We start from the raw sequence: 72089 nt of genomic DNA on the forward strand, positions 1-72089 counted from the left end.
TTAAGAGCCATGCATTGATAATCTGCTGGAGGATTGGTAAGAGTTGAGATTGGTAGATGATCATGTGTGTGTTGTTGTTGTTGTTGTTTTAAAAAAAGTATGTCTTCTTTAGTCCTCAGGACAGAGATGGCTAGCTGATCACCAGCATCTTGGCATTCCCTTTCTATGAGGTTGAGTGCTATTTAGCTGGGTTTTACATTTCCCAAGGCTCTTGAATTTAGGTAAGGCCTTTGACTATTTCGGACTTATTTAATGTGAACCTAAATTATTATGTGTTATTTGGAAGAGATGGTTAAATTTCTGGTAAGCTATGCCTACACTCATTTTATTCCATGAAAATAGTGGTGTATCTTGCTGCAGTTGCAAGCAGTAAAAGTTGGAAGGAACTCAGATCCCTTAGTTTGTGCTTAGAGGATAGCCACACAGGAGAGCAGCCAGACCAGGAATATTCATGTTGCATTTGGTATAAATGAGAAATAATTGTTGGTTATATTAAGTCATTAAGGTTTTGGGGTTCTTTGCTCACTTAGCCTACCCTGATTAATATACTTCTCTTTAAGGACACTTAAAGGGAAGATTAGGCCCCCGGATTGTTTCCTAGTAACAATTATATTTCACCTGGATAACTAATACGTAGATGCTGATGTTTTCTGGAAAGTGTTTATAGAATTTTTAGTGTGTAGAGCTAGAAATGCAAGCACAGTAGACTGTTGTACTAAGAGTTGACATTGAATGCAATTGATTGTAGCCACACCGGGAACAGGACAGACAAGGTAAATAAATTATGAATTCTGGGGGAAAGGAGTTTGCAATAGCTGGTATTTCATTTCCCTCTTAACCCCCTGCGACTGTAAATGTGCTTATAGATATATTTTATTAATCATTGTTTTGATGTATTTGGAGTTTGCAAGTGGCTATTATAGCTAGGGGATTTCTGGACACCCCTCTAGCTAATCAGATTAGGGACACAAATGCTGCAGTGACAAGCCAGTCTTTGTATGAAAAGACAAATGGAAAAGCTCTCCCTCACCAGCACTTGTAACTAGCTATTTGTTTAAAATAACAGCTTTAGGCCTCTTTCCCACTGTGCTGTCCTCACTTCTGTCTACAGATGATGGACTTTAGACTGAAAATTACATGAGAGATACTTAACAAATGGATATCTTTCAAGGGACATCATCAGAATAAAACACTTCAAAATTCACTTTATGCTGCTTGAAGAAAGATAGCATTGATACGATGTATTCAAAGAGCCGTAACTACCAGAACTTAAAAAGACTTGTTCATTTTATAAAGGAGGCAAAGTATGTATGTCATTAGTGGTACAGTACTCTAAATCTTGAGAGGAGAGTATAGACTTTGCATAACTTCAGACTTACCCACAATAAAGTGTGTGTGTACTGGTTTATTTCTATCCACACTTCACTGGGTAGCAGTAACTACTAGTCTCAAAACTTGATTCTTTCCAAGGACAGCTCACAATGAGGTCTGACCCAGTCTGACATCACCCCATGTCTCGAGAAACTTGGTGAGATCTCTTCTTATCCTGGTAGTCTGTCTTGGTAAGCTTGCCATATTACCTTTTACTGTAGATATATCTTCTTAATTTTTGTCTGGTTGTTGCTCTGCCTGGTTTACCATTCATCTGTTTTGTTCACTGCTGCATCTCCAGTGCCCAGCATACTGCCTAGCACCTAGAATACATTAATTCACTATTGCTCGAATATGCACAGAGGTGAGCAGCATGACTGGAGATGGCAAGAATTGGAGAAGTCTTAACATCAGAATGTAAGATGGGGCTTGGGACAAAATGTGTGGGTTAGGTAAGTTTGAATATGCAAAGATAAAAGTATTCCATTTAGGGAACGAAACACTCAGGAGCTAAATCTAGAAGACAGGAATGAGTTCAGTATGCTTAAGGGATAGCAAGTAGACAGTTGGGGAGGCTGGAGGAATGGAAAGTGTGTTTCATGGTTTTAGAATGTCAAGCATTAATAGAAGTATGCAAAATTCTTCATTGAAAATTACAGGATAGCCTTGCTTTAACTCAAAAGTTGTAAAATGCCTTTTATGAAATAACTTTTCAGGTTAAAACCACACACTTAACTTTACTTAACTTCTGTTATCCTGTGTGGTTCATCTGCATGAAGCTCTCTTTAATACTCTACATGTAAAACCAGAATATAAGAGCATTTTTGGTTTCATGGCTTACTATGAACTGAATTTTCATATCTTTCAAAATTTGTGTGTTGAAGCCTAAGTTCTCAATGTGTTTAGCAGTGTGACCTTTGGGAGGTAATTAGGTTATGAGGTCAGAGGTCTCATGAATGGGATTAATGCCTCTCTAAACGGATAAAGAAGTCAGAGCTCATGTGCTTTCTATCTCTCTATCTCTCTCTCTCTCTCTCTCTTTCTCTCTCTCTATCTCTCACTCTCTCCGTGTGTGTGTATCTATGTGATAGATACACACATAGAGGGTAGAGCAATAAAGAGGGGCCATCTTTAAACCAGGAAAAGGACCCTCACCAAGCACCTAGTACCCTGATCTAGGACTTCCAGACTCCAGAATTATTAGAAATGCATGTTTGTTGTTTAAGCCACCCAGTCTATGGAATTCTGTTATAGCAGCCAAACTGACTAAGACATGGCCACAAACCAAAAGAGAAACTCCTCACTTAGCCATTGTACTTTCCCATTCCTGGCCCCAAGATGGAGGACTTGTATTGGTCAGGAAATATTTTCTGGGGTGGATGTGGTTATGAAAGACATAATGTTAGTGTCTCTTTGTGGAACAGAGTTCATTTAGTTGGGTTTGTGTGCTCAGTCCTGGAGAGAGCTAGAGGAGCAGGGCTAGATCTAAGATACAATTCTGATGAGCTGGATGTAAAGCCAGCTGCAGTAGCCCCAATCTGTTTAGGGGATCATATTTTTAATGGTCTTATCTGCCTATGTCCCTCCAACTCCTGAGAGAGAATAATAAATTATCATTGGTCACGGTCCCACAAAACTCTTACATGTGAAGCAGGAGTCTTACCTCTGATTCATTTCCTTCTTAGATAGAAGCAGAAGAGCAGGTAGTCTTAACAACCTTCAGCTCAGCTATCTTAGCTCACTTAGGAAGAACAATAAATCAGAAAGAACATTCTTCCTCCTCAAACCTGTTTTCCAGCAACAATGATTATTACTAACATGTATTTTATCATTGTATTAGTCAGCGTTCTCCAGAGAGACACAATCAGTAGGCTCTTTCTGTATGTCTGTCTGCCTGCCTGCTTGGCTATCCATCTATATATCTATGAGGAAATTTAGTATAGGAATTGTCTCACACAATTCTGGAGGCTGAAAAGTCCTACAATTTGCAGTTGGCAGGCAGAGGACAAGGGAAGCCAGTAGATAATTCAGTTTTGCTTCCAAGAACTGGGAATGCCAATATGCAAGGGCAGAAGACTAATGTCACAAGCCAACTAAAGAGAACAGATTCACCCTTCCTCTGCTTTTTAGTTTTATTTGGGCCCTCAGGGGATTGGACAATGCCCACTCACATTGGTAAGGGTGATTGCTACTCAGTCTGCCCATTCAAATGCTAATATCTCCCCAAAACACCCTCACAGACACATCCAACAATAATGTTTCACCAGCTATCTGGGCATCCCTTAGCCCAGTCAAGTAGACACCTAAAACCAACCATCATACCTATGTTCTTTAATTTATTTTCTAAGAACCAAGTATTTTTATGATCCCCATTATGCATATCAAGAGACTGTGTACTAAGAGTTTAAGGAACTTTCCCAGAGGAATATAGGCAGTGAGTGACAGACTTATTTGTGGATTCATGATATGTTTTTGTCCAACATATAGTCACTATATAATGCTAGCCTTTGCCTTCATTTTAAAAGGGAATGATTTTTAACATTTAGGCTAAAATCTTTACACTTTTCTTTGGGATCTTTGAGTTTAGACAGTGTCACTTTAAGAGAGGTCCTTTACAGTGATTATTCAAGTAGAACTAAGAACACTACAAGAATGCAGTGGATTCAGTACCCACATATTGGATGGCCTGGGCTCAAATCCCAGTGTGCTATTTACTAGCTATGTAACTTAAGCCTGTTTTCTCATCTGTAAAAGTTGAGATAATACTTCTTAAGGGATTTGAGGCTTAATTAAGATACTATATGTAAACCACTTCACACTGTACCTGGCATGTGGAAGAGCTCTGTAAATGCTGTTAGTAGTGCCTTCCAAAGTGTACAGAGTTGACTTAACAATGGTAGAACTATTTTCCTAGTTCAAAGATATACATTGCCTTACCTTTCTTTTTTTCTTATAGAGAACATATGTTGGAGTACCTGGCATTCTATGTCGTGAGAGAATGAACCAGAATGGGGCATATGCTTCTAACCTGAAGACAAGACTGCAGAACTGACTACATACACAGTCCTGCATCGCTTAAGGACAGGGATACATTCTGAGAAATGCATCATTATACAGTTTCATCATTGTGCAAATATCATAGAGTATCCTTACACGAAGCTAGATTTATATGCCTGCTACATACCTAGGCTCTATGGTATAGCCTGTCGCTCCTAGCTTACAAACCTGCACAGTATGCTACTTTACTAAATACTGTATAACACAATGGTAAGTATTTATTTGTGTATCTAAACATATCTCAACATAGAAAAGGTTCAGTAAAAATATGGTTATTACAATCTTATAGGACCACCATTTTACATGCAGTCCGTCATTGACCAAAACATCATTATGCAGTATATGACTGTATTTATGTAAAAAATTTTAAAAATAATAAGTCATGTTTATTAAGCATGCCTTATTTTTAATAATAAGGCATTAAAAAAAACCTGAGATTAAAAGAGGATTCAGAAAGTGCTGAAAGGACTCCTGTTTGAACCCTGAAATTTCTCTAGCACTGTTCCTTAACTTTTGGGGTCACTGGCCAGTTAATAATTGTAGGAAAACCAGGAAGCATCTACCTTCCAAATGTACCTACACATAAAATTATGCATACAATTTTGGGGATTCACAGAAAAGTCCTTAAAAGTCTATCCATGTCATTACTCTTAGTATGAGAACACCTGGCCTGGGTGAAAATATCTATCAGGAGGCTTTTCTCTGTGGCAAACATGGAGTTAGAGGTTAAAGGCCAAGAAGGAGTTTTGTAGGTAGAAAAGAGAAAAAGAGGCCAGGTGCGGTGGCTCACGCCTGTAATCTCAGTACTTTGGGAGGCCAAGGCGGGTGGATCACATAAAGTCAGGAGTTCGAGACCAGCCCAACCAACATGGTGAAACCCCATCTTTATTAAAAATACAACAACTAGCTGGGCGTAGTGGCATATATCTGTAATCCCAGCTACTCAGGAGGCTGAGGCACAAGAATCGCTTGAACAGGTTGCAGTGAGCCTAGATCGCATCACTGCACTCCAGCCTGGGCGACAGAATGAGACTAGGTCTCAGAAAATAGAGAGAGAGAGAAAGACATTGCAGTAGAGGGGATTTCATGGATGAAGTTACAGAAGGGTGAAGGGAGTAGTGGAGTGGTCTCTGGGGAAGAGCACAGAGGCTGGGACTAGATGAAGAACAGTTTTTTATGCCATGATAAGGAGTTTCACTTTGTCTTTTAGACAGGTAGTATCCAAGTGCTCAGAGGTTTACAATGGAATGGAGTTAATGGAGGTCTCAAAGCCCCTACTAGAGTTATAACTAGAGCAGCTACATTTTATGATTTATATATAAGATTTGGTTTGAGTTATATAGCTTTAAAATGTTGGAAAAATGTTACAAGCAATAGAAACCAGAGAAAAATTTTAAACAGGAGATTGACCTGAGCCCATTTGTATCTGAAAAGATAATAGGCCACTGAAGCACTAGAACACCAATGAGGAAGTCAGTATGAGTCACAGCTCTAGCTCAGCACTATCCATACTTACTGCAGTGATGAGAATGTTTTACATCTGTGCTGTTCCATGCAGAAGGCACTGGCCACACATGGCTACCGAATGCGAAATGTGACCAGAGTGATGGAAGAGCTGAAGTAGTAATATTATTCTACTGTAATTAGTTTAAATAGCTGTGTATGGCTACAGCTACCATTTTAGGCAATACAGCTCTGATCAGTGGTCTCCCATTCCAGAAAGGAATGTAGCCCTGCTCATATCTTGATTTTAGCACACTGAGACCTGTGTTAGACTTCAGACCCGTGGAACTGTAAGATAATGCATTTGTATCATTTTAAGCCACTACATTTGTGGTTAGTAGTTATTGCAGCAGTAGAAAAGTGATGCAGTTATAAATCTAAAATGGCATCATTAAAGGGGCTTTTGGGCAAATGTTATTTCAGATTAAAAGTTACCAACTGAAATAATAATTTTTTTCAAAAGTTTATTCTTTTTTTGATTATTTGAGTAGTATATGGGCATTACACAAAATTTAGAAAAAGCACAGGATACTATAAAGAGGAAGAAAGGCCCTTGCAGAGGCAGATAATAATATCTTGATATATTCTCTTTAGTTTTTTAATTGTATTTTTGTTGTGGAGATGACAGTGAGCTAACAGTTTTTGAGTGATTATTATGTGCCAGTTCCTGTTCTAAATACTTTACTGATATTAACTCATTTCATCCTCATTACAATCTGTGACCTAGGCATGGTCTTCCCATTTCCCAGATGAAGAAATTGAAGCAAAAGCCTTTTCTGATTTGACACGGCAGAGTGAGGCATCTGCCCCAGGCAGTAAGTGTCAGAGCAAAGCTTAATCCTATGCTATACTGCCTATATTCTGAATGTATTACTTTTAATCTTGATTTGTTTCAGTTAACCCTTTAAATTAAAAATTTTCTCATGTTATTAACAACTCTTAACTGTGATTTGCAGATTGTGTAGGTGGTACAACTGTCACCTTTTTGTTTTTGCCACATTTATGCCAAAAATTCGAATGACGTCTTTATCATTGAGAAGAGATATGTTAGACATAGGAACTCTTTGGCTTAAAAATGAAATTAGCACAATGCTATTTTATTAATAGAGATGGAGGGTATGGGAGCAAGTGTCAAATACATTTGTAAAGTTATTTACTTGGAACTTGAAGTTAATTTTCCTGTAAAGTTATATGATACATAATTGGACCCTCAGTAGCCCCCATCTTCCCACATGGCTATTTTTCCTGTGAAGTAATGGAAATACTAAATGTTGTTAGTATGTTCAAGTTCAACCCAAGAGCTTCTGTATAAGGGAAAGAAAATTCTCCCTAGGGAGTGCAAATATAAAATTAGTATAAAATTGATCAGAACAGAGATATGTAAAGTTACCACTAAGAAGCAAAATAGCTTTTGGGCCTATAAGAATGTTACTCAAAGAAGGAAAACTCAGCAAATTCTTAGCCCTGGAAGAAGTGAGAAATTAGCCCATCGAACAACCATTGGCAGCATCCAAGGTGGTAATCCATATTCTAGAGGGAGCTTTGGCCAATGATGACTGAAGGGTCTGTCTCTCTGGAAGATAGATCCATCAGCCTGTTTTAGGTCGTGTAACTAAAATCAGCTAACTCTCTTGTTTTATTTGCATACTCGCCTAATAACTTCTGGTTAAAATTGGGCTTCTTATATAGGTCTACAGGGAGACATTTCTCTGGTTTGTTGCCACAAGTATTACAGCTCTGTCATAATTATGTTTATTATTGTAAATTAAAAGATAGGTGTTGCATTGCTATAAATGTTTCCTGAGTTTGATTAATTCAAATGTACCCCCTGAGAGATGGGTCCATTCTTAGCAAGCTGACAAAATCAGACCTCAAGCAGAGCCTGTAATCTGAAGGTCAGGCCCTGAGCCAGGTACCCACCAGGTAGCCTGGGTCTTCCCCTTGCTTTACATTATCATTGTCCAAAGGTAGACTCCTATTACTATTTAAGTAATTTCAGTGTATGTTTGTAATAAAAGAATAGAAAAAATATAGTTGCAGTCAGTAATTACTACAAAAGGATGGTAAGCGCAAAAAATAATAGTTTAATTGGAGAAAGATGTAGCGGCTGCTGCTACTGATAATGATGAATAACATTAATTGTGGACTTAAAAATTTGTGAGGCATTGAGTTATACACTTTAAATAAGTTATTTCATTTAATCCTAACAACCCCAAGAGGAAGGTACATTATTGTACACAATTTACCAAGGAGGAAATTGAGGGATTTAAAGGTCAAGTAACTCACCCATGGGCAGATATCCAGCAAGTGCAGAGCCAAGATTACAGTCCAAGCAGCACAAGTCTTTGCCCAAACTCTTGATTGCAAAGCTCGATTAAGGAGCTGGAAGGAAGCTCTGGGGGAGAAACTATGGGAGCCCTTTATTTCAGTTTCAGGACTTGATTTCTCTGGTTTATGGTTAAACTTTCTTCTTTTTGACCAGGTATATCATTAACTTCTCATCCTGACTAGTCAGGATATGGTTTCAGTCTTGGCTTACTACTCAATCAAATGGTGGGGTGGGCGTGGAGATCTAAGAAAAGTGGTAAGAATTGGAAGAGGCTGAGGCAGAGTGAGATGGAAGGGGTCAAAGATAATATATGTGTAGGGAAAAGGTGGCCAGATAAAAAAAAATTAAGCAGTGTACATCAACAGAAGGAAAGAGGGACAGCGGGCTTGATGCCCAGTCGTAATCCTTTTGAGGGAGGAAAAAAAGTGGATCAGACAGCAGTAACTAGAAGAATCTTTGTTTCTGACTGGAGAGGCAATGCAGGGGGTGATGGAAGCATACTCAGTTGGATGTCAGCCTGCATGTTCCCTGATTTGTAACTGGAAGTCCTTGCTATTCCCTTTGAGCTCTGGAACCGTTTTATTGCTTTTATAAACTACTAGTTATCTTCTTTTAGGGGGAAATAACAGATGGTTATGCTGGAACTGAGCTTTTTATCTGAATCTTCAAAATCTTTTTGTGCACAATTTATGAGGTTCACTTCTTTGCAAATTCAGTGCTTTCTTGTAGCTTTTCCTTTTGAGATGAGCCACAAGAGCCTCATTTTCATTGGACATTGCCCATTAGTGGCAAAACTCCTTTCTTATTTAATCAGCTTCTCCAAAGGAATAAGGCTGAATCCAGATAGGTTCTGTTTATAAGGGCAAAGATTTTGGTGGTCTAGCTAAAAATAACACATGGAATCTGCCACCTGGGTCTCCCTTTCATATTCATCTTGTATTTCTATGCATTTTGCTCAAGAAGTTCCTCCTAGTAAGTCAGCCCCTATGAGCATGGAATAAATTTGACTGGGTTAAGTGTTTGTGGCTATAGAACAGACAACCCCAACCAGTCATGTGGTAGGAAGGCAAGGCTGACATAATCCCAGATCCTTGCCTTGTTGGGTTCAGATTATACAGAGGATCATTGCATACACTCTCAGTTGAATGAAAAAAATGAGTAAAATGTATTTTCTATGAAAAAAACTCAGAAAATGGTATGTTTTTCATAATTAGTAGAAACCTGCAAGATAGTTGGATACATACTGCGCTCACAAAACAACCGAACCAAAATCGACTTTGCAAACCTAAGCATCTTCATAGTTTATTTTGTTCTACAGGCTTGTTTCCCAAATCATTTGGAATTAATACTGTTCTGGTTTGTTATTCAAATTCTTGAATCCACCAGAGATACTTTCAGCCAGCTTTTGTGCAGTCTCTGAACATTACTAAGACTCCAGAGTGGCAGTAGAATGTCTAAGAAAACACAAATTTTGGAGTCAAAGCCTTTGGGTCTGCTACATATAAGCTGCATAACTTCAGGCTAATTGTTAGGGTCTTTAAATCCTTCAGTTTTTCTCAACTGCAAAATGGAGATAATAACTATCTTCCAAGGTTATTACAAAGATTAAATCACACACACACACACACACACATATTTATATATTACATAGTTTGTACTTTGCATGTATGTATTTATGTGTAAAGTGCTGGCCTGTAATACATACACAATAAACAATAGTTGCGTTATTGTTGTTTGGTTGCACTTTGTTCCTCTGTCATCCTTGTGAAGGGAGAAGTGCTTCTCTCAGTGTTGATATTGTTTGCTTATGAAGTCTCCAAAAAGTTCTTCCATAAAGAATCTTGTTAAAATTCTTATATGCTGAATGTTCTCGAACTCATTTCATCACCAAACCAGTTTTTCCAGTAATAGCTATTAATATCCTGTGGATCCACTGCTCTGCATACACAGCAAACACCCTTTACAAAATGCTGATCGGGTAGATAGAGCCATGATCTTTAATATAGAAATGTGCCTTTGAAGCCTTGTTCTACACGTTCTAGCTCAGTGACTCTGACAAGGCACTGAATTTGGCTGCTGCTATCAGTTAAGTTTGAGCTCAGATGTAATCAGTTCCAGGACCACTGGTCCCCAGAAAGAGGGTAAGAAACCTTTCCCGTATGTACTTATAATCAGTGCCATGCAGAGCCATACTGGAACCTGAGGCACAAGACAAAAATCAGTCGTCCTGGTGTTGTCTGCTTTTAAAATGAAGTTGTTTCCTTGCCTTGTCCTAGTCCTAACCCTGCTCAATGCCCTGAACATGTATTGATCTTACTATAATAATGTATTTATATATGTCTTCACAAATAGACCAAAAGCTCCTGGTGGGTCAAGACAATGCCTCATTAATCTTTTTATCTATGGTACCAAGCTCAATATGGCACAAAGCTGATTTTGATAAATGTGTCTGTGGTGAGAGTGCTCTTTTCCCATATATCTACTGCTTCATTTCATCTTTCTGCTTAACTATCATCCTCAGAGAGGCTTTCCATGTAAAAGGACCTCCCTGTCCCCACCACCTCAGTATTTATCCCTTATGTTGTTTAGTTTTTCTTCATGGCACTTATGTCCTGATACCGTTTTGATTTGTGTGGGTTTTTCTCCCTTGACTTAAACCTTGTCGAGCAGGGTCTATTTTTTCATTCCTGAATCTCCAGTGCCTAGAATGGTGCCTGGTATGTAGTAGATATTCAGATACTGGTTGAATATTTGAATGGATGCATGACTATCTTCTTCTTTCATTGCCTCATCTAGCAAGTGGGAATAAGGCAACCTCCCTTATCTGCTGTAAGGATTACATCAAAATGTATACGTGGAGGCACTTAGTATAGTGCTTTGCCCATTGTTAGTAGTCAATAATGTGTGTTACACAAATCTGTATCTAGCTGAATGTGAATAAAAGATGGTAACTCCTATTGACTTCTTTTTTTAAAATAATGATAACTTCTGTGCCAGGGTTTTCTAATACCATGGAGAGAATGTGAAACACCATGGTATCATTTGTTGAGTGTATTTTTATAAGCAGAATATTAAAGCAACAAACTACTTTCATATAGTGTACAATTAGAGACTGAGATAATGGCTTTTTACCTTTTGATCCTACATATTATCGCACAGCATCAAGAATATTAGAGTCAAGTGTCTGGGCTTGATTTCTGGCTCTGCCTTTACTAATTGTGAGTGAAGTCACTCTCCGATAAGTCACTCTCCTTTTGAGGTTTAGCTTCTTCTTTTGTAGAAGAACATTGTAAATAGCTATATTTCAGATTTGATATAATAATTTTATGTGCTCATTTTATAATACATAATTACTGTTAGTTGCTACTGTTCTTTCTGCAACTATAACTACTGGTACTACCACTGCTGCTACCAATACTACCACTACTACCAATTGACATCTGGGAGTTTAGAAGACAAGATATAAAGAAAAAAAAATGCCACCCACTATTTGTTGTTTTGTTTTGTTTTTCCTTTTGCTCATAAACTTTTAGCAGATCTCGAAGTCCAAAGGGAAGTTGAAATCAGGAAAAATTGAATTAACAGATTATACCCACTGACAGAATCCAGAAGCTGCTATTGCTACCAGTAAGCTGTCCTTTGGGTCCTGTAACTCTGATCTCCACATCCCCTTAGGGTCCACCTGGTATCTCAGGGAGGTTCCAACACAGTCTGACAAATCTTTAGAAAAGCATCCCTTCACTAACAAGCAAGTTGTCTTGTACATGAGGAATTGCAGATGACCCACATCGCTAGTCTCTTGATGCACTATTTCTCTGTTTTCTATGTGTTTTTCACAAAGTGATCAAGCAGTTTTGCATAAATTGTTCCTATAAAGTGCAGGCTATTTCCAGAAAAAGTCTAGAGGTGTGACCTCAGACTCCTTGGAAGGGGGACATCAGCAAGACCATGGAAACTTTGATGGAAGTTCAAGGAGCTGTTCTTGAAAGTGAATCATGACTCTAAGGTTATTTAAAGATTACGCTGCTAAAAAGGTATATTTGTTTATGCTGTTTTCCTGAGGACTTGAAAAGAGCTAGCAGCTTTCCCTGGGTGCTTTTTCTTGCCTACCTCCACTCCTTTTCTTTTACTACTTCTTAATTTATTTTTGAAGAGATCACAGCAAACTGTGTGTGTGTTCTCCATAAGCATTAGAAAGAAAAGATAGCCCCCTTAAAATAGAATGGCTTGGAATATATCTACTTAAAAGAAGCTGAGATAACAGATTTCATTAAAACTGTGCTTTAATGGAATTGAAGGAAACTCTATCATTAAGTTGTGTTTGCAGAAGGTAAGTAGAAAGTGATTTTAATTATTGAATGTTTCTAAGTATATCCATCCACTCCTCCCTAACCAAGTAATGCAGATCTGTAGTTCCAGGAAAAACCATGTAATACCACTGAAGGATGATAAGAGATACCCAACTGACCGTTATTTGGCAAGGTCACTTTTTAATTAACCCAAAGCAGAGAGAAACTGGGAATTTTCTCCTCATATAATGGAACCATATTTTGAAATACTACAACTATGCTTCTTTCCCCCATATTTTCTGCTAAATTTACCATGTTCCCCTTTCAGGCAGTAGTAAAGTTTTCATTTTTTTCTCTGCTATGGTTTGTTAGCCTACATGTTGAAAGAATAGATAATGCTCAGATTTGGGGTTTCAGAATTAACTTTTCAAACTTGAAGCACAGATAAACCTCCAAACCGTTGTGGGAATTCTGCTTTCCAAGTATCCTCCTTTCCAGAAAGGCCTAGAAGGTATGGAGTCATAGAGAAGCAACTGTGGCCAGCATGGTTTAGGCTGATAGGTGAAAATGGCTACAGAAGTTGCCCAGGCGGGAGTGGGCAGCTTCAGAGAGTCCCCATCCCTTCATGGTATGGAGTGTAGAGTAGCAGAATGTTTGCCCAAGTGGTTTGCAGTGGGGCAGATGTGGCCTAAGAACTTAGAGCTGGAGAAGCTTTATAGTTGCAAGAAGATGATGGCAGGTACCACAGAGCAAACATGCATGTCTTAGCAGATGGATAGCCAAGGCGTAGCCTTGGTTTAAATCTCCCCTTACAAAGGATATTCTTGTCATATGAATTTGTGACAATTGTAAGCATACTTGGCAAATAATGGAAGATCTGCTAGTGAAGTTAATATGGTAGAACCTTCCATGCTTGGCATTAAATTTTTTATTTGATATGTTTGGCAACTAGCAGTAATTGTTTAAATAGTTTCCCTGGAAGGAGGGTGACAAGGCAAAACATGCTTTAATTGGAAGAATGCAAAGGATATTAGGGGGAACAAAGACATTCAGATTTTCAGGATAAGGACTGGGTTTTATTCATCTTTATGCCCCTAGTGCCTACTAGCACAAAGTCTGGCATACAGTTTGTTGAATGCACACAAGTTATTAATAAATGTCTGTTGAATGAGAAATAGAGAACATTACTATCCTTTGGAATCCTCACTAAAATCTAAAAGGATTCCAGCAATTTAGGGCAGATATGAAGAATGTTTTCCTCATGGGAAATTGTTGCCCTGTGAAATAGAAACTGAGGGAAAATGTGCAACATCTTGGGAGGTCTCTATGGTTTAGGCTTGTTCTAGCCTAAATGTCGGAGGTAATTTTTCTGACTTTTCAACACTAAAGTATATATGACTTAGTCAACTGTATTATGCCAAATTGTTTAAAAAATTTTCATGAAATTAAACATTAAATGTGTATTTCTAAGTGAAAGAAGCCAATCTGAAATGGCTACATACTGTATGATTTCAAATATATGATATTCTGGAAAAGGCAAACTACAGTGATGGTCGAAGAGAATTGGATTGAGGGGGAAAAGGGATTAGGTGGAGCACAGGGAAGTTTTAGGGCAGTAAAATTATTCTGTATGAATCGCTAATGGTGGAGACATGACAATATATATTTGTCAAAACCCATAGAACTATGAAATTCAGAGAGTGAACTTTAATGTAAATTATGGACTTTAGTTAATAATCTGTCAGTTCAACTGGAACAAGTGTGTTACACTACTGCAATATGTGAACAGTAGGAAAACTGTGGCAGGGAGAAGAGGGGAATATATGGAGTGTATGGTACCTCTATACTTTGCTCAATTTTTCCATAAACCTAAAACTGCCCTAAAAATTGGGTATTAATTTTTTAAAAAACTCTGTAAATCATCAAGACATTGAAGAATGGGGGTTATTTTAATTTGGGGAACTACTTTTTCTGACATGTTATTGAGGAATGGTACACCACTCTTTCTCTACTAGCTAGGAAAAATTAAGAGGCATTGAGAAAAGAAGCATTATTCTTCTCTGTCAGACAAAAAAGTGAATTGTAGCAGTCAGTTCCTTTATGCCAACTTTAACTGAAAGATACAGGAGAAAAAAGGCTCTTCTGTGACTTTTCTCCCTGGCAATTGATGGCTTATGTTCTTGGCAGTTAAAGCAACTGACATGTGAGTAGGCATATGGAAATCAAAGGGCAGGATGTAGTAGAGTCCAGTCCTCATTCAACATTTTACAAAAGTAGGGTCCCCAGTATTAAAAAGAAAACAGCAAATCCCATTCCCATAGCCTAGATTGTTCCCCCGATCCAGCATTTCCTTGGGATTTGTCTCAAGTTACCCTCATTCTTTGGGGACATGTTGATTTCTTTGGTGACACTCCAGCCTGCTATATAATGCCAAATGGTATTTCCAGTTTGTATTTCCTTCTTATCCAGCTATTGGAATGGACCAAGCCTTCTGTTGAATTAAAAATAAAATTATTGGAAATTGAGCAGATGGATTTGAATTCCTAATTTTCTTTAAAAATGTGCCAAGTATTTGTTCCTTTGTTCCTTATTTTCCTCTTGACCAATTCCTCGTGTTTTTGCATCTTTTTCTTTAAAGGCATCTAACTGATTAGTCTTATCTCTCTGTGTTCTAGGCATCTCATTGGAAGCTAAGTTGTCTAGAACTGATTCCCTTTTTGTTTTGATACATTATCGTCCTAGTTTCACACTTGTAGTGTATGTAAGTATATGCACAAATAATATTGGTGAAATAATTTGAAATTATAGTAATTACAATTCATACTTATGATTGCTTTAAAAAAGGGAAATTGGAGAGATATATTTGTCTAGTCTTTTATTGAGTACTATGAACCAGCTACTTTGCAAAATGTTCAAAATAAATTATCTTATTTAATTTAATCTTATTGAATGCCCCCAAGAAGTAGACTAATGGTCCCATTTTACATAATAGAAGAATAGTGAGACTACTAGAAATTGACTTGCCCAAGGTTGGATAGCTAGTAAATGGTAGAGCCAGGCGGCAAATTCAGATTTATCTTACTGTATAATCAACTTTGCTTTTAATTGAAAGAGCATTGGTTTTATAATCTGAAAGGTTTACGTTTGAGTTCTTCCTTTTAGGGAGTGGAGACATGTAGGACTCTTACTTGACTTACTTAACCCTTCATTTGTCTTTGAAATGGGAATGATACTCATTTACTTTCAGTATTGATCTGAGAAGAGGTAATGAAAGTAAGGTCTTTGCAGGGAGTCTACCATACAACAATATGAGAAGTGTCAATTATATTTACGTTGAAGCTATTGTTTTTATTGATGATGACATAATTCATCCTGGGACAGAAAAGTAAACTATACTAATTTCAGAGATAGAAATTACCATATGTTACTAGATCTGTGTTCCTTACTGTTCTAGTCCACTGTGTGATGCTGTAATAAATACCTGAGACTGGATACTTTATAAGGAACAGAAATTTATTTTCTCACAGTTCTGGAGGCTGGAAGTACAAAATCAAGGTGTCACAGTTGTTTGGTGAGGGCAGCTCTCTGCTTCCAAGATGGCGCCTTGATGCAGTATCCTCTAGAGCAGGAAACACTGTGTCCTCACAGGGCAGAAGACAGAAAGGCACAAAGAGACAAACTCCCTCTGTCAAGTGCTTGTATAACAGAACTTAATCCTATTTACAAAGGAGGAGCTCTCCTGGACTAATCATCTCTTAAAGGCCTTACCTCTTATTACTATCAAATTGGCAATACCTGAATTTTGGAAGGATCACATTCACTTGGGCCCTGCGACTGAAGCCAAATCTTAAATTGTTGAGAAGTAGTCCCATATTGACATCTGCAATCTCATTTCCCAGCCCGGTGGCTAAAAAGTTATTAGGAGGCCTAATGGTTTTGCACTTTTCTTAGAAGCTGTGTTTTTCTGGTCAGCAGCTACCTATACAATTTAATGCCAGATTTTCTTGTTCCGTCAGCACATCTGTCTAAAACCTTCCTACTAGACTGAAATGATCTATTTTCAATCTGTAGTGAGATTCTTGTTGGATTAAAGGTCAGACATTCACATCTGTAGCTCTCACTTTGCTTCTGCAGCTGCTTGTGCAAATAGCAGCGTTACATTGACTTATTTTGCCATCTTCCTCCTGCCTCTCTTTCTACCAGTCAGATATTAAAGCCTTATCTTGGTTAGGTGCTTACTTGCTTTTGCCACTGGTTTTAGGATTTGAAATGCAGGATCTCCAGACTCAAAATTATTAAAAATAAAATCAAGCAAAGTAATAAAACACAAGCAACCAGTGACCTTTCAGTCTGTAGCAAATGGCATACAGGATGTTTTAAATTAAACACATTTTGAAATTCCTCTTTCATGCTGTAACGTAGACTTGTTTTTCCTTCTATTTTCTTTAAAACATGTTTTCTCAACCTTAGGAAAGTCTGTCTTATTTTCAAAAAGAAATAGGATCCAAAATCCAAGTCAGTCTGTAATAACTTAATGGCATGGTGGCAGCAGGGGCAGGGGGACGTGTTGGTAGTTTTCTCTGTCTTGGTACTCTGTTTTTGTCAAGTTAACCTACACGGAACAAATACTTGAATGGCTGTGATGTGCCAAATGAAATTTGCTTGGCACAGGGTATGAAATAACCAAACAGAAAAGGTCTAGAGAGCTACAGGTGGGAGGGTAGTTTAGAAAATTAAAAAGGAAACATAAGGATGCTAAATTTCAGCCCAACAGGAGGCTGATTTCTAGTTATGATACAACCAGGAAGCTCTCCTTCCCACAAAAGAGCTTGCAAATGAAGACTTTTCTCCCACAACCTCAGTGGCCTAAAGAGCACAGGGCAGCTGGGCAGAGAATGCCCAGAGATGGAGATGAGACAGAAAGGCTTTTTGCAAATAGTACTGATGGAAAGTAAATTTTGCTTAGTGGTGTAATTGACTGTGTTGCTGATTTAAAACCTGAATTTTAAACACTTGAATACATAAAGAAAAAGTTCTGCAATTGAAAATCTAAACTCTAATAGAACAAAGCAACATGCCAGTGTGCCCTTTGGTGGAATAAGAATAGAGTTGGAATGGAAAAGATCATCAGGCATTTGAACATTACCAAGCAGATATTCTGAGGTACATTGGGCTAGGATTTATCAATCTCCTACTAAGACGGAGTTAGAAGTTGATAACAGAATCTTACTTTATGGATATTGAAATTTGCCATATATTAGCTATGCTTAAGCTAAATACAATGAACTGCAAATAAAAATTCCCACGTCAAAGCACTCCTCTGGAAAGATGAATGTTTGAACCAGGTATACCTGTCCACTGCAGTCACAGTGGTATACCAAAATTATTTTATTTATGTTTTATTGTCAAAGTAATAGATATGCATATTAAAAACAAAGCAAATATTAAAACAAAAGAACATCCTATATTTTCTAAAGTCTCCTGACCCTGCCACTCTCTGCTTCCACTCACTATCCAGACTCAACTACTTTCAACTGCTTCTATTTTTAGATTTTCTGTTGTGATTTATCTTTATTTTTAGTTTATCTTTATTGGTAAACATTATGTATTATCTATTGCTCCACATGATTTTAAGATTTAGCTCACCTCCTTTCTTATGCCTATCAAATTTTATAATTATACAATTGTGTTTATTTCTTTTGATTATTTGTATAACTAATTACATCTGTATTTTTCCATTCCACTATCTTCTGCGGGAATCTTTTTTCTTTCAGCATTCTCTCCTTCAAGCAGCCTCCATCTCTGCCCAACTCCGTTGTCAGAGCCTGAACTTCTACAATGCAAAAGGCAGATAAGTTTTACTTTCTGTTTTATAAAGAGGCTTAAGTCTCCCTTGCTTTGTATGCAGATTGTTTAAATGGCAATAGAAAGTTCTTCACAAGGAAATGAAGCATGCATAGTCCAGGATTTTCTAATAGTTACTTTATGAGATCTGAGAAATCAGTAAAGGTAAAATAAATGGAAAATGATTCATGAGGCATTAGGACATGATCTGAGTCTTACACAATGCAGATTGTGTAAGATTCAATGCGCAGCCTCTCATGGGTAGAGAGGTTGAAGGTACAGAGTGGATGAGAAAACAGAATATTCAGAATGAGTCTCGTGTAGTCAGGTGATAGAAACATGACAAGGCAATATGGAGAAAACTATTTCTTGGAGCAAAATGGTGGATAAAATTGAAAAGGTAGTTTAGAATCGGATGGTTGGCTACACACCTCAGGCTGTCTGCTTCCCAAAAGTTGTAGCCTACACTTTCCCCACCTCCATTTCCTGCTCTCTCTCTCTCTCTCTGTGACCTCTTTCAATCTGTTGAAAGCCCACATAGCTCTGTTAAAACTGCTATCAAAGACCACCAGGAACTTCACTAATAGTCTAGTCCTAACCTATATCCTCCTTTATGTCTTTGTGAGATTTGATACTATTGGCCATAATCTACTTATTAATGTTTCTCACTCCCTTTATCTTGTGGCATTGTATTCTTCATGTTCTTCTCCTGCCCATCTTCATATTTCTCCTTTGTCTCTTTCAGTGTGCTTTCTTGAGGGTCTGATGGTTTCCTGCACTCATCTCTCATCTCTTTCCATTGGTCATTCTATTCACTTCTGTCTTCCTTATGCCATTGACTCCTGAGTCTCCACCTTTGATTTATTTCCTGTGTTCCAGATCTGCTACATATCACCAAGAGTTTGCTCAAAATGTAATTCTGAATAATCAATTAGAACTTTTTTATGCTCAGCATGTACAAAATTTACCATATTTCCTTCCATGCCAGTTCCTCTTCCTGTCTCTGCTGTCTTCCTCAGTTCTGTCACTGTCCTTCAAATCAGCTGGATTCAAACCCTAATTATAGCTCTTTATTGCAACCCCTGGCTAACCTTCATATGCAGTCACTCACTGTGTTCTATTTTCTACCAACGTCATTTCTCCCCACCTTTACATTCCTAGTATTGGAACCCTGATGGGGTCCCTTTTGGTCTCATGTGAATTGAGGTGAAGATATTTATATCTTCTAATGTCTCCCCATTTTAATCTGTACCTTACAATAGCACCAGAGTAGGATAGGTTGATTCATTGTATCTGTGGTTCAGAACCTTTCAGGATTCCAAATTATTGGCAGAATAAAAAATGAAAAAAAATAAAAACCTAATGCTGTTACCTGGCTTGCCCATTCAAGATCATCCACATTGATTTTTCCAGAACTATTTTTCACTATTTCCTCTCATGGAACCTATAGTTAGGCAATATCAGATTTCTCAGTTTTTCCTCCACTTGATTTCCTTCATTCCTTTGCCAGAGTCCTGTCTTGAGCTCATGACATCTTTCACAGAAGACTCAGTTAAATTGCTACCTATGTAATAAAGCCTTTTCTGTGTAACACTACTATTCTTCCACTGGAGTAAAATAATGTTTCTGTTTCCATATATATATATATTTATATATGTAATATGTAATATATATATAATATGTAATATATATAACATATATATATACATATAACACATTTATATATAACATTTTGTCTTATACCACTGAAATGTTATTCAGGGATATCGTAGTCCCTTTGTACTGCTATAACAAAATACCAGAGACAGGGAAATCTATAAATATAAATTTATTGCTCATAATTCTGGAGCCTGAGAAGTTCAAAGTCAAACTGCTGGCAGATTTGGTGTCTAGTGAGGGATGCTCCCTGCTTCAAAGATGGCACCTTGTTGCTGCATCCTACAAAAGAGACAAACAGTGTGTTTTCTCATGGCAGAAGGGACAGAAGGAGTGAAGTTGCACCCTCAATTCCTTTTATATTTTATCCATTCATAAAGTCAGAGTCCTCATGGCCTAGTCATCTTCTAAAAGGCCCACCTCCTAATACTGCTGCATTAGGGATTACATTTTAACATGAATTTTGGAAGGGCCACAAACATTCAAGCCATAGCAAGGTAAAAGACAATGGCTTAATTTTATATCACTCCCTTTCTCTTATCACTGGGAGAAGTTTGTTATTTAACATGATTATAGAAAGGGTATTTTTAATGAGAAAGACATGCCTTTTGAGGTCAAATTGCTTAGTAAAAGCAAGGCTCCTGTTAACCATTTTATCTTAAGGAAGTCACTGAGCCACTTGAGCTTTTGTACAATGGGAATAATGATACTTGTACCTCCAATTCTCTGAGAATCAGTGAGTTCATATCTGTGCAAGAACTTTGCAGATTGCAGGGTTGTATATTTTTCTTCCTTTTCCAAGAGTTAAAAAGTTACAGTCTTCCAAAACACTGTCTACCAGGCTGTATCACTCTCAGATGGGTGTTACTCACTAATTCTGTTTTAGAGAGGAGGACTGTGAGAAAGGGAAGAATTGAAACTTACATTTATCTAAATACATATCATCTCTCTGGAAAGGATTCATAGCCCAAGGAAGGAGGTCTGTTTTCCTTGAAACTTTTTGTTAAATACGCTGAAGTGCTTAGAACTTCTGAAGCAGACCCAGCAATCTCCAGCTGTCTTAGTATCCCTTTCACATGCAGGCAGGCTCCTGGCCACTTTAACGAGCCAGGATGGTGCCACAGGTCTCAGCCTCTTTAGGAAAAAGGTCTAGAGAAGGCGTTCATTCAGTCTGGGTATCACCCTTCCCACCAGAGGGCGCTCCATGCAGAGGCAGTGAACCATGGTAATAGACTTAAAAGTTACCCTAAGTTCAGCTCTTTACTTACTCTTTTAATTTGGCCAAGTTACCTATCATTTTAGAATATGAAAAATGGGATAACACCTGCTTTGCCTAATTGTTAAATTAAATGAGGTCGTGTAAGTGAGAGCACCCAGCTCTAGTCCTGGCATGCTATTGGTACTCTGTGAATTCCCTCTTTCTTTTACTTCTTCCTGTCCTCCCAATTTGTCTCCCCGGTGTAGAGTTTACTTCCTTGGCTTGAGTCAAGAGAGGCTTCCTCAGAGCAGGATCACATCACTTGACCTGTCTCAGGGTCCCTGAAATCTCCAAGGGTTGTCACTCTAAATATAGCTTTTGGATGAACAAGGAAATGCAACCAGTCAGCAGCTCCTAGTGGCTTCACAAAAGCAGTTATTGGCAGGGAGCCCACAGTTAGAGAGTGTGGAGACAAGAATAGTACTCAAGGCTAGTTCAGGGTTCTTTCTGCCAGTTTCTGCTGCCACTGCACATGTGGGCACAATTGGGGATTAACTCTTCCCTCTTTCTGCCACAACCACAGCTTTTCGTTAAGTATGGGCTCAAATTCAGTTCCTTATAGAAAAATTATTCTTATGCTTAATTAAGTGGCACATTAAGCCCATCTTATGACCAGTACCTTTGTTTACCATCCCAAAATTATAGATTACAGGCCTTTCAGGTTGTTTACTAGGCTGCCTTGTATGTCTACTTAAGGAAGTTTTGGGGAGGCCCAGATGGATACATGGACCTCTTTAAAAGGCATAGACTGTATTTTAGCAGACACTTCCTTAGTTATTCCTCTGGTTACTTTAGGGATGATTACTGCTTTACCATGGTTTCCCAAACCACTTAGCTTTATTGTAGCTGACTGCACAGAACTAACATATCAGATCACATTTGGTCTGCTTCATTGCCTAATTCATTGGTCTGCCCTTGACAGAAAATGGGAAGTATCTGTTCCCTCACTCTGATGGTTAGTGGCAGTTGATATAGGTCACTGGCTTTCTGTTTCCGTGTCTAGTGTAGTCTGGGCATCTCAGAGTAATTCTTGCTTTCTGGGAGCCAAAAGGAATAGAGCCAGAGTATTAGGAAAAAGAAATTACTCTTATGGAAACATATAAACCAGAAGCACGTACCCAAAAGATCATTGAAAGTTTTTTAATTTTTTTTCACTGAATAAATTAGAAGTTTGGTTCCAGATATCAGCCATTTTTCTCTTTAACAAGCTTGAGGAACATAGGATACCACTGAGATTGAGAGAGAGAGAGCTTAAAGTGCAGGGTGTAGAGCTGAACAGGCAATTGTCGTGTCCCAGGAGGAAAGGCAAGAAGAAGGATTCACGAATGGCATTCATAATTTAAAACTCCAGCTATTTAATGAGCACTTTCTATGTGTTAGATACTATGATAAATACTTTATGTGCATTATTCTACACTGACCCTCAAAACAAATCTATGAGTTAAGTGTTACTCTTATTTTACAGATGAGGAAATTGAAGTTTAGAGAGGCTAAGTCACCTGACCAAGATGACTCCAGTAAATAAATTCAAATGAAAGTTATAGTATATATCATCATTTTTATTAGTTAAAAGTATAAGAAAGAATATGGTTTACTCAATTGTCAGTTCTTAGGAGGAGAAGCAGTTGATCACATTGATTCAAGTACCCACCACCTAAAAAGGTGTCATCATTCTTGACATGCCTCAGGTCTGGATTTACCGCAAGAAAGGTAAATTTAGAAAGGTACAGTTCAGGGTGGTCTGCTGGCTCTCTCTTCTACCTCTCCCACCATATAGCTGTGCATCACCTTGCACCTCAGCCCTCTTCACACTGCATTTTAATTGTCTGGTGGTCTGACAGCCCTTTAGACTAAGTGACCTAAGAGTGGGGTGGGAACCAGGTCCTTTTCTCTCTCTCCAAACACTGGGTACAAGGCCTATAATATAGTAGCTGCTCAGTAAATGTTTGTTGGATGAAAATCCATGTACTCAGAGAGTCAGTTAGCTAAGTCTTTTATAATGAATAAACTCTAGATTATTTGAGTATATATGGAGCCAACAGGGATTTAGCACAGAGTATCAGGAAACAGAACTCTCTCCTGGACTTTTATGGAACTACGTGGACCTGCAGATGCTCATTCAGAAAAATCATTGAAATTTTAAAATGGAGTTATATGGAAATATGTGAACACAAAGTTTACATTGTGTCACTTTTTGGATGCCTTCTCGAAGGGAGTATTGGAATATAGCACCCAGTCATCCAATTGGTGAGCATTGTATACTGGGCCTGTGTGGGACATCAAGAAATATAGGGGATTGCTAGCCCTCCTCAAGATGTGTGCAAGGATGTCCTTTTCGAAACACTGTCTCGAAATAACTGATATCATTCCATCAGTCACAAAAAGACCTGAACAAAAACATGTCCTTCTATGTCTTTATACAACTGTTCTGATATTGGGGTTTTAAATATCAACAGAAACCTTGGCAAATTCTTGAGACCCATGTGAAGGTTTCAGTTCAGCCATTTGTTGTTTGAATATCTCCATCCTGCCTGGCATCTTGGTTTTAGAGGTAAACATGGCAGACTCATGAAATGGAATATCCAGAAATCACTTATGGATGATGGAATGTGACTTTATTTTCATGATCATTTTTGCCCAAGTGCCTGTTACTGTGTTACTAAAACAACAGTAGACGCTATTCCACTGTTTAACATAGAATCTTGAACTATTTGCAGAGGAATGGGCTTAGAATCTTAGTATGTTTCATTATCACCAAGAGTTTCAAGGTTTGAAGTGTGCGACCTGTTAAAGTAGAGTGTTTAGGACCAAGATCACTATCTTGCTAAGAGTTCAGAGTAGGAACTGCTTATTTCTCAGAGTGGTCTTGACGTAGAGCCTACCATGGGCTGTGTGTTGACTGCAGCATACACAATAAAGAACCTTCAGTGTTAACTCTTGTTGGCAGAGTCATGTCCTATTCTTTTGTTCTTTTCAAATCCAGATTGATTATAAAAGTCTGGCTTATGGAAGAGTCTGCCCAACTCATGCACTTTGCCTTTCTGGCTTCATAGCTGGTACTAGAGATATCTGTCCTTAAGGTGTTACCATGAAAGTCTCCTGCTATTTCATGCATTTATATTCTTGACCTAGCTCAATTGTGAGTGCCATAAGGGTGGCAACTTATCTTTTATTGCTTATGTATTTTCCCCACAGCACCTATTACAACATTCTGAGTGCAGAGAAGTGCTCAATGAATATGTTGACTGAATGACCAAGATATTTGGAAACACATCTGGAGTGGTGACATAATATCAATATAATCTTTTGCTTGTAATGAGAAACATACAGAATTTTAGCTATTGTTTCTCCAGATGCTCTGGTGTAGAGTAGTTGTTTTGTTTTGCTTTGCGTCATCTGGCCTTGCTCTCCATTCCCTTCCTTTTCTTTTCTTCCATTTTCCCTTTTTTAAGAAAAACTTTTCCTTGCTTTCCCTATCATCTTTTTAAGAAAATAAATCTTCATCGTTCTTGAAGACTTCTCAGGGATATTAGGATTGAGAGTTTAGTACAGCAAGATGCCATAACAACAATATATGTTCCATGTGGTTTGCCTTTCAGCCTTTGAGGCTCAGTTTAGTTATGTGTAAAAATGGGGATATGACATCTGTCTTGTGGAGCTGGTTGCAACGATTAGAGATTTGAAATGTGTTTGCCATTACTAGTTATTGACATCAAAGTAGTTCAATAAATGGTATAGACTCTTTTGTTGCTGAAAAATTTGAAATGGAAATTTATAACTAATTTTTGTTACTCAAATGAATTGTATGTTCAGTCATTACTATTAAACTGTTCAATAGAGTAGGATACCACAAAAAGGCTCGACTTTCTGTCCCAAGAATATTTTCCATACTGTTTTGCAGGTGACAGGAACAGACCCACACAGAGAATGTTGTACTTTTCGGTACACAAGTCACTCAAGCTATAATAATTTATTTTCCTACAACATTAGTCATTGTTTTAAAATTCTTTCTGGTGTGATAAACCTATTTCTTTTTGCTTTCTAGATGAGCATACTTACAATATGTAACCTTGACAATGAATGTATGTGGGTAGATCAATGGGCAAAGGATAAATGTTAAAGTTACTGTAAAATATTGGTTGAATCCTTAACCTGCAGTTAGTAATACATAAGTGATGGAGAACGAAGGTCTTACCTATTTGACCTGCTTTAGCCTATGAAGGGTAAATGTAACAATTAAAGAGCTGATCATGATTATTCAGAAGAAGGAAAACACATTTCTCAAGACTCATTTTCTTGATTACCAGTTTTCAGATTGATGTGACTTTGACACAGGATATTTCTACTTGGAGTGCATCTCAAAATATCTTGTACTAATATAGCTTTCGTTCTATAAAATTTGATTCATCAGAAGGAAATTTGTTATAAGAGGAGAATATGAATTTCAACCACAAGCTGACCTGAGTTAGAAATACAGCTTTACCATTACTAACTATGGGATCTTGTGGTATAATAAAAAATACATACTTGATCTTTGCCCCTGGTTCCTGACACCGATTCCTAAAACCCTTCGACTTCAATGTCTTTTGTGTACTAATGAGATGCCTAAAGCATGGGCAGAGGTTTTACAGAGTCATGTGATTAGAATGTTAGAATTTTCAGCCCCACCCCTTGATTTCCAAAGAGGAAAAGAGGGGCTGGAGATTGAATTCAGTCACCAGTGACCAATGATTTTAATCAATCATGCCTGTATAGTGAAGCCTTCATAAAAACTCCTAAATGACAGTGTTGGGTGAGCTTCTTAATTGGTGAACACATTGACGTTCTAGGAAGGTGGCACACCTGGAGAGGGCATGGAAGCTCTGGACTACTCTCTACGTCTTCCATATCTTGTTCTAGTGTCTCTTCCGTTTGGCTATCCTTTAAGTATAGTTGTTTTCCTGAGTTCTATGAGTTTTTCTAAGGAATTATAAACTTGAGGAGAAGGTCATGGGAACCCCTGAATTTGTAGGCAACTGGGAAGATGTGTGGGTAGCCCGAGCACCCCACTTGCAGTTGGCATCTGAGGAGGGAGGAAGTCTTGTGGGACTGAGCCCTTAAGCTGTACGATCTGTGTCAACTCTGGGTTTTGACATCTGAATAATGATGAGATTCAAAAATTTGGAAAGAAAAGCTTTATTTCTCATAAAAGAGAAATAAACTGGCCATTCCACAGTCTAGAAATCATGGCCTCTGGCTGCTGAGAACAAGCACTTTGAGGGAGAGAAGCATATGAAAGGAATTTATGCTGAACAGGTTGGTTAAGTATACATATTTAATAAGCTATAGGAACAGGAAATATTTGAAAGGAGAACCATATGCATGCACAACTGAGTTTCATGGCTCTTCATGAATCACATGTTCAAAAACAAAGGGTGTTGTTACCATGATCCAAGGGTGGGGTTTTAAGCTCACTGATGTCAAAAGGTGAAGCAGAGGACATGAGAACCTTCACTGTGCCTCCTCCATGAGTTGGCCAAAACCAGCCTGGAAAGGATAGTTTTCAGGAAGAGATGCGTTTTGAAACTGGTGAGTTGTCATGTAGAAACAGCAAAGAAGGAGGGCAAGTCCGGACACGGCCTCAGATGGTTAGTTAAAGGTGATTAATGAAATGAATTGTCTGTATCTTGTTTTCCAAAGCTGGTTTCTGTTTACTTCTTAAATAAGAATTCTGGTTAAAGGTTAATAAGAAAGGAGCATACTGTGGCATGTCTGACCACCTGTCCTATCATGGCCAAGAACTCATTTTTTCAGATTTCTCTGGTGTCTCCTTGGCCAAGAGAGGGTCCATTCAGTCAGTTGAAGGTCTTGGAATTTCATTTTTATTTCTCAATAGTTGTTGGAATTGAATCGAATTGGTGGACACTCAGTTGATGTCAAAGATTTGGAGAATTTGTGTGGTGTCCAAAAAAATAACACAGTTCTAAACCAAGTTTCTTAACTACAATAAACTTGTTAGTAATTTCTCTTTAAAAAGTTGGAGAGTATTACAAGACCTTAAAAAGTGATTAGGAGGACCAAAGGGAATAATGTATATAAATCTCCTAGTGCAGTGTTTGTTATTTAGTAACTCTACATAAATTACATAAATGTTAACACCTACCCTCATTTTTCCACCTGAGTTTTAAAGGAGTGCCAGACACCTGTGGTGTACTGTTTAAAATGTGATAGAGAGCATGGCAAATAAATCATTTATGGTGGCTCTAAATTACCTGGTGGAGAGACAGAAAGGAAAATCCTGAGAACCCTGCATGAAATGGAAAAATAGGGAGTTATCTTTTGTGATACATTAATAGACAATTGAACAACAGTTTCACCCCAATATTTATAAATGGCTTGATAACCAGAAAGGAAAGCTCTTTTAGTGTATTGTCCTGGCCTTGTTGAATTTTTTATCTACTGATTTGGATGATGTTATGGAGGGTTTGTTTGGCAAATATATTGTGAGGGAGAACTTGCGTATTTGATCAGTAAGGATGTCAAATAATTTTTCTTAGGCCCAGAGATGTGGACAAAAATAGAAGTGGTGAGTGTTGACACCAAGGGTGGTTGTAGACATCTACAGTCACCCTTGGTGGTTACAGATGTATTGCGTTATTCTGTTATTGCCAGAACTATAAAATAAGAGACATTCATTAGGACAGAGTACCCAGAGAAGGGCAACTATCTGGAATGATGTGTGGACAAAGGGATATGGAAGTTGTGCTAACTAAGGAAGAGTTCAAGGCCTGAATTGTTTCTCTGTGAGAACAGGGACCTTAACTTTGTTGATTTATTTAAAGGGCTGTCATATGCAAGGAGACACAAGCTAATTCTGGTCACTCTAGAAAACAGTATTAGAAACAGTAGATGTATAACACTGAGACGTAAAATCCAGTTCAAATTATGAAAGGCTTTTCTGATCATTAGAGAAATTTAAAAGTTGAATTGGGTACTTCACAGAGTAGAGACTTCATTGCTGGAAATTTGAAGCAGAGGCTGCATGATATGATGAAGAGGAGAGTCTAAATAGTCTCTTCCAATTCCCCCTCCACAAATTCTCTGAAATATTTTTTTAAAATATTGGACTGCATTAAAACAAAAAAAGGCATTCATAATTCATCTAGCTTTGACAAATCAAATTTGTTTGTTTGTATCCTATATTAGGTCCCCTTTTAAAGACAAGAAACCCTGATATAGTATGTAGTTGAGTGCATCACTCAAGATACACACATTTTCAGGTTTCTTGATAAGCCTTGCTATTGAACCACCCACAACTTCCAACTCACTGAGTCACTATTATCAGTAGCAAATGTAAGTGAGTGGTCATACCTGTGGAAGTTTGCATGGAATGTATGTTCTTTTCTTGATTGTTTTATTATGCTATTTTCAATTTATACTTTTTTATTTTGACTTTAAAAAGATGGAGAACAACATTTGTTGAGGCAGACTCTGTTAATTGACTATCCAATACCCATTTCTCCCTTTTTTGTTACTAACAGAATCCAGATTTTATGCCCAATTCCAGGGATGAACTCCAGGAAATATAAGTACTTTCCCATACTCTTTTGCGGCAGAAGGAAGTGATATAATATTGCTAATGAGATTTAACTACAAGTCTGCTGGGGGCTCTTCAAGGCATGTTCTTGCCTTGTACAAGGATTTGTGACGGAAGCCAATGCCGCCATCTTGAGGCATGAGGGGAAGGCTGAGAGAATTTTAGCAATATCACCCCTGAGATTGCTGAGCCATAGAACAAATGTCAACACCTGCCTTCTTCTGGACTTCTAGCTAGATAAGAAAAAGACACCTATATGTTTGTTTAAATCACTGCCTTTGAGTTTTCTGCCACTTGCAAATGAAATTATTCCTAATTGATTGTTTGCCCTTGGCCTTTATTCAGTAGTCAACAAATACTAATAAAACTTGTGCCTTGGGCCGGGCGCGGTGGCTCACGCCTGTAATCCCAGCACTTTGGGAGGCCGAGGCAGGTGGATCACGAGGTCAAGAGATCGAGACCATCCTGGTCAACATGGTGAAACCCTGTCTCTACTAAAAATACAAAAAATTAGTGGCGCGTGCCTGTAATCCCAGCTACTCAGGAGGCTGAGGCAGGAGAATTGCCTGAACACAGGAGGCGGAGGTTGCAGTGAGCCGAGATCGCACCATTGCACTCCAGCCTGGGTAACAAGAGTGAAACTCCGTCTCCAATAAAAAAAAAAAAAAAAAAAAAAAAAAAAAAGTGCCTTGTGCTTTGTGGGATCCTATTCATTGTATACAAAGATGAATGAGACAAAAGTCCTTCCTTCAGAGAGATCTCAGCCTCAGCTAAGGTCTAAAAGAAGTCAGGCGACAGCCTAAATATTCAGTTTTTTCTTTTCACTTCTTTTCCTAGGAAGTAGGACTATGGGATGAAACATTAGAGTGACTGGAGGACAGCTGTGTCAGGGAGCGAGGCCTGTGTTAATTGGCACCTGAATGCTATTCTCATCATGTGCTTCTCTGAGAGTTGTTGTGCTAAGATTTTGGTGGCATCTGCACCTGGTGATTTAGCTGTTGAGAAGGAAGAAGTAGGGGCAGTGTTTGAGGAGAATGTTAAACTGCATTAATTTTCTGGGTACTTTATTTAGCTTTATTTATCTAAAAGGTACATTACCACTGTAAACTGTGAATAAGATATTTAGAGATTTTTATTTAAAACCATGTGAATGCTCTTTGTAAGATGCATTTTTGAAGTGACAATTTATCCCCAAATATCTTGACAATCATGTATTAGTATTTTCAGGGAAATGATACATATATTCTTTTCAAGAACTATACATAAACTATGCCTTTAAAAATAAACTCAGCAAAATATAATCTTTAAATAGAAAAAAAAAATCCCCCAAAGGAAATACACCAAATGTTCATCTAATGCCATTGAATGTTAGGAATTTGTGTGATCAAGAAAATCTTCTTTCTACTTTTCTGACTTTTTAAAAATTTTATTGTAATTAGGAAGCATTATTTTTATACTCTAAAAAGAATGAGTTGAAGGAATTATGTACCAAGTCATGACAAATGAATTGACATAGAAACAGCAGAACCATTTTTAATGTGTTTATATAAATAGATCTGTATGATTATAATTAAGCATCTTAAGCGCATACTGTTAAAAAGAATAGTTCTTCAAAGTGAAGCTGGGTTTTATTACAATATACAACTCAGTAAGTTAGATGATATTCTAAAGAGAATGAAATAATGGCAACATTAAAGCCATTATATTCAGCATGTCTATGTATTATATATCTGTGCATTAATACCCATCTATGTATGAAGCAGACAGTGTTACATATCCAAAGCTTTGGTATCAATAACCTAAAAATGCTGATGTATTGCTTCTGGGACCTTGAGAGAAGACTATATTGTCACATCCTTTTTATATGATAAATTCAAGAATCTTCTAATAAGTGGGTCTTCTCCCTTAGTGGAGTACACTTGCTTCTTAAATTCATAAAAGCACTGTAAGAAGAGCATGTAATCACATATTTTAGATTTTGAAGTATAAAGTTTTAATTTGAAAAGATGAAGATATAAAAGCTTAGTGACAAAAGCATTTTATTCAATTATCTATTTGATAATCATTATACTCTTACTTGACATACAAAGATGATTAATTGATGGGTCCTACATTACCAGCATTTAGTGCCAGGAAATGGTTCAGTGGATGAAAAGCAGGAAATCTTGGTTCATGGGAAACAGGGAGGAAAAAAACCTACATTAAAATTCAAAGTACCCATTGGATGGCAAACCGTAGCAGGACAGTCATTGGTGATCTTCACTAGAGTAGATTCATCAGAAGGGTGGAGGCAGAAGCCAGCTTTTGGAGGAGAAGTCGGGAGAAGGGAAAACATTAGCATTAGGTTGTCTCTTCCTTCAAAGGTAAATAGGGGTTTGGGGGATCAGAATTCAAGTCTGCTGACTCCCAGATTATTACCCATCTTACCAAAGCATATTGAAAGTTTCATGAATGCAGAATTCCATCAGTATCAAAATTTGGTAACTTTCATTTCATATTCCTCAGGAAGAGCCCCATGTTCAATCTTTATAACCCCTCAATAGGGCTCATTGACCTATTTCATAATTATGTGCAAGCTCCACTACAGTAGGCTACTATTTATTTATTTGTTTATTTATTGGCCTGGGAGGACTCAGTAGAAGCAAGAACTCTAGTTTTAGGTACATGTGTGTTTATGTGCATAGTCATCTCCCCTCAACCCCAATCAGGATTTTATTTTCTCTAAAAATAAGGCAACATATTGCAAAACTTTTTGCTGCCCATGCCAGTGCAGACCCTTTTGTAATCACTTGCCAACTTCATGACAATTCCTACTCTTTCTCTTTCTTGATCCTTGGAAAGTTTAGCTATGTAGCTGTTAGGCCAGTTATGGCTACTCGCTTCCCAACAAGCTGTGCCCTTCCATTCCCAGCAAATTGTCCATCCTCTCTCAAACCCAAATTCTCTAATTACTCTGTAATTCCCTACTTCTAGGTCCACCAAATATTAACCCTCCTGTGGTCCTTTCCACTGAATGCACAGAAACATTACTTTCTCTTTTAAACAGTACCCTACACCCTCAACCTGTTATCAAAATGCCATTCAGCCAAATTAAAAAACCTTTGTCTTTCTCAGGATACTCTTTTGTTTTTTTCAAATTGCTCTGCAGTGAAAGCCATTCTTCCCTTAAACTTCATTAATTTAGGCCAGGAAGGGGTCTTGTCACTCTCCCAACTTTCCAAAGATTTCCAAGTCATTAATCATCCTCCCTCATTGAAAACAGTCTACTCTGAGGATCAGGCTTCCCAGTTCAACCCTTCTCCTTCATTGTTGTCCTCAGGCTTGCCTCTCTTTTCCAGTGAGACTTTGACACATGGGTGCAGACTTTTCTTCTTTATGCTAACTGCCCGAGTATTAGGATGTCCCTAGCTACAGAATAAGCCTATGGTATCCAAGTAAATGATTAAGTTGGCCACATAGGCATTTGCATTCCCATTTTGAGCAGGACTACCAGGAGGAAAGCCCATTCCAAGCAGGGACTATGTGCTTTCAAGAGTAAGTGGTGTGCTGAATGGCAGATCCCTGGACACTTTCTCTCTAGAACATCTAGGGGCTCCAGGGAGACAAGAGACTTTTCAGAAAACTTCAGATCTATTCAGGTAGGATCTTAAAACTCTGGGACCACAAGCAGAAAAAGACATTGTTTCAGATTGTCCCCAGGGTTCAGGTGAAACACTATAGTGTGACTGCAGGATTTAAAAAGAAAAGAGCAAGAATATTCTAGCTAACCAGGGACTCGCTTGAAAAAAAAATCTTTCAATAATAATAATAATATTAATAAGGAAAAGCCAGAGAGTTCCAGGAGGCTTTGATAGAAAAGCACAAATATGTTATAATTTTTGGTGAAAGGAACTCAAAATAGTTTCCTCCCTAGTTTCAACTGCTTGCAAGTCTGCCTTTTCTCCCAGCTTAGCTTTATCTGTGTGGTGTCAGTTAGATTTGACCTGTGAGGGAAGATCTTTGCTTTTCATTTCTGCCAGCTGCAGGAGTTTCTTGCTGGGCAATGCTTTTGCTTCATCCTTTTAATGGTTGACCAAAGTGATAAATGCTGGGGGTGAAAGGGAGAATCGTCTTATTCAGAAACCAGAATAATTCTGAATCCATTGAATGGAGAGGCCAGGCTAAGAGTCTGCCTTGGGCTTTCCCTATCTTGGTTTTTATTATCCAACAATCAGACCCAGGGAGTGGGGGTGTGGAGGAAGAGGCGGAATGTTTTATTTCCTGTACACTGGATTTATTTCTGACACATATGGCGATTCCAAAGAGAAAATGGCTCTTTAACATGCCTCAAGCATCTAGCTGTCTAGCTAAAAATCTTGAACCCTGAATCACAATCTCAGTTCTGACTTAATTCATAAGTGTTATAGCCAGGAAGAAACTTAAGGATACTTACATAGCTGAACCCCTCCACTTTATAGACGACCAAATTAAGGCCCTAAGATAATACCATATGTGACTTAATCAAGATAATACAGCTGTGCTCTTTTCTCATCAGTATCATCTTTGCAGCATTTTCTCTCCCAAATCAAATTATCTACTATTCATCTCACTTACATGGTAAAATTCTTTTCTCCCTACCCAAACTTATTTCTGTTGATGCATTTTTCAAGAAGTCAGGGTACCTGACAGCTTTTATCTCTTATTTTATTAAGGGATAGTTCTTATTAGGTAAGAGACATAGTTCTTATTAAGTAAGGGACATAGTTTCCTGGGGACAATTAATACTCAGAAAGTATCTTATAAAGGATAAAAAGGAATTGAGAACCAAGAGCTGAAAGTGACAGGAATCCAAATATATATTTAACTGAAGAAGTGACTCTCTAGAGTATGCCAGAAAGGAGGAGGCTTTAGATTTGGGGAAATAGTATGATTAATCACACTGTGCATAGGTCGACTCATGGAACCTTGAGCCAGTTTACTTCCTTCCCCTACTCTTCCGCTTCCAGGTCAAATCGAGGCTAAACAATGAAATACATGGTTTTTATTCTTTCTTTTTAATGAGTTCACCTTTCTGACTTAATACTCATTTTTTATCTGTGTTATCTATCTATCTATCTATCTATCTATCTATCTATCTATCTATCTGTATCTATATATATATGAGAAAGGTTGATCTCTAATTTTTTCATTTTTTTTTAATGTGTGTGGTGATATAAATCCTTTATTCTGTTTGTTGTGCTTTCAACTGAACAGAAAATACGTCATAGCCTTCATGAACCATTTGGTCTTCCCCTGGACTTGACCAGATGAGCAGAGTATAGTTCTTATTCTTAGAGTCAGGGTAGTTCCTTTGTACTTTTCTTAGTGGATTCTTGATCAACTGTGTTGCTTAAAGTTTTCTCTTTTACTTCATATTTCAGCATTTGGCTCCAAAAACCAATATGTTGCTGTCTTTGTTTTATGATTCTTCTTAACAACTTCCTCTTGGTCTGAATGAGAAATATTATGAGATTAAAAAACAATGAGGGTGAGGACAACGAACATTAGAGGTAGGACCTTGAAGAATTTGTAATCTTAGGTAGAGAATAATAAGAAAATGTTGTAGAAAAGAAAAAATAATAATAACAATCCCAGAAAGTTGTGCCATGTTGAGGTTTGTGAAGCTATAGCAATGTGAATGGACATTCCTCTTGAAAAGGAGGTTATTAGCCAGAAGATATGAGTGGTGGATAAGCCTTCATTTTCAACTTAAATTCTAATTTCCTCTAGCATACAAGTCAGAGTAGTAACATACTGGTGGTACTTTCTTTTGAATGAACAATTTTGGTTTCTTCCTGCCTCATTCTTAAATGAAAAGGTTACTTCCTACCACTAGAGGTGAGAATGTTAAAATGGCATTCTTTTATTTATTTTTATTTGTATATCTATGATCTTTCCAAATCATTTGTGAAAGTAAAGCATTAACATTATTGGGTTGGAAATTTTCTTTCTTTCCTTTTTAAAAGAATTTTTGAGTAGCAGTGGCTCCTAATTCTATAGTGTGTCTTTGGGTGGATAATTACTATAGAATACTGCAGTCCTTTTTTTTTTCTCCTGTAGAGTGATTGATTTTAACCTTTCTCCTCTGCCAAACCTTTGTTCTGTGCATGACATTTCAACCCCCACCATTTCCTATGTTCTATTTTGCTAAAGGAAATAGCATTTTTCTATTTCTGGACAAAGCATAGTTGTTTGTGTCAGTCAATTTAACACAATACACCAGTTCTTATTTGTGCAGAGGAAGCACTAATAAGATTCCAGCAGGAGATGGGTCCTGAGCCCACGACCATGTCTCCCATTGGGCCCAGAAGATGGAAGCCACAATAAGCCATTGCTGACAAGGCTACTTAATGGTGATATAGGACCTTTTTGTCTCAGAAATTTCCAAGTAGTATGGAGTCCCAATACCTGCCGTATACACTAATTCCTGCAAATTGTACATGGACATAGAAATAAAATGGTTATGTGGCATAGTGGAAAGGACAAGCATTTTGGAGATTGTGTCATAGCTTCCATCTCTGCTCTGTTGTTTACCAGCTCTGAACCATTAGCATTACATATGTTTTCTGAGCCTCTGGTTCCTCATTTGAAATGGCAAAAATATATAGGTTTCGACTTTGCAGGGTTGGTGAGAGAATGAAATAAGGTAATGAACACAAAACTCTTAGCATAGTTTATGTTACATGGCAGTCACTCAATAAATGGTAGCTATTATAATGAACGTATGGCATTTTGATGAAATAAGCAGTTCTGGGTTTTTTTGTTTTTATTTTTGTTTTTAGATAGGGTGAATAAGGTTTGGATTTGTGTCCCCGTCCAAATCTCATGTGTGACTTTTAATCTCTGATGTTACAGGGGGCCTGGTGGGAGGCGATTGGATCATGGAGTCAGACTTCCCCCTTGCCATTCTCCTTATAATGAGTGAGTACTCACAGAGCTGGTTGTTTAAAAGTATGTCGCACCTCCTGCTTCATTCTCTTTCTCCTGGTTCAGCCATGTAAGATGTGCCTGCTTTCCCTTTGCCTCCCGCCATGATTGTAAGTTTTCTGAGGCCTCCCCAGCCATGCTTCCTGTACACCCTGTGGAACTGTGAGTCAATTAAACTTCTTTTCTTTACAAATTACCCATTCCCAAGTAGTTCTTTATAGCTATATGAGAATGAACTAATATACAGGCTTCTGCTCTGTTGCCCAAACTGGAGTGCAGTGGCATGATCATGGCTTGCAGCAACCTTGACCTCTTGGGCTCAAGGGATCCTTCTGCCTTGGCCTCCAGAGTAACTGGGACCACAGGTTTGCACCACCATGCCTGTCCAATTTTTTATGTTTTGTAGAGATGGGTTCTTGCCATGTTGCCTAGGATGGTCTCCAACTCCTGGGATCAAGCGATCCTCCAATCTCAGCCTCCCAATGTGGTGGGATTACAGGCCTGGCCAAAGTAAGCATTTCTTATTATGAGATGTGTTTCATTCAAAACAAGGTTATGAACCTCCTGCCTTTTTGTTCCATAAAGTAAATTAGCTATGGAAAAAGTTTAAAATAGATTATATCACTGCTATTTATGCCTTAATCCATTAGGCAGTTATTTAATGAATGACTACGAGATGCCAGGCACTGTGTCGGATGCCTAAGTCTAGAAGGGAAAACAGAGTCAGAGAGACAGTATGATAGAGAAGAAAGAGCCTCTAGCATAGGCAGATGTGGCTCCCCATTCTGGCTCTGCTGTTTACTAACTGTGATTTGGTTAAGATATTTAACTTTTCTGAGCCTCATTTCTGGATTTCTAAAATATAGGTAATAAATACATCTCTCACAAAGCTATGATGATAGTTAATAAAGCAGTTAGATTCAAAACATAATTGGGATGATGACAAAAATATTTACTAACCAGTATGGTTAGTAAATCAGGAAGAACCAGGTATAGAAAAGCAGTACATTTGTACATATCAGCATGTCAGTAGAATATCAGCCCTGCTTTCAACAAGGCCTAGAACATGGGAGGAAGGAACTCAGGTTTTAGTTTGAGGTTGGGAGTTGTATCATTTACATTGTTCCTTTTCTATATATCATAATGTTTTTGCATCTTAAAATCATCCTGGCTGGAGAGAGACTCTTAATTCTTAGAGACAGCCTAGGACTCAGCCAGGAGCATTGCCTTTGATATGCAAACTAACCAATCCAGAGCCATACTTCTTCTGTCTGGCCCATACACCCCAGGAAGCAATATTCCTTCACTGTAATCATCCCTGGCCCAGTTACCAGGCAACTAGAGACCACCCCTAGATCCCAAAGCCCACCAAAATTATTCAATTTAGTCAGTCCTAATCTGTTTACTATACCCTGCCTTGCCTTTCCTGAGGAAACCCCAGTAAAAGCTCTGGCCTAGACTTTCTCCTGGCTATTGTATTTTGTCTGCTGACCAAAACTTGGTGCTTCCCCTGTGACCCTACATAGGCATGTGTATTAGTCTGTTCTCATACTGCTAATAAAGACATACTTGAGACTGGCTAATTTATAAAGAAAAGAGGTTTAATTGACTCATAGTTCCACATGGTTGGGGAGGCCACCAATCATGGCAGAAGAATATGGGACATCTTACATGGTGGCAGGCAAGAAAGAATGAGAGCCAAGCAAAGGGAGAAACCCCTTATAAAACCATCAGGTCTTGGGAGATATAGTCACTACCATGAGAACAATATGAGGAAACCACCCCCATGATTTAATTATCTCCCACTTGGTCCCTCCCAAAACACATGGGAATTATGGGAGCTACAATTCAAGATGCGATTTGGGTGGGGACTCAGCCAAACAGTGTCAGTATGCCTTTTGTTTCTAGGACCAGTGAGTATAATAAACTTTGTTTCCCTGAGCCTCTTCTGGTGTTTCCTCTTGTAACCACACCTGACTGACCATCATATACCCAGAACAGGAATAGACATAGAGATATTTAAATGATGGCCATACAGTATGAAATGTGCTATAATAAAAGCATGTAAAATGACAAAGTGAGCACAGTGTAGAGAGCCCCTAAACCTAACTTAAGGAAATGAAGGAATGAAGAGAAGACATAACATTTGAGCTGAATGTTGAAGGATGGGTAGGCAGATTGGTCAGGGCTGAGATAACTCCATGCAGAGAGGGAAAAGCATGCACCACAGTGTGAAGGTACACACAACATAGAACGTGTTTCAGGATGGATGAGAGTTGCTGAGCTGTGGGGAAACTGAAGACTGGTTGGATAATGGGCAACTCTGGACATGTAGGTAAGAGCTTGATCTTGAAGGGCCTTTGCAGTCATGCTGTTGCAGTGTGAAGAGCAGTGGGAAAGGGGGAGATACTGGATAGAAGAAAACGAGTGAGTGACGTGGCTGCTTTGGTCAGCAGAGATATGAGAGCCTGAACTGTAGAGGGGTGTCAAGTGGGCAAGGAGAGTACCAGTTCAGGAAATGTTAGACTTGGAACAGATGGAGCTATGTTTGAGATTAAATATAGGGGTAAGAGAACAAAGCAGTTGAAGTTGACTTTTGGGTCTTTAGCTTGAGTGACAGGTACCCATAGGAATCACAAAAGAGAGAATGATATCAGGCCAAAGTACTTCTCTACAGGCCTGTGTAGCTACATCATTCCCCTGACTACCAGGTCAAGTGAGGCTTTTTCTGCCCCCTTGTCTCACAGCTGTAAATATTTCATGCCAGTGGCCATGTTTCTGTTTTATTTTGGGAATGGCACTTTAACTGGTTTTTCAGTTTAAACGACTCAGGAACTGAAAGGCCATTTTTGTCCTCAGGGATATGTTTGGTGCTGAAGATGGCAGACAGTTGGGTGTGGGTGAGGACAAATAGCGCCTGAGGTCTTGCAACTTAGAAGTAACATCTTGTCGTTTGAGGATAACACTGCCAAAGGTGTGTGGGTGTATCTTTGAAGCAACAAAACAGAAAAAGCATGACCAGCAATCTGATCTAGGCTATGTGTCTATAAAAAATCATTATTTTCTTTATTGCTGCGACTCTTGTGGAGCTCCCTTATTGGCCTCAGAGATGGCCCTGTGTTCAAAGGAAACCACCCCGTTGCTCTCAGAGGGTGGTTGGCCAGCCTTTAGTTGATGTTTTATTTTTTTTTTCCTGGCACTGCCCTGTTATGCCGATTCATTTAAAATTTTGCTTTTGTGTTTCCTCTCCCCATCAGCCTTGGCAGTAGCTAGTAATCACCCACTCCTGGGGCTGTAGAGTGCAATAAGCCCCTGGCCCATGTGTTCCAGCAGGCATCGCTTCAGAACTAGGGAGGTCGCATGCAGGCCAGACTTCACTACCCCCTTACTGTTCTGCTAGCACTGAAGCCACTTCAATGGGAGGACAGATTTATAAGAGGATTCCTTTCTCATCATAGTCAGTCCCTGTCCAACTTTTTGATTCTAAAGAAATTTGCAATGGTCTGGAATTTTCTTGACAGCACACATTTCCATTTTTTTAAAAATCTAAAAGCCAGGCTTTTTATACCCATCATTTCATTTACTACTACTCTACAACCATTACTGGCTACATTTATTGAGTGCTTATGTGCCAGGCCCTGTGCTAAGTACTTTACACAGATAATAGGACTTCATCCCCACAAAAACCCATGTAATAGGGCCATGACTACCTCCATTCTTCAGAGGAGGAAACAGGCTTCCAGAGGTAAAGTCATTTGTTCAGGTTCACTGAAACACTAAGTGTCCACAAGTGGACAGGCCATGAATCCAACCTGGACATTCTTAACTGCAGAGTTTGCACTCCTAACCATCACTTTGTACAACCCTGCAAGTAAATAAATATTACCACTTTTAAAGAAGATGAAACTGAGAATTAGGGTTAGAATCCAGAACCCCGGTCTCTCTGATTTTAGAGCCATGTTCTCACTTGTTATACTTTGTGGTCAAAGCATTTTTTCATATAAATTGTTTGTCTCAGGTAACTGACCTTGAATCTTGGGATCTTCAGAATAAGTTGATGAAATTGGCATTGGTTTATGGTGTAATAATATTTCTGGCCTGATCATGCCATTCTTTTTCAACGTTGGTGGTAAAAAGTACATAATAGGAGACTATCTTTATCATAAATGATTAACTATGAAATCCCAGAAAGTCAATTTGGGCTTGTAACATTGCTGACTTTCCCTGAATACCAAGCAGTATGCCATTAAGGCTGATATATGGGAAAATTTTTTCCTCTTTGGAGTTTACAGTCTTCAGAGAAATGCAGGACAGCTATTTATTTTTGTATTTATGCAAATTATATAGACATAAAGAGTAGTTAAAATATAAAAACAACATATGGTTTAGAAGAATTTCTGTAAGTGCTCCTGGCATCTCCAGATACAGAAACAGCATGGCTGCTAATAACATGGCTTCCTCAGCAAACAATGATCACAGTGCTTAGCCTGTCTCCGAATATGAGAGGTGAGGGACTCTTTGAGAAGTGGGTGCAGTTTTTATACTTACACACTAGTGTTCCATCCTTATTCATAATAAATAGCTGTCTTTTTAAGGAAGTTTAACCTGAGGGAAAAGGGGAGAAGCTAGAGGTGACAGAATAGGACAGAGCAAAACTCACTTATAGGATCTAGCATGTCTTCTTGAGCTGAAACCAGGCAAAGACACTGACCTGTATTATACAGCAAACTTGACACATTTAGCAGAATTTGATTGAGGCTCAAGCCTCTGAATCAGAAATATTTAAGGACAGCATAGAACCAGTTCCTTAATCAATGAGCCTAATAATATCTCTTGCTAATCAGAGGAAAAGGACAAAAAAAAAAAAGATTTATTTTTAAGGGAAGAAGAGGGAAGATAGAGAAAAATGGACATGCCAGTTATTAGACTCTGTCTACATGCCAGGATTCTTGTGTCATATTATCTTTGTAGCAACCAAGGGGAGCAGATGCTATTCTTAGTTCTTCATGTTGTAGATGGGGAAACTGAGGTTTCAGAGTTTAAGGGCTTTGCCCAAGATCATGCAGCTAAGGAAGTGGTAGGCTCAGAATCCTTACCCAACTCCTTCTGATGTAAGAAAAACCTGTACTTTCCTACCTTAATGAAAAGCTTTCCTGGAAGCCTCCAAATCACTGCCAAGTGGCGTTTGCATTCTCTGGGCACATCCTGTCTTGATATTTGGCAGAAACCGTGGAAACCAAAGGTGAGCAGTGTGGCCAGAGCACAGCTGGGGACTCTTCAGTTCTCTCTCCTTCCAAGCTGGTGGATGATAACCACAGTCCCTGCTTTATGCACCAGGCTTCATTTGTTCTTTGCACCACAATGCAGCCCCAGTGCCTATAGTACAGAAAGAAATTAATTTTCCCAATATTATGTAATTTTTGGCATGTACTGAATGCAGCCAGAGAGACTAAGCCAGGATTGTATCAAGGACTTATGCCTGTGTCTGTGCAGAGGGATGTGCAGTTGCCATAGCAGCAATCAATCTACTAAATAACTAGTAACATAAACTGATTGAAAGGCAAAGACTGATTTGGGGCAGAGAATTGCACTCTATAAAGAACAACTTCTTGGTGACTTCTGAGGGTTTTCTAGCTTTTATGGGTGGCCCTAGAGATGTATAGTAAGTGACTGCTCAGAGGCGAAAGGGGGTGTGTGTCTCAAGAGGAGATCAGCATGCTGTTCTCAGGGAGTCAGAATAGGGAATTCCAAGGAACGTGCTGTGAAACTGCTCTTCTACTGCATAGCAATTCCCAGAGGCTTAGGAGGACCAGGAACAAAAATAATAGCATCCAATTATTGAGCTCTTACCACATCCTAGGATGCCTCTCAGTGCTGTACAAGCATCTTGTCAACAATTCTACAAAATGGGATTTATCACCACCCTTCTACAGGTGTGGACACTAACATTAATATGCCCGAGTCATATAATTACCAGGTGTGGATTGCGGATTCACACTCAGGTGGGCTTGACACAGATGCTGTTCCCTCTCCACCCTGCCATACGGCTTCTCTACCTTGGACTTTCTCTGAAAAGGAAGGATATTTCTTCTTGGCCACCCCCATGGTGAGAATTGCAGTGTTCTGATTCTGCTTCGCACAGGGTGGAATGCTACTCATTATTTTTAATCCAACATGAAAACTGTTAGGGCAGGAGAACTTGCGACCCCTAGAGGTAGCACTGACTCATTCCAGAGATTCCTGTTGTCATACTCAAAGAAAAAATTATTTTTTCTTTTTCTTGGGATTTTTGAATGGTATCAGGTATTCTGTTGTCTCCCTTCTATCTCACCAAGCTTTTGGGTAAATCTGGTCTATGGAGAAAGAATTTCTGAATTATAATAAAAGATGGCATGTTGTAAGCAGAAACCACTGACTAGATAGTTTATGTTGCCTTATGGGCTGTGCTACTTTGTAGATGTGTGATCTTGGGCAATTATTTCAATTCTTTTAGCCTCAGTTCTCAGCTCTATAAAATGGGGATGATTATGTTAACAGTGGTGATGATGATGCCAACTAACTCTCAGTTGCCTAAAATACTTTTGGGAATATGAAGTAAAAATTACTTCACAGGCTTAAGAATTAAAGACTCCTGCAGACTCCCTTGCAACAGGGAATATATTCCCTCATCCATATATCCTGATTTTTTAAAATTCATTTTTTGGCTTAGCAGCTCTGCATTAAATGTTTGTGAAATGAAGAAAGTCTAGGAAAGCAATTCATAGAGTGCTGTCACATGGTTATGGTTTAATAAATATTAGTTTTCTATTTAAACAAAGAGAATCTTTCCTCTTCAGCTTTTAGTTGCTAGTTTGATTCAGTACCTCAGAAGAACTTGAGCCCGAAGAACCTGGAGGAAGGAGATTTATTTGGACATTTGGAAATACCTTCATGTTTTCTGTTCCTTCTTTCTGACTCTGTGACTGAAAGTCAGATGCAAGGTAAATGATGTTGACTGAATTTCCTCCTGGAAGCCTCACCTTCCCAGGGCCCACAGCCACAGAGCCTGGGTCAAGAACGCTGGAAATGGGCTTTAGTCAATGGGCAATTGACACAGCTGTGCCTGCTGGAATACATCTCAAGAAGCTGCATAGGTGAGTTCGTTTGTGGGTGAGGCGGGGGGTGGAATCCTACTGTTCTCACTCTTCGCTGAAAGGATGACAATTTCTGGTGGAAAGATAGTCCCTGAGCTGTCCCTTTTTAGATGGACTCTTAGTAGATTATAAATATCATACAGGCAGGGCTGGGCAGCATTTTGAACTTATGACCTGGAGGTGAAAATTCTGCCCATCCCTTCTAATTTTTCCCCATGAGGTGGTATTTTTGTTTTGACCTATAACCCCTCTACTGGCTTTCTGTGCATGGCACTGCTGTAATTTGAGGCTTTAAAATAAGTTCTCAGTTTTCTTCCTGTGCATGGACATTGATTTTTTTAAAAAATCCTAGAATGCAAACGGAACCTGTGCCCGCTATCTGAATATCTCTAATTAGACTACTTGCGCAAATCTACCAATTGACTTTCACAGATTGAACCCAAGTCTGCAACTGTGTTGGAGGGGAAATGAGATTGCCTTGCCTCCCAGGTTATCTTCAGTACTTTGAAAGCAGACAAATTTCCCAAATTTAAGATACAACAGTAGGCAAAAGTTTCTGAGACATGGTGTAATCATCACACAGGTAAATTATCTCGGCCATGAGAAAACTGGAGCAATAAATGAAACCGTCCACTTCAGTAGGAGGTTATATATGTTACAGTGCCATGTCAACCTGCTTCACTGATTATATAGAGTTGAGACAGCCATTCATGTCTTCATTTTTTAAGTCCTTCGTTTCTTTATATTCTGCTGAGCTTCGTTTTACTTGAGCTTTTTTGCCTTCTACCAATTAAGCCCAAAATTGGCAGTTAAGACAAAATACAAATGAAAGGGAGGGCGCGATGAGAAAGTAGAAAGACAATGGAGAATAAAGCTGAAAATTGATCTTTTCTTCCTTCCTCTCCGGCAGCTGTGTTGAGCAAAGGAGGTACTGAGCATTGCATGACAGGGAACCAATAATTTGCCAGGTTTGAATCCCTAAGCAGTCTTGAGTAAAACTGTGCAGGGGATAAAAGTTTGCTATGTAAGCCCATCCTCTCCCCATCTGACTTCGCTGCTTGAGTTTCTGAACCCCACACTGGGCTCTTCCACATGCAAAAACTTTGGATAGCATTTATCAAGGTTTGCTATATGCCAGCCACTGCTTTAAGTGTTTCATGTGGACTACCTCACAATTGTCTTATGAAAACCCTAAAAAGAATCATCATCTCCATTTCCAGATGAGAAACCTGAAGCAATAGAGAAGTGTAGTACTTGCATGAAGGTCACAGTTATAATGAAGTGGGAATAGGATTCAAAGCCACGCCGTCTGACTTAAGAGCATTCTTGCGTTTTCTAATTGTAAAGGCACTCTGCCTTTATCATAGAAAACCTGAAAAATATGAACAAGCATATGGAAGAAAATAAAGCCATCTACTTTACTGCTGTTATGAAACCACAATTACAGCAGTTTTTGGCAGTTCTTTCCTTTTTTAAAATATAAATATAATTTAAAATGAATATATTGTTGAGATGATACTTTTGACAGCGTTTCTTGGTCCTTTTTAGTCAAAATTGGAAGTGAGCATTTTTCTTTGCCATTATAATTTTTTCCATTGGATAGTCCATGATGTAATTAACCATGCCCCTATTGTACTTGTATGATATTTCTGGTACTTGGATTTCAACAGTGGAATAAAAGCCTGTTTTATTTAAGGGAAAGGTGAATATTTTTAATGTGTGAAGTCAGGAAGGGGTGGCCTTTGGAATCAAGAAGTCCTTTGATCCAGATTTATTTTTATGTCTCAGGTTGTCATGTTCACTTTTTATTTGTATACATTCTAAGGCATCTTTAGAGAACATATAGGTTCCTAAGCTTGCTTTCCTTTGACATCTGTATTTACAGAAAAGTGTAATTCCGCCTTAAGATTGACTGACTGACAGTTTGTAAAGCAAAACTTATTCAAGAGCTACAGTGGACTTCTTTTGCTGGCATATTTCCTAGGTTTCCTAGAAAACTTTTACAGTGTTTCACTGTCTCCAGTCACATTTGGACTGTATGCCCAAGGAAGTGTCTCATTTTCAACTCAATCATATACTTATTGTTTGTTACCTTGGTGGGAGGGAGGTGGCAAGGGGCAAGATACTCAACAGGCCATCGGGAGCGAAGAGCCATCATACATGGTTCTTGTCATCAAGGACATATGCATCTAGCCAAAAATGAGAATGAAGAGCAACAATCATGACTTTCATAAGTGCTGTGATACATGTGATTATAAAGGGTTATGGAAACCAGCTTAAGGAGCATGTTTCCTCAGAATAACAGTCATCAGCAGATGTAGTTTAAGCTCAGCTTGGAAAGATGATTATGAATTATGGAGGCAAAGGAGGTGGGAGAAGGGTACACCTTACAAAGGGAATGTTACACATTAGGGCATAAGATGGGGTTATTAAGGAAACACTTGCAATACAGGGTGGGTCAAGCAGAGGATAAATAGTGGTTGACGATTAAATTTATGCCTGGTATTCTATTATTGGAATGCTAAATTTGTGGGAGTTATTTATATCCTACTGCCGAAGGTCATCGCCAAGGTCTGATTTTTCACACACAAAAATTTGCAACCTCCGGCGTAAATGGGTTAAAGAGCTAGGTGGAGATGAGATCATGGAGAGTGTTTAATGACAACTTTAGAGGTTTTGGACTTTAGTCTCTGGTGCATGCATGAGGCATTTAAACGAAGAAGAACCTGATTACTTCTCTCAGGAGGGAGCTCACAGGTTTGGAAGGGGCATCTTAGATACCAGCTGCATTACCCCCTTACTCATCTTTCTTTCCATCCACTCCTCCTTTATAACTTTGTTCCTCTTAGATGCTCTGGCCTTTGGCAATTTATTCAAATGCCTTGTTATATCTTAATATAAAGTTTTTCAACCATTGATATCCAGTAGAACCATTCAGAACATCTGCAGTTAATTCATTTATCTGTAGGTTAACTCATGGCCTACAAAATTGTAGTCTGCTATGGCAGGACCTGGGTCATCCCTGCCTTAGGGTTGGTCAGCTACTGCACAAAAAAACAACACTGGACGCTCAGTCACTTAACGCATTTACTCCCTTCCATTGCAATCTAATGAGGGTCAGGGCAGATGTGTGTGGAGGGGTAGGATGTGCTCTGCTTAGTCATTCATGGTTCCAGGCTCCCCTAGGTCTTCCATTCACATTTCCTTGGGTGGAACTCAGTCTCAAGGCCACACCTCATCTATGGGAGGCTGGGAATATGGGTACAGAAGATGGGTCCAGGAAGAAAAGGGAATGAGATTTGTGAACACACAACTACAGTGTATATGCGTATCACTAAAATTATGGGAGGCATCAACAAAACCACAAGTCAGGCTTTCTGATTTGGGGATATCCCATTCCCACAAATATTTTATCACCTTTGAAATTCATCTAATCTAGTTTGGATTTAGAGTCTGGCTTATTTGCACAGATTTTCTATTTCTGCTTCTTACATAGAATTTATTTCCATCTTTGTCCCCATTTGGTAAAGCTCTTATAAAGATGTTTATAATTTCTGCTTTCACTCTGATGTCGAAGTGATGATTGTGAATCAACCTTCAAGTTGTAATGCAAAATTGAACGTTCTATCAAAATAGTTCTATTAATTTAGAGACATCTTAAATAGAAGGTAAATCAGAAGCCTGTGAAAGGCTGAAAAACAGTAAGACAGTGTGTTCAGACTACATTTATAATAAAGGAAACTGCTAAAAATTATTTTCAGTTTGATTTGATTTATCTGTATAAAAGTGTGACTCTATTGGGCCTTTTGCCCTAATCTTTATATAGAATAACATTTGCTGTTTTTACCCTGTCCTCTACCAAACCAATCAGTCTGTCATATAAGTCATATATTTTGTTTTGTTTTGTCACCTTCACACCTGCCTTATTTAATTCCATGCAATCAGGAATGTGCTATGGAGAATATAATTAGCACTGCCAACAGACTAGTAATAAAAATGTATCTCTGTGTGGAAGAAGAAAAGAGATGCTGCTGGGTAAGGAAATAGATTTTAGTTTAAAATTACACAGAAACAAGTGGAAACTCAAAGGATAAGAACTGTTGAAATACAAAATATGCTTTGGTAATATCATTTGACAATTAATAGGTCTTTTTGGATTTTTCCCTTCATCCCTTCTTCCCCCAGCCTCCCTCTTCCCTGCCCAGCAGTCTAGGAGAGTCGGAGAGAGAGAGAGACAAGGCATTATGCAGTCTCTTTGCCACCAGGATAATGTTCCTAATAGAAAGCAGGTTGTTCACTCCTATGTGACCTTCAGATAACTCCAACGACACTGCCTTGAGAAAGGTCTCCCTGAGCAATGAGGCTAGGCTTGCAAGAGTTTCTGCAGTTTGCTTTCTTAGCATTCATACTCCCTGTCTAATACTAATGATAATTCATTCTATCACAGTACTCTTACAATTATCTATCAGTAAATTATCTATTGTAATCCTGATACCTAGCACAATTCTGGCACATGGTTGACACTCAGCAAATATCTGAATGAATGAAAGAATGCATATTATTTGGCAAATAGGAGAAGCTTTAGAAACAGGGAAACGTGGGTTTCCACTTTGGCTCTGCTGGTTCCTAGCTCCATGTTTGTGGGCAATGTATTCTTTCCTTTCATGATCAGATCAATATAGCTGCAAAATAAAAATGGTGGTCCTAATTGTAGGGTTTATCTAATGATTAAGTGAGACAATGTATATGTAGCTCTAGAAGAATTCTTATCACATGGATGCAAATTAAATATTACTTCTGTGATCTGTGGGGAACATTGGAAGGTATTAGAGCAGGGAATATTAGAGCAAAACTTGTGTTTTATGAGAGATGAATCTGGTGGAAAGGTGCAGAAAAGATGAGAAAGGTAGTGAAGAAACTGCCGTGGTAACCTTAATATAAGGTGGCAGGGAGCAAGTAGTATCTTGGATGAAGTATGTAATCCTAGATACCATCTCTGGGTGGGGCAGTTCATTTTGTTAAACTGGCAGTTAATTTTTTTAAGACATCCTGCAATTTACTACAATTGAAACAGGAAGGCTGTGAGGATCCAAGGCAGTTGCTTCATCTCTCTTGGCTGTCGCTACTTCACAGTCACAGTGAGTCTACTTCTTTCTGTGTATTTACTCTTTTATGTTTTGTTGATTAATTTCCAGACTCCCCTGGTTCAAATCTCACAGGGTAGCTATCTGTCTTAGTTACCATCACTCCATTTAGAGTGTGCTCTGTGCTATACCAACTCATGAGTCCTTAGCCTGGCTGGGAATGAACTTGTGGGCTCTTCTTGTTGCTTCCAAAGAGAGCCACTAGGGTAAACTAGAAAGAGACATTGGGAATGACAAGATACCATGACTGATATGCTCAAGACAGAGCAGTTGTGAGTGCAGCATAACTTGGTTAGTGCTATTAGAAAAACTTGTCCCATATGTTGCCTTAATTAAACATGGGCCTACTCTGATGGCAGGGGCTCAGTGACATAAGCAGGATAAAGAATATGGTTTCAAGAGCATCTGAAAGATGAGAGGTAAATATGAGGTTATCAGAGAGTGTGCCCCACAAAAATACATTTAATAATTCAAGAAATAGTTATTGGTGCCCTCTATGTTCACAGTTCCAAGCACTGTACTAGGTACTGAAAATACAGTGATGAACAAGAGAGTGTCTCTGCCCTTGTTAGCTTACAGTCTCATGAAGAGAGGCAATTAAAAGGTAAGCAAATAAATAAGTTATTTAATATCAGGTGGAGACAGGCCTTATTATGAAGATAAATATAATAGCACGAGGGGCTGGTGGGTGTAGTAGATTACCAATTCCATTTACTCTTTCACATGGACACAAAGATAGACTGTATTTGTCAACTTCCCTTGCAGTTCCATGTGGCCATTTGACTGAGTTCTGGCCAATAAAATGTGAAAAGAAGTGATGTACCACTTGCAGGTATGGACCATAAAAATTTGTCATTTATGGTCCTTCATGCTGTTTTGTATTTTGGTTGACTTGGAGGGAGACCACTCCTGGGGCAACTGTGGGCAGTGTGTTAAAAGTAGTGGAGCCATAGTATCCTGAATCACTGCATGGAGGAACACTTCCCAGCTTGAAATGCCTATATGCTGCAGTCATATGAATGAGAAATAAACCTTAATTGTGTTAAACCAGTGGTTCTCAAAATCGGGTCCCTAGACTAGCAGCATCAGCATCACCTAGGGTCTCAGTCTGTTTAGGATGCTATGACAAAATACCCAAGACTGGGTAATTTATAAATAATAGAAATTTATTTCTCATAGTTCTGGGGACTGGGAAGCCCAAGATCAGAGCAAAGCAGATTTGGTGTCTAGTGAAGGCTGCTCGCTGCTTCCAAGATGGCACTTTGAACACTGTGTTCTCACATGGTAAAAGGGACAGAAGGGAAAAAGGAGTGTAGCTAGTTTCTGCTGCTCTTTCTATAAGGTTACTAAACTCACTCTTGAGATTTGAGCCCTCATGGCCTATTCACCTCCTAAAGGCTACACCTATTAATATTTGAGATGGTTTGGCTGTGTTCCCACACAAATCTCATGTTGAATTGTAACTCCTACAATTTCCACATGTTGTGTGGGAGGAACCCAGTGGAAGGTGGTTGAATTTTCGGGGTGGGTCTTTGCTGTATTGTTCTCGTGATAGTGAATAAGTCTCACAAGATCTGATGGTTTTAGAAACAGGAATTTCCCTGCACAATCACTCTTCTCTTGTTTGCCACCATGTGAGACGTGACTTTCACCTTCCACCATGATTGTGAGGTCTCCCCAGCCACATGGAAATGTAAGTTCAATAAACCTCTTTCTTTTGTAAATTGCCCAATCTCCATTGTGTCTTTATCAGCAGCATGAACTGGACTAATACAATACTGTTGCACTGGGTATTGTTTTAAAATGAATTCTGGAGGTGACTCAGACATTCAAACCATAGTACCTGGGAACTGCCACAAATGGATATTCTTGGGCCCTACCCCAGACATACTGAATCTTGGAGGGGTAGGGTCTAGCAATCTGTGTTTTAAAAAGTCCTCAAGATGATCTGGATGCACCCTAAAGTTTAGGACTGTTTTAAGTCACTGAGATTCTAGAGTTTGTTCATGATATTAGCAAGCATTGGCTTAACCAATATAAACCATCCAGTAATCTGGATGGTGGGAGTGAAGATAGCAGTTTGAAATGGAGTGGTCATGTCCTTCCTCAGAAGGACACTTAATTAAGAGGGAGGGAGGGAGGCATATGAAGATGTAGAATAAGATCATTTTAACCACTGGAAAGCTATTGCAATGAACTTGAGAGAACAAGTGTGGTATTTTTGCAGAAAAAAACAGGAGTGGAATATGGCCAGAGTAGAATGTTTATGGGAAAGGGTAGGAGATGAGATCAGAGAGGACAGCAGGAGCCACATCATGTGGTGTAAGGGGCCTGAGTAAGGCTTTAAATGCTCTTCGAAGTCCAATGTGATTTATTTATTCAGCTATTTTTTCCTTGTAAAATTGTGGTTAAAATGAGCATAACATAAAAGTTACTATTTTAACCATTTTTAAGTGTATAATTTAGTGGCATAAAGTACATTGACAATGTTATACAACCATCACCATTAACCCATTTTTAGCACTTTTTCATCATCTCAAACAGAACCTCTGTACCTACTAGACAGCTCCCATTACCCCTTCCCCTTCACCCCCTTGTCTCCTGGTAACCCCTATTCTAATTTCTGCCTCTGTGAATTTGCCTATTTTAGGCATCTCACATAAATATACAGTATTTATCCTTGTGTGTCAAGCTTATTTAACTTAGTTATTTATCCTTGCGTGTTAAACTTATTTAACTTAGTATAACATTTTCAAAGTTCATCCATGTTGTACATGTGTCAGAATTTCCTTCTTTTTAAAGGCTGAATAATATCCCATTGTATGTATTTTATGCAACATTTTGCTTACCCATTCATCTGTGATGCACACTTGGGTTGTTTCCCACTTCTGGCAGTTGTGAACAATGCCACTGTGAACATTGGTATACAAGGATGAGTGTGTGTGTGTGTGAGTCCCTGCTCTCAATTCTTGTGGATCAACAAACTTTTTGAGTGTCTGGTACTGTGTATTGAGAATGAGGAGAAGCATAGGATCTGATCTGGTCAAAGTACTCATTCCAGTGAGGGAGAAGGTAAGTGAAACTCAGTTGCAATGTATAGGAATGCTAGAGGTATGCTCATATAGAGTACCTAGGAGGTGATCTAGATCTCTAGAGGGTGTCAGGAAAGGCTTCCTGGAGGCAGTAGGGCTGAGCTGCATCTGAAAGAACAAGTAGGAATTAGATGAAGAGAGAGAGTGGCATTCTAGGGAGATAGATGGTAGAGCATCAAAGCAAAGAGGCATGAGTGCGTAACTCCTCTGGAGAAGCTCAGGCTGGCCTAGGAAGGATGAAAAATGGTAAGGAGGGAGTAGGAGAGAGTGGTGAGTGATGAGACCACAGAAAGAAGCAAGGGCCTGACTGCAGAGGATTTGGCAAGAGATGTTAAGGAGCCTGACACTAATCCCTTAGGGCAGTGGTTCTTAATCTTGACTGCACTTGAGAATTGCTCAGCAGCTTTCAAAAAACACCAATGCCAAGTCTGAGTTCCACCCCCATAGATTCTGGTTTAATTGGTCTGGGTTGGGGCCAGGACATTGGCATTTTTTAAATTTCCCCAGGTAATTCCAGTGTGCAGCCAGGGTTGAGAAGTACTGCCTCAGGCAATGGGGAAGCTTTTGGAGGGTTTTAAGCAAGGAAGTAACAAGATCAGATTCTTTCTTAACCACTTGCACATATTTCAATGTAAAGTGAATTTTATAGCTGAGGAGGCCTCCTTGGAGAAAGAGGTCGTTCTCTATTCTCTGAAAATCATTTTTTTCCGCTATAAAATGAAGATACTACCTACATACTTCAAGGGCTGCCATAGGATTGCACAACATTGCATTTTGTCCCTACCCAGGGTAGATGGAGAGCACATTTTTTTTTTTTTTCTGGGCAAAGCTGACAGTACAGAGAAAGCGTAGGCATGGTCCTATATTCCCAAGGTTCTGAGACCCACGCTAGGGGTGGCCCTGGAAGGCAGCATTGCTCCCCCCTCCACCATCCCAGAAAGACAGAAGCAGCCTTCCATTTGTGTGGCTGAGTCTCCCTCGGGCAGAGAGCCCACTGGGGGTCTGAGCTTTTCTGCTGGGATCGCGTCAGAGTCTCATTTCCTTAACGGGAGACTTCCTGATGAGCAGGATGAATTTACAGTGTATTTGACCGGAATGAAAAGTAAAAGCTGATGCAGCTGTGCGTGATAACGATGAGAGGGATGAGGGAGAGTGAGGCGGCACCTGCCTGCTGACTTCATCGCAGGCTCCATGCTGTGGCAGCAGTTGTGTGGTTTGCTTGTTTCCATCTCTATCTGGAGCAAAAATCCTATAGCAGAACCCCTCACCCCACTCCTTCTCTTCCCTTCCCAGGAGGGTGGTGTGTGACTGGGCTCATAAACAAAGAGTAAGAACCCTGATTCTAATTTGCATCTTTTCTTTCTTAGGACACAGGAGCCCTTAATTTTCTGGGGAGTGGGGATCTTGTTTCCTCTGCCTTTACCACTCCTTGAGGGCTTGAACCATGCCCTTGGTCATTTTGTACTTTGAGGACATTAGGTGGATAGGTGGACAAAAAATAATGTGCATTCAATTGGCGAAGGATGTTGGAATTGATTGTGCTGGAAAGTAGGGGAATGAAGATGACTTGGGTGGCCTTGGGACTTGGGGACAAGTGAGGTTAGGGGAGATCTCACATCTCTCTCCTAGTGCAAGTTAATTTTAAGATCTGGCAACTGCTGTTTGTTTGTGATCATTATAGGTTCAAGTTGCCCCCAGAGTAGTGAAATTCCAAGCTCTCCTACTCCACTGACAGTAGTGCTAAGCTTAACCCGAGAGTATCCTGGGATGTGCCATACAGAAACAATAGCTTGTTTGGAAGGGTACACCAAGATCTTGCATATTTTGCATCAAGATATATAAAAATCAATACAATGTTTTAGATTTTTATGTGCTCTTTGAGGTCGCATATAAAATCTAAAACAGCTTTGATTTATCTATACCTCTGTTCTCATTTAAGTGGATAAAAACGTAGTTGATGATAATTTTGGGGGATCATAAATCCAATGGCCTAAATGTTAAAGGGAGTCATATTTTCTTCTCTCTAGATCGTAAGCCTCACCTTGTTAGCTAGATTTATTTTTAGGCTTTGTACTCTTTTTTCCCAATAAGCTGGTTCTTTCATTATTTAAAAATAGCATCATGGGGTTAATAGTGCATTCAGGGTAAGCGTGTCAGCCTGTGGCTGTCTATGGGGCTGTTCTGGAGCCATGGCCCAACAGGGGGCCCTATGATTCCTAACCTCAGTAACAGGGCCTGGCCATGCATGCATACTCAGATGATGGGCCATCTGTGCCCTGCCCTGCGCCAACGCATAAAGTACCTTACTTGCGAATGAAAGGTAAGGAAGCCTTTGGCTTCCTAGGTTATTATAAATGTGGAAACCAGCCTTTTTTAAGAGGAACTAAAAGAAAGGACCCTACTGAAAAATATGCCAGACATATTTTATAAATTAGTTCTTTGAACTCTCACTAACCTTGTGAGACAGGATTTCTTTTATCCCTATTTTACAGATGGAGAAATCAAAGCTCCAAATGGCCAAGCAATCTACTGAAGATCACACAGCTAGACTGGTAGCCCCTAAAATTTGAACCCAGGCCTGATGGGCTGAACCTCACACCTGGGTTTCTCCAAATGTTAAGGATTGATATGATGGGCTGGTAATTCCTTATTGCGGGGAGCTGCTTTGTACATTGTAGGACATCTAGCAGTATCCCTGGCTTCTATTCTACATCATAGTAGCACCCCTACTCCTGTATGAGAACCAAAAATGTCTCCAGATAGTCCGCTGTCTCCTGATGGGCAACGTCACCGCACTCCCAGTTGATCACTACTGCCCTATGTTAACATATATGCTCTCTCATTTAATTCACACAGCAACCCTATACACTAGGCGCCGTTATCATCCCCATTTTGCAGGTAAAAAAATGAAACCTAGAGAAATTGTGAGTTGATGAGGGTCATAAGGCTTGTAAATAGCGCTTATTATTTTTCCTGGTTATAAAGTGGTAGATCTAGTAAAGGTGATGAGAGGCTGAATATTTCAGTGGTTGATACCAGGAAGTGCAACACTGAAGTCTTGATTTTTTGCTGCTTTATTAGGCATTTGAAACATTTAGCACTTATGACACTAACACCCAGGAGAAGGCTATTAAAAGTCAAAATCTCGACAGAGTCAAATTCAGTAGGTCTGTGGTGGGCACAGAAATGTGTATTATAACACATAGCTACACTGATTGGCGGAGCTGTTGTCCAGGGAACCTAAGTGTGAAACATGGAACACTGTGCCTTGCTGTGTTTAAAGTGACCATAAAATAAAATTTCAGGATAAAAATGGAGATGGTAAGTGGAAAGGCGAAGTTTTGGAATGATACCTGATGTGCCACTACTTGCACAATTCAGTTTAACTGCCAGGCAAAGAGGGCACCGGATATGCATTATACCAAGTGACTTGCAATGCTTGGATGAGAGGTCTGCTCTAGACCTTGGGATGATGCATCCAATGCCTTCAAATCACTACTCACTCTTGGCTAGTGTTTAATCCCAAGGCTGAGTGGGCTGCCTCCTTTGGAAGTTTAGGGCATCCTGAGGTTCTAAAAATGGTTACAGTGAAACAAAAACAGCTGTGTCAATTCCCAATTTCCGCTCTATTCAGATTCACACTCTGCCTCCTCTCTTCTCTTAGACACAGTGGGACCCAGGCACACACATGCACTCATTCTACCTCCTTTCCTCCCTCAGGCATGGAGGGACATGGGTGTGCACACAAACACTTACACACAGACACACACATGGGCACTCTGCTGCCTCTCTCACACTCTCACTTACTTGAGTTCATTTCCCCATGGAGAGGGAATGTTTCTAGTTTTCCAAAAAGGAATGGCAAACAAGAGAAGCCACAAGAGCCCAGACTACAATAAAATGCTACAATATGCTTTCAAGCTGGAGTGACTAAAAAGCTGGGAAGAGAAAGCGGCTGTATAATGTCTATTTTTATCTTCAACTATAATCTACCCACTTGTAGTTTCATAACTGTCAGGAGGCAGAAAAGGACATGTAATCAGCCTACCGTTCTCTGCTGGCATCCTACACCTGTGTGACATGAATGTGGGTGTGTGTGCACATACACAGATACTTTCACACACTGTCAGAGGGTTCAGTTGAACTCACACCTGAAGCAAGAATTTATTTTAGAATTTGTCCCTTTGTTCCTTATTTCTTGGCCAAACACAGAAAATTAAAAGCAGGAATTGAAACCCATTATCTGGGTCCCAAAGGATAATCGTTACCCGTGGATGACCAGAAGGAGCAGCTGTGCACCTATTAGTCTTTTTCAGCCTTGCCCAGACTGGGTTATGGGGATGTTCCAACCTCCAGGACACTACTCACTAGTTTGGTGATTATCTATCTCCTTTAGAGAAGGCAAGTGGAAATAGCACAGCCTTGGAGTCGGGACACCTGAGCATCTTGCCTCATTCTGCCATGTACAAACTCTGTGACCTCCAGCAAGTTCCTTTACCTCTCTGAACCTCAGTGTCCTCATCTGCAGAAGGATGACAACCTCTATTTGATGGTTGTTGAGAGAATTCAAGATAATGTATGCAAATGCTAAGTGTTTTCATGTGGTAGAGGCTAAAGAAATGCTGACTACTAACTGTTATTTTTGTTATTGATGTCTTATCTGCATTATTATTTTGTTAATAGTAGTCAGAGAAGTAGTAGAGGTAGTTTGGGGTTTGATTTCTACATCTGGTCTATATTCTTTGTTGTGTTTCAATTGTTACTCTCCTGTATTGGTGGTGTGAGGTATCACATAAGGTTCCTATATCATCATCACAGGCAAGGCAGAGGAAGGACCTGCTTTGGGTGTAATGCTTAGCTTTTGAAAACATCTGGGATGCCCTAGTCTCCTCCCTTAACATGCTGGCAGATAAAGGACTTAAAATCTTAATGGAGAAGCTCAGTCCCTTGAAAGCTCCTTATATCAGAACCTTCCTTTTTAGCTGTTTCAGTGACATCTCAGCGTATATGGGGGAACTGAGAGTAAGTCTGGTGATAATTCCTCAGAAAGTCAAGAACCTGGAGTCACACAGGTTTCCATTCAAGGGCTGTCCCTGCCTTTTATTAGCCACGTGAACTTATGTATTCTGTTGAACCTTTGAAGGATTCAAATTTCCTCATCTGTAAAACAATACATTTACAGGGATATGGTGAGGTTCACTATAAACCCTGGAGGATCAGATAACTGTTAACATGCTACTGTTATCGTAAAAGATTGCAGGGGGATGATCTGGCCTTTACAGCTTTTGAAGTCTCAAGAGACACTGTAATTCCTGTGGGCTCCAAACCAATTTTTTGCAAATGAAGTAGTATTTTCGAGCATAGGTCTCCCTCTGTGCATTACTCCCAGCCTGCGTGCGGACCCTGAGCTACACGCCACACAGTCATGCCTTTGTCTGGAAGCTCATTAATGCAGCAACAACTTCAACAGAAGAGCAGCTGTGTCGTGGTGTCTGGCTCACTGAGAGGGACACACAGGTCCTGCTGCTGCTATTAAGCATTTGCAAGGTGACAGATTGCCTCAATGACGCGTCCATGTGCTTCCTCATTATAATGCCTCAGGTCTAGAAAAAAAGCCTGGACCCACCAAAAAGCTTTCACAGATTGGAAAGTGCACAGTTTGGGGGTGTTTAGCACTTCAGCACATGCTCTGTGACTGTGCATTCAAGGCAACATGTCAGAAGAAATTAGTCTGCAGCAGGCCACATATGTCAGCCAGCCGGTGGAAGCATTTGCCCAACACCCAGGCTAGGGACTCAGAAGAAAAGGCTGCTCACCTTAAATCCCCCTCACAGTTAGCACACTGGGGAGATCATCCAGAATCTTATGCTCAGGTCCAATATTGCTGTGGAGAAGCATGAGCCTGGATAAAGGGAGAAGTAACCAGGAGGTGTTAAGGGAAAAAGGGCATCTCATGCCATTTTCTTTGCATCAGGCAGACAGAGATTGGTGTTGCTCACACTATCACATAATATAACAATCCTGCCAAGTGGGCACTATTAATATCTGAATTTCTAGATGGGAAGATGGAAGCGAGGAGAAGCCATGTGTCTTGAAAGCCATCTAACTAGGGAGTCCCCCAAAGGTCTCTTGAAAGCTAAAGTGTACCAACACACCTTCCCTTGCATTGAGCATGCATCTGAAATGTGATGAGGTTGATTTTCTTTGTGACAAACTTATCTGCACTTGTATTTTCAACTATCATCTTCTTTAAAGAAGAAACTTTGGCAGGTGCTATTCTGCAACTCTTGTTGATGTTCAAGCTTTGTTGGATTCCTATTTGGGAATTTCCATCCGAGGAGGCACCACATTCATTTGAAGTCAATCAATAATGATGAGTTATTGCCTCTTGCAGGTAGGTTTACAAGTGGTAAAGAAAAAGATTAGGATTCTATTGTTCTGAGCAGGAGATGACTGAAAGTTAGGGGCAGTAGTGGTGGAGGCCAGGGAAGATGTGAGAGAATTGAAAAGACACAGAGACCAATTTGCTAGGGGAGAAACATTTGCAGATTGGGAAACTGTATCTATAGTAGTGCAGTTTTCTAACTAAACATAGAGGAAGAGGATTGGTGGTGCGGGGGCTGCAGATTGGGAAGGAAATGGGCAGAATGTGCTCCCTGTAAGGCTTAAGGCATTCCGCTCTTGGGTTTGGAAGTGAGGAGAGAGTTCCAAACTGCTGCTAAACAGTTGGAAGTTTCTGATGAATGAATGACCAAGGAAACCATGAGAGGAGATATGATGGGGAAAGTGAAAAAATGAAGAGGGAAGAACACTGAAGCTTAATGATGGTTAAAGGGTGTACGAGGAAGGGAATGATATTAGTAATCTTCGAGTAGCATCACCTCTGTTTCAAGTGTATCTTTGAAGATAGCCAGTTTTAAATCAACTGAACATCCATGAGAGGAGGGAGACAAACATAGTAATGTGGCTTAGGCCAGTCATCTTGTCTGGGCTTGGTCTTGTGAAAATGGTCAAAGCAGGTAGAGTGATGCTAAGTGCAAAAATCAGATGTTTGCCGGCCACTGTGTACATACAGACACTCCCACAGGGCACCCCTGTGGGACTACAGGTATAGGCCATCATGCCTGGCTAATTTTTGTATTTTTTTTTTTTTGTAAAAATGGGCCTTTGCTATGTCACCCAGGCTGGTCTCCAACTCCTGGAGACCACCTACCTTGGCCTCTCAAGATCCTGGGATTCCAGGCGTGAGGCACTGCACTCGAACCAGCATCACTCTCTACCCCTGTCCCCTTCATGCTCCCTACTTCAGCCACGCTGGCCTTCTTGTTGTTCTCTGACCATGCCAACCATACACCCACCTCAGGGCCTTTGCACTTCCTATTTCCTCCTTGTGGGGTAATATTTCCTCTTGTCTGAGCTCGCATGGTAGCTTTGTCACTTCTTTTAGGTCTCTACTTAAGTATCACTTTTCCAGAGAAGCCTTCACAGAATACCCCATATATAATAAAATATAAAATACCAATTATATATCATTTTTTCACATTCAGCTTTATTTTTCTTCATAAGCGTACTTGGTATTGTCACATTTGTTTGTTGACTATCTCTGCACACTAGAATGTAAGCTCCAGGAGGACAGTGACTTTGTTCATTGTTTTATCCTGAGCACCTAGAATGGTGCCTGGCATAGGGTAGGTACTTAATAAGTGCTTTTTGAATGACTAAAGAAATAAATTGACAAACAGTAGAGAATGTGCTCTAAGAGTTATCTCTCTTGGTGGTACAACTCTTCCAACTCATTCATGTGATTAAGAAAGATAAGGTCCTCATTTTCATGACCTTTATGTTCCAGCAGTAGAGGTAGTTGAAAAAAGTATGCCTATACTTTCATTTCAGATGATGACAAGTCCTATGAAGAACATAAAGGAGGGAAATGGGAAAGACCGTGGCTGGGTTGGGATGATGGAAGTTCTTTTAGGGAGGATGGTTAGGAAAGATCTCTCTTTCAAAAGATGTGTGCAAGTGAAGAATTGAGGAAGTAGCAGGTGTAAAGCCCCTGAGGTTGGAATAAATTAAGTGTATTTGAGTAAACATAAGAATGCCAGTGTGGTTGGAGCTCAGTGAACAGGAAGGAGAGCACTGGGTGGGCAGAGGCCCAGTCCTTTAGGACTTAGAAACCATAGTAAGGAGCTTAGATTTTATTCTAAGGGTAATAAGAAGTCATTCACTGAACCAGGCTGGTCCAGTCAAGTTTTAGTAACACCCTGTTTGTAATTCCAGTGAGCTTGACTGTGTTGTTGGATCCGGGTTACACAATCCAGAGTCCCGCCTTTGGACAGTTTCCTTTATGAGGCTGCATAATGTCCTTTCTCATCATCTGGTTTTAGTTGCAGCAAGACAGTTCATGACACACATTTTAAAATAGATAGATTTGACATTCCTGTGGGAAGAGTCAAAGTCCCATTCCTATGTTTTCCAGTTTTTTTTTTTTTATCCCCCAGGTAAGCTTTAGGCATTTGGGAGAAGGAGTCTACCTCATTTCTCTCTTAATGCTCATAGATGATACTTCAGTGTCAAAACTCTAGATTATGCCCTTTAACTGCTAAAAATTTTAGTTAGTACACTCTCATGCACATGTGTGCTTGTGTGTACATGTACACATCTGCAAATTTACACATACTCTTTCAGCTTTTTTTTTCTTTTTTGAGACAGAGTCTCACTCTATCACCCAGGCTGGAGTGCATTGGTACGATCTCAGCTCACTGCAACCTCCACCTTCTGGGTTCAAGCGATTCTCCTTCCTCAGCCTCCTAAGTAGCTGGGATTACAGGCACGCACCACCACACCTGGCTAATTTTTGGTATTTTTAGTAGAGATGGAGTTTCACCATGTTGTTCAGGCTGGTCTTGAACTCCTGACCTCAGGTGATCTGCCCTCCTCGGCCTTCCAAAGTGCTGGAATTGCGGGCATGAGCCACCGTGCCTGGCCACTCTTTTAGCTTTAAATGTCTATACTATTTTTTTGCTTTTCCAGCGGAAGACCCTTTTTTACTTCTTGCATTGGATTTCTAACAGAGTATTGAAAAGTTCTGCAAAATTTCCATGATTTTGAGCCGCTCAGAACTTCCTGGCACAGGACTTTTAGAGATGTGCACTTCAAAAATCCCAGGTTTGGAAAAATCTTTAGAGATTCCCATCTTTAAGTGTTGTTTTCAGCAGAAACAGCTTATTGGGTATCAAGTTATTCCCATTTACTTTATCTTTTAAAATGTAGTTAGGTCAGTATTTAATACTCTTTTTTTTTTTTTTTTTTGACAGAGTTTTGCTCTGTCATCAGGCTGGAGTGCAGTAGCATGATCTAGGCTCACTGCAACCTCCACCTCATGGGTTCAAGTGATTCTCCTGACTCAGCCTTCTGAGTAGCTGGGACTACAGGAGCATGCCACCACACCCAGCTACTTTTGTAGTTTTCATAGAAATGGGGGTTTCACCATGTTGGCCAGGATGGTCTCAATCTCTCGACCTCGTGATCTGCCCAACTAGGCATCCCAAAATGCTGGCATTACAGGCATGAGCCACCACGCCTGACCATATTTTAATACTCCTTCAGGTGTTGATCCAACCATTACATGGTAAAACTGCCCAGTGGAATATTGGGCTGAGATGGCTAGTATTAGTCCAGGGTAGTGGCAATCCTTTCAAAATTTGCAGGGAGAAAACCTTGTCATATTAGAGGAGATAATTTTCTCACTGTTTTGTCCCAAAGTTTATTCTTGACTTTGATGCCTGCTACCACTTGTCTGGTAGCAAGCAGAGCAGATGACCAAAGAAATGAACAAGCAGCAAATGAATATTAATGGAAAAATTCTGAAACAGTTGATCATGCTTGGTTTGACAGCTTGTTTCTTTGTGGACATGTGGGCTCCCAGTTCTACACACAGAATTTTTCTCCTAGTAAAATTGTTCATGCTTCACATGATGGAGTTCACTATGCTGATATTTTCAGGTGTTTGGCAGAACATAGTATTTTGTGAAGAGCATTATTTATTCCAGGTTGTTCTTTTCTTTAGTAAGTTTGAGAAACATTGAGTTTTAAGGATCAACTGAGGTCTCACCCTTAGCCCCCAAATAAGATTCTGTCTCTCAGCCACCAGAATGTTCCTAACAATCGCTTCTCGGCCTTTTGGCTAAGATCAAGTGCAGAATGTTCCTAACTAGGTTTTAAAAGGCTGTGTAAAAATGTGACTATTTCAAGTATTCAGGGATTCATGTTCATATACCCATTCATTCACAAGCCTGGGACTTTTCGTGTTGTGCTGAGTTGTCTGTTATCAGCTTGAAATGACATTGGTCCACTTCTAAGGTTTTATCAAGGAGAAGCTAGAAACATGTCTTCCAGGATCCCCCTCCCCATGTGGTTCCAAGTTAGGGTCTGCTCATGAGAGCCAATCATGTCAGATTTACAAAGCGGATAGAAAAAGAGGCCCTTACACTCCAGAGGCAGTGTATGCAGATATGTGAACAGATGACAGAGAAGGTTTGCAGAAGCTTGTAGCAAGCTCTTGTGAATTACCTGCTTTGTGATCCAGGCAGTGGAGATAGACAGTGTGGCTTTTAAAAAATCTTTGGTTCATGCTCTGGCTGAGATAGGTAGAGGGAGCTTCCTGGAGGTTCTTGACATTTGCAGCAGGCTTCTTGGGAATCACAAGTCTCACTGCTGTGGGCAGAGATCTTCAGCAAATGCTTGTCTGTTCCTTGCTGCCCCAGCTCTTCCAATGATTGCTCAAGTCTCTGATTCCCTAGATTCAAATCCTTCATCCTTAGAACATGTGGAGTTTGGAGGTTTTAGGAACAGGGACATTTGGTTGGTCACATCAGGCATTTTGTACCACCAACCTTCACAGTCCCATAGTATATCATCAAATGGGTCATATTCATTTTCAACCAGCCTAATAATCCCCTCTGATAGCATCAGCTTGATGGGAAGACAATCTCTAACATACAAATCACAAAGGCCTTGAGAGGACACTAATCTGTTCAGATTTTACATCACTGGATTTACCAAACCCTCCTTGAATCTGTGTACATTTTCAGTGTTACCAGCACTTGGAAAATAATTCCACTCTCCTTCTTTTATTTTCCCCATAACTATCATGTTTAATGCAAAACCTGGCTGATATCACTGAAACAGTTCTTTCAGGACTTTCCAAGTTAAACATACTAGGCATGGTGAAATCAAACTTTTTCCTAGGAATGCTCTTGCCCAATATCTGTGTTAATTATCATACTTGAAACTGAGCAGGGAAGGGTGCTGAAAGCAGCAATGTAATAGACATCTACTGCTTCCTCCAAGTTTGCTCAACATGCTCAACATGATTGTGTAAAAATATTTTCATCTTAGCTGTTTCACAGAGAAAAAGCAGCACAGAAGTTCAAATAAAATAAATTTTAAAATAGATATGGAAATAGAGTGAGGGGATTACTTAGGTAGCTTAACTGTTTAATGGATATAGGCTCAGTGAGTCAGCTGGGCCTGTCTCCACCACTGATTAATCCTGAAGAATGGACCAAAGTCTCTCTTGGATCAACATCAAGATGGTTACAGCTGCTGGCATTGGCCTCCATGCTCTATGCCAGGTTGGCCAATAGGGTGGCTAACCCCCACTTTTGATCAACATACTCTTCTTGACATGTCAAAACATTCAACTGTGTTACTGTGAGTCATGTTTTAGAAAGCATATCCAGGGCTGATGTTCCACCACTGCACCACCTCTGTGACCCCACCAATTTTTAAACTATTGGAACTTTCTTGCTACCAGATAAATAGTCACTCCTTTGGTCTCCTCATTGTGCTTTACCATCTTTCCACATTTCTGCATATTTCAGCAATTAAGAGGTTCCTAATGTCTGGCACAGCTGGGGAGCCCCTAGGGCTTGCACATTCTCTCTGGTTGATACCTGGTTAATGCCAGCTGTTAAACATTAACATTATGCCAGTGTACATTTATTGAAGAGCTGAAATCTCAGAAAGAATAATATTATTTCCATTTCATTGTCTCATACTACCATCAATGAGTGACCAATCAGGAATATTTATAACTTTAATGTAATCATATGTAATTTTGGTGTAAAACAAACATAGATACCCACAAATGAGGATATTAGCAAGCTGGTTGGATATTCACTGTACAAGAGAAGGGGAGTGAAACTTCAGAGAAGAGTGCCTTCAATTATTTTCTATGGTAGAAATTTAAGCCACAGGAACTGTCCTTCTCTGTTGTTTCATTCTTAGACCCAGATGTGGCACATGAAACAGAGTTGGCCAGGAAAAAAGAAGTCCCTGTAAAGCTCATGTCAGAGAGAGAGAAGGGAGAAGCATGGATGGTCCTTAAAGATATTCTAGGAGCATAGGTTATTCACCCCTGAGATGGATTTACAGTGTGTGGTGAAAGAACCCTGGCTTTGTTGCCACAAACCTGTTCTAATCTGAATGCTGATTTGGCCACTTCAGGCTCTATGACTGTGGGAACTTTAACTTCATTGGGTCTTAGGTATTTTAAAATGGGGATAATTCACAGGGCAGTTGTGGGGATCAAGTGAGGTTGTTAATGTATGCAAAGCACACAGCACTGAAATGATAGCTGAAATCTGAACCACGAAACAAGAGCTACCTGCTCTTCAAATTTCTAATCCTTGACAGTATGCAGCAAAGTATAGCCATTGACAGTATGGCCAGTGGCAGTCTGTGTTGTGAGTGTTTTTTGTTAGTTTCTGTGATGGACTTTCTTATATATTAGCATACTGCCTGGGGGGCCTCTATGCTAATGTGAAGGTCATGTCCAAGAAAAGAAATGAGATCCAAGGTTTTCCCTTATCGCTTCTAGGAAGAGGTGACCGAGGAGAAATGACTACCTGTTCCCACCCTGTATCCTGCCAATCCTGAGAAGCCATCTCCCTGAAAATCTTCCTAGAACCCTCAGTTTCCCCAATGCTACAAAATACCCACCATCTCCATAGACACACACAAGGGTAAGTATGTTAGGTTACCATTTTTCCAAGCTTGTCCTCCCATCATGATCCTCTACCCCATCCCACAGGCTGTATTTCATGTCATCTTGTGGAAACCAGGAGCACTTCCTGACAATGGTGGACCTGCCCTTTTGATAATAAAAGTTGCATCATAGTCTTCTCACTGCCTCTTGAACAGTGCAGCTCACTTCCTGTGCTTTTAAGTTTGTAATATATGATTTTTATCTTTAAAGAAGGTGACAAATAGGAATAATCTCAAATACCAGCACAGACTGATTGGTAAAAGCTGCAGGTATACTGTGCTTTAGCAGAATTTGAAGGCTACAATTAAGGCCTTGAGTGACTAGCAATGTCCGTAATGGGTATGAGAGGGGATGGTGGCAGTCTGCCTGTGGAGCATTTGCTCATCTTATTTTAAAGTGGTCTCTTTGGTTCATGTTATAACAAAAAGACTTTTATAATGGTAAAAAATAATAGATTGAACGGATTAGAGAAGGCTTTCATAGAAAAATGATAGAACACAAACTATAGAGATGCCCACTCCTAAAGAGTGTTCTGTGATTTCAAATTAGAGGGTGCATTGTTATATGTGCAAGATGGGTGTTCTGGTACTTATGTCTATACGAAAAGAAAAGCTAACATGCAATAAAAATAAAAGCATGTATGTAAGTGTACATAATCAATACGTCCTGGCTTTAACCTCTATCTGCTAAAGTAGGGCATATAGGCAGGTGTCTTCAAATTTTCAATTTTTGCCTTTCTTTAGGGGTGTTTGCACAGCATTCTGTACTACAATGGGTTATGTCCGTTTCCTCCTTTTCTTCTTTCTTCAGCCCCTCCACCTATGATGATGTCCTGGTAAGCTACTTGGTATCTTAGTGCAACAAGTACTCAACGAAGAAGCTTGATGACTGTGCTAGAGATGCCATCCCCTGAGGTTCTGAAAGCTGTAAATGCTCAAGCTCCAGCAGCAGTGCTGCTCAGGGGAAGACGGCCCCCACCCTCTTTGTCACACTTTGTATCTTGGGCACTAAAGCAGCACTGCACATAATCAATCCATACCTTCTGCTTCTGCGTGTATCCCCTGTCTACTAAGGGCTTATGCAAAGAACTGGGTGGGGTTTACAGGCCATGGTAAGCTCCTGTCCCATCCCTCACAGGTGTGTCAGTTGCACTTCTTGCAAAACTGCTTGTCCAAATTGTTAGCCTATGGGCTGGTCTTCACCCGACGTTAGTACTTGGGCAGTTAGAGTTTTTGATCTTTTAGACTATAAGTTTTTAGTGAGTCAGGTTTTCTTTTTAATTCTTCACAGCCATTTTACAGTAAAATGATATGGTTTTTACTGTAGCATACAGGAATATCTGGAATGGTGGGGATATGGAAAAAAATGTTTGACATTTAGTTTAGAGATAGTCTTAAATTTTCTTATATTCCATTTTGTAATTTCTAATATGAGTTAATTTCTTTCATTCATTTATTCAACATTTATTGAGTTACTCTGACATATCAAGAGATAGCATTGTATCCTGAACCAATAAATATAACTACTACAATCTCTTCCTTCAAGGTTTCTACAATTTGGGGGAGAAAGGGAGATAAACATGAAAACAAAATTTTATTGATGAGTGAGGCACTCAAGCATTTATTTCCAGAAGGTAACTTATGAGAGGAAAACGTTAATGCCATCCAGATGAGGGGATCGAATGATATTTCTCACTTTCACTTTGCCACCCAATCTCAGACACTAGCCTCTCTGGGCTGACATTGACTTCATCCAGCTGACAGAGGCATCATTAGTGAGCCCTGAGCTGCCAGTATGGTCTAAAAACTAAAACAAATTTAACAGCCTCCTGAGCTGGGGGAAATCTTGACTGAGAACTGCAAGGAATAGCTGCCTTGGCACAAGCTGTGTGGAATCTTAAAAGGGAACAGGTTTTGAGGCCAAGATTTATGTTCAACAGCTAATGCTTTAGAGACAGAGTTATATGTAGAAAAGCTGACTCTGTGTTTGTCCCTTACTGATGCAAATAAGAGTCATATCTGTAACCCATGCTTTACCTATTTAGTTTTTTAGACCCTGACGTAATATTAAAGGCACGTATTAAGGCCTACTAAACCTCTGAAGGTCTATCTGCTTATCCCATACGGGACGGAACTAAAAGGAGGCACAGAGAAGATGGAAGGCAGTTACTACATCGTCCCTAACGGTAGGGGTTGGTTAGCTGCACATGTCAATAGTCCTAATGAGGGCTGTGGAGTAATTTGTTAAATAACCGAGTGAGCATGCCAGTCAGAAGCTGCTGGAAGAGAGCGCAGCATCAATTAGAGACAAAGGAAAACGCTTGCTTTTCTCTGCAGTGAGCAGGCCCTTGGAGGCGCGGCACTCACTAGCTGGTCCAGAAAAAGCAGAGAAAGCAGAGGGAAGGAGTGGGGGAAGGATGAGGCAACTCCACCTCCTGGAAGTCTGAGGGGTGATAAAGAAGAAGACCCCTCGCTCACACTGAGCAAACACACACGACCAGAGCGGAGAGTGGAAAGAAAACCCCACAGTCCCCAGGGAACTTGACAGAGAGCATCTGACAGCCAGACTGAGTGACCAGCCAGACCATCTGCTCCCACACGTCTCTCCCCAACAATGGGGGCTTCGGCAGACCTTCTGCCCCCCTTCCCCTCCCTCCCCCTTAGCATGAATTTAAATGAGGCCTCACAACTGGGGGGCAGCGGCTCCCGTTGTGATCTCTCACACAGAGGGAGCTAGCCTAGTGCCCCGAACAGGAGGCCCGAGGGGAGAGGTTAAAATCTCAGCTGCCCTGAGAGATGATTACGGAGCCGCTCCCAAATTAAGCTGCTTCACTGCTGGTCCTTGGGCATGTGTTCGGATAATTGTGCTTGAATACTTAATGCTTGATTGACTTGGCTGTTTTGTGTTTGACCATATTTTGAAATGCGATCTCACTGTTGGGGTAGGCAATTAGCATAGAGCCCACGGGGTTGCAAAGAGTGAAACTGAGTTGCTTCTATGGTGATTTCTGCTTCTTTCCTGGATTCAGCACAGAAAGCTTAGTGTTCTACTGGGGCTCATTTGCCTATATTTGGATCATCTGGAATTTTGATCTTAAAGAGGAAGTCTCTTAATCCTGAACTTTAGTGTAGCTGCCAACTTTGATCTTTGCGCCTTTGGTAACAGCTGAGTTTTGCTTCCCTTTCAAGTGACCTTTGTTCCAGTTCAACAGTGGAGGAATAGAATAGGAGAGGAGGGGTCTGCGCTCAGAAAAAGGAAAATTAATGCCAAGCATCAGAAAGCCTAGGACAAAATGTGGATGATAAATTATGACACAGAATCCATAATTTCAAGATGACGGTCAGCTGAGTGGCTTTGGTGCCCTGTCTTGTTCGGCTTTTTGTGGGTGTATCTTAATCTTCTTTGTATCTCCAGCTTCTAGCACAATGCCTGCCTTTTAGTAAGCATTTTATATTTATATTTGTGGCAATGTATGTTAAAGCTAGCACAGTTTCTTGGAAAAAGAAGAAGGGCAATTAGCAACATTAGAAAAAAATCTGTTTGATATCATTTTTAAATGCTGACTTTGAGCACCACTTTATTCTTGGAATAAAGCATTCTAGTGAAGTATTACAAAAGGCAGGCAGTGGATCTCATAGATTCAAGATTACTTTAAAGATATCTTAAAGTATCAACTCTTTAAAATAAAGGAAGGCCAAGTCTCTATTCATTTAATCTCATTAAAAGCAGGACAAACTGGTACCGATTTATTTAAAGAGAAGAGGAAGGTTGACCATGGAATAGTCAGATGACTTAATGTGTAGCACTAATTTTGTAAAATGAAAGTGCTCATTTTATAAAGAAAGATGTCACAACCCATTTGTTGAGTTCTGTAAGAAAATAAGAACCAATAACTAATTAACTATGTGATGAAACCTAGGCGATGGGTCTCCTGAAACAACTCCAGAAATACAGAAAAGTTACTGGAGGGATCTAAGAGCAGATGTTGATAATACACGTGCAGTAGCAATTTGTGTATTATTTTGGATCTCTGAGGACTAAATCTTAGCAAAATGAGAGTGCTCTCTGACTCAGTAGTGTAAAACCCAACATAAGTAGGATATGCAAACCTGATTTATTTCTAAATTGATCACTAATATCCCTCAATCTTGAGGAACAACTCCTATGTTGTTGTTATTGTTCAACTTTATAAATAAGATTGATTTTTGATTTGCATTTGTTTTGTGTTCTTTGCTTGTTAAAGCCTTTTCCTTGTCCTGGGTGTTTAATCATTTAAAAATAATTGTTTATAACGTTTGTGCCTTTGTTCTCTCATCTGTAAAATGGGAATTTTAATAGTATCTGTATCACAGAATTGTTGATTGTGGTAAGAATTAAATAATAGGTGTAAGATACTTATAATTGGGCCCAGCCCATAGCATTTACACATATATTGGCAATTAAAACTACAGCTAGATTGAAGGAATAAGTTCTGGTTTCTCTAGCACATAGAGTAACTATAGTTAACGGTAATTATTGTATATTTGCAAATAGTTATGAGAGAATTTAGAATGTTCCCAACACAAAAAAGTATAAATGTTTGAGGTGGTGGATATGCCAATCACACTGATTTTATCATTACACATTGTATACATGCATAGAAATATCTCTCTGTACCACATAAATATGTACAATTATATCAATTAAAATTTTTAAAAATTATTTAACTTGAGCACCTTTAAAAGAAAGTATAGTCTCATTTCTATTTCTTTTCTGTTTAAGTATGTGTGACTCTGCTTTAGAATTCTGTAGACTTCTCTAAAAGATAGTGCAGACAAATTTATTGTAGTAAATACTTTTGTAAGGTCATATATTGAAATATAATAATTCTAAGTCACTGCCCTAAATTTGAAATTCTAATTATACAATTTAGCATAAAATCCTAGCAGCCAGGGAGCCTGGGTTAAGTATTAACAAGGCTAAGTATTTTCATGTAGCACGTAATGCAGAATAAAGTAGTGAATAAGCAAGTAGAGTATGAATCTTGGCATTTTCAGTTATTAACCTCTTTGAGCCCTGAGATTCTTATTTATCTCTTAATGGGGTAATAATACCTATGCACAAAATTGATGAGAAGATTAAATAATATATGTAAAAGACTTAGTAAAGTGCTTGGCCTGTATGGAAAGAACCCAATAGGTGGTAAGCATTATTTTATTATTATTATTGCTATGATCATCATCTTAGGTCCCAGAAATTGGAAGATGGACCTTTTCTTACTTCTCGTGAGGAAATAACATCCTCAGGGGAAGTTCACAGGGAACACTTTGGAATCTTAGAGGGTATGCTTTGGTCTATTGCAAAGAAGACAGGAGACATCAGTTGAAATTCTTAAGATGAATTGCAGCTACAGTCTCCCTTGGAAGGCTCTATAGAACTGAACTGAAAGCTCTTTTCTGACAAAGGATGACTTTGCTGCTACAGAAGCAAAGGATTGTTCTCCTCCTCCTGTGTTCTCTCTCTGCCCCCAGAATCACAACCATCATCATTATAAAAGCACCATTTATTGAATTCCTTATATGTGTAAGGACTTTATTTGCATTATATTTGCCATATATAATCAAATTTGCAAGCTGGATATTATTCCAATTTACCAGTCGTGTCAAAACCTCATAGGTAGTGGGTAGAAGATACAAAGATTAAACGCAGGTCTTTCTGACTGCTACACTTGAGACTTCATCATTGTTCTCTGCATGTTTTACCATCTTGGTGCTATCTCAAACTCTAACCTTAACAAAAGTCTCTAAAAACAGTGATAAAGAAACATTTTTGAGGATAATTTTTCTTCTCAACTGGAGTTGTATTTCTTTTCCTCCCCTACAGAGTACAAAATTATCAGAATCCACACATATACACACTTGTGAAACTGTAGTGCGAGTCACTACTCTGAGTGATGTTACATATAGTTTGGCTGTAAGAAAATTAAACTCTATTTCAGGAAATGGTTTCCAAGACCAGTAATTTTTTTTCATAGAGAAGCAGATGCCAACAAAAGAGTAAAGCAAATTAGAAAAAAGTCTGCTATCCACAGATAGTAAATATGTATAATATTTAGATCAATATTCTAAAGAAGTTGAGACATGTTCAAGGTCAGTCACTCAGTAAGTTAGTAATGGAATAAAATTAGACTCTAGCCTTTGGATATTCATTCCAGTACTTTTCCCTGTAACTTCTGTAGTCTTCCACGGGTTCAGGTGGAAGAACAGAGAATAGCTTTTTAACAAAAATGAACTGGGGAGAAGTTTTCAACACACTCTAGACATAGTGTTAACTGAAGAAGGTCTATAATTTTTCAGCATCTTTTTTACATGAGTTATTACCCTTTTTATTTTTTATTTTACTTTAGTTCTGGTGTACATGTGCAGAATGTGCATGTTTGTTACATAGGTATACATGTGAGCACTTTTTTTTTGAAGCAAGTAAACAACTTTATTTGCAACTTCACAGCAACACAGATACCCAGAGATAGGATGCTATTTTCTAATTTGACATCCTTGAGAGGAGGAGTAACAAGACAAATGCTTCATTGCTCAATGGCTGTAGGCACAGCAGTTTCTGAAAGAAAAATATGATCCTCCATAAACACTTGAAGTTCACTGGGGAGAGGACAACTGGCTAGAAACAGTGCTGGGCACTTGGCTTCCCTAACTGGGATTCAACCTTAACACCTGTGTCCCTGGAGCTGAAACAACTGAATGCATATTACAGAGCTGAGATTTTATCTGCCTTTAGTTCCTCTTCAACAGCAGCAAGATTTTCACGTTATTTTCAGAAAAGAGTTCATAACTTTTATTTAAGGAAGAGGGTTGGTGATGGCAAGCATTGAAGGCCGTAGTATTTATCCATTAGCCTGGTCTTCTTGACTATCTTAATGCCTCCTACCCACCAATCTTGGTGAAGGACTATCTAACTCCAGACTGTTTCTATTTTTCCTTGCAAGGAAATGCTGTGTACATAATTGATGGCACTTTTAGGTTACCCCTCTCCCTTGGATCCAGGTGTCAGGTGCAGGAACAGCGTATTTAGCTTTCAGCCTTGTCTTAGTCCTAAGTATATCCTCCACTGAACCTGTTTGGAGAACCACCCATTCCAATTAAATATCTCAGGGACAACTGAGGCGCAGGCAAAACTTGTTTATAGTAACCTCCCATCTTCCCTCTCATAGTCTCTCTAATTCCTTTTGAATATACCTACTAGCTCCCTGGGCGTCCCCAAAATCCTATTTGTATGTTTGAATTACTGAAGAGTTTATTTTGATGTAACAATGAATTTCTATACAATTTTACTAATTTCTACCAAAAAAATTTTACTGATATGAATCACTTGTATTTATATAGCTCATTACATTGTAAAACTCATACACATAGGTACCATTTTATTTTTCTTGTTAACTCTGCCAAGTGGACCAGATAGGTGGGTTATCCACATTGTACAAATAATAAGACAAGGTTAGAGAGGTTAAAAGACTTGTCCCAAGTCACACTGGTCAATGAGCAGTGAAGTCAGATGGAGCTCAGGTGGTGTGAATCCTAACAGGGCACTCATCCCTGAGATGTAATTCCTCACAGTGTTTCCACTTCAAGAGAAAATGCCTCAAGACAGAAAGGTGTTTAATGCACAAAGACTGTATATATATATTTTAGACTTATGGCAGATAATAGGCAAAGGTTCACTTTGGGGCACCTCTTGATTGATATCATACAAACCTAAAACAATGAAGAAAGACCATTGGAAGCATTTCTCTCTCTAAGGTCTTGTCCCACAGCAAACATTTGACAATTTTTTTCCTTCAGAAGAAAAGAGGT

Source organism: Aotus nancymaae, unplaced genomic scaffold (assembly GCF_030222135.1).
Source record: "Aotus nancymaae isolate 86718 unplaced genomic scaffold, 86718_ANA_hifiasm-v0.15.2.pri h1tg000003l, whole genome shotgun sequence".
Classification (NCBI taxonomy): Eukaryota; Metazoa; Chordata; class Mammalia; order Primates; family Aotidae; genus Aotus; species Aotus nancymaae.